The sequence below is a fragment of the Enoplosus armatus genome, chromosome 10 (genome assembly GCF_043641665.1).
Source record: "Enoplosus armatus isolate fEnoArm2 chromosome 10, fEnoArm2.hap1, whole genome shotgun sequence".
In the NCBI taxonomy this organism is placed as follows: domain Eukaryota; kingdom Metazoa; phylum Chordata; class Actinopteri; order Centrarchiformes; family Enoplosidae; genus Enoplosus; species Enoplosus armatus.
In genome coordinates this window covers 5122129-5184720 of record NC_092189.1, presented here as the reverse complement: position 1 = coordinate 5184720, position 62592 = coordinate 5122129, and the positions used below count along the sequence as shown (strand labels likewise).

The 62592-nt window shown below is 41.4% G+C and overlaps 2 protein-coding genes across 2 annotated transcripts; both read right to left on the bottom strand.

Annotated features, from left to right (window-relative positions):
* Window positions 1-4460: 4460 nt before the first annotated feature.
* LOC139291622 (gamma-aminobutyric acid receptor subunit alpha-2) lies at window positions 4461-30662 on the bottom strand. Its single transcript, XM_070913719.1, has 9 exons — window positions 30592-30662; window positions 28069-28184; window positions 19743-19810; window positions 16686-16906; window positions 15702-15784; window positions 14682-14825; window positions 6588-6740; window positions 5828-6030; window positions 4461-4769 (listed from the first exon to the last, which is right to left on the bottom strand). The coding sequence occupies exons 1-9, from the start codon at window positions 30660-30662 to the stop codon at window positions 4461-4463; spliced, it is 1368 nt and encodes a 455-aa protein (XP_070769820.1).
* A 14179-nt stretch (window positions 30663-44841) lies between these two features.
* Window positions 44842-61124, bottom strand: gabra4 (gamma-aminobutyric acid type A receptor subunit alpha4). The gene is made up of 9 exons (XM_070913604.1): window positions 61036-61124; window positions 60795-60913; window positions 59416-59483; window positions 58914-59134; window positions 58237-58319; window positions 54787-54930; window positions 54012-54164; window positions 48315-48571; window positions 44842-45378 (listed from the first exon to the last, which is right to left on the bottom strand). The coding sequence occupies exons 1-9, from the start codon at window positions 61122-61124 to the stop codon at window positions 44842-44844; spliced, it is 1671 nt and encodes a 556-aa protein (XP_070769705.1).
* Window positions 61125-62592: the final 1468 nt, after the last annotated feature.

Here is a 62592-nt window from a genome sequence, read left to right as displayed (position 1 = left end):
ATGACACAAAACCAATGTTTTGGTTCATGTGGCACACTGGGTCACATTTACCCTTTACAGCAGAGGAAGCACTAAGATCCAATATGTAGAGGTGTGTCCCATGTGGCCTGCGTAGTAATAATGTTTGGTATTGATTTGGAGCCATTATTTTCTGTCAAAATATTCAAATACAATAAAGGAATTACACATTAGCCATCAAAATAACTGTGCTACATGAGACCAATTTAGTATAATTTCACAATAACAATTTTCACTAATATGGGCAAGTCAGCATGAAGGTAATGAAAAAAACACTGGTCATTTAAACCCTAAGTTAAAGGGAAGCTTTGCAGATGTTCGACCAGCTCCCTGCTCATTTGCCGGCTCTGGGCTGTTCTATAATCCTTTTTTCCAGGGCCAGGGCCCACTGGTGATGCTGCTGGGGTAAATGTTCACCGATGGAAACAGAATTTCTTTTGATTGAAGTTGCTGAATCTACAGAGGAAGGGGCACAAGCATGTGAAACGTTACACCAAAGCTTTGGGCCACGTATGGACAGGGGAGAGCTTGAAACAGACTTCAGGAAACTGAAAAGCCAGCGGGGCGAAACGGCCATTTAAGCAGAGAGTAAGTGCTATAGCAGCAGTGTTTTGTTACTAACACGGCAACATTATAGTGTAATGCACGAGCCCAGTGCATTATGGTTGTTGTAGGTTTTCTAACTTTTGAGCAAAAGGGAATACCACAGCCCTTTTTCTCCCTTTTTAGCACCAATTTTAAAAGTATTTGCATCTTTCTGAAGCATTGACAGCCCAGTTTTATGAAAACGCCATCTTTCCAGCAGTGAAATACCCCTTCAAGTGCGAGGGCTAGGCGGTGAGCTAACCGTCCTGAAGACGCTGGTGGATCTGGAGTGAAGGTCTGTGGAATATCCGACTTCAAACTAACTTCACTGCAGTGTAGAGAAATGCAGTCTATGGCTCCTTTTGGAGTGCACCAGTCTGACACTTTATTAGGAAGATTTCTTGACATGCATGTAAGCAGCCCTGCTCTGCCGTCCTACTGGACACCTCACATCCATCAGTATTGATTTCTGTCAGGCCGCAGCCTCTGAGCGGATGAACAGGGTCAGCTGTGCATCGAGGAGACCTCACTCTGGGGGTCTGTGCAGCGCAGCGCTTGAGTGGTGGAAAGATCGGGCCAGAAAATGAAACTTCAGCGAGCTCTGCATTACAGCTCAGTGCCACAGGGCTTTTTGTGGGTTTTACCAACACACTGGTAATGATAGTCCCTGGCAGCATAGACGCATTGCTTGACAGCATCCTCTCCTGCTGAAGAAGGACTGAGCTGTTTTGCTCACGGTCCCATGATCTCACTGGGCTGTAAATTCATGGGCTTATATGTATTTCAAGGGAGAAGCAGGAACTGACTGCGGCACGGCTGATATTAACAGATACATTGATGTCGGCATATACGTTAGCTAAAAGTAAAAAAATGTTTGTTTAAATTATATAAATATGTAAATATATTGGCTAATACGTCATCATTGGATTCTTAAAACTCTCAAATATCAACATCGGTGGGAGCTTTAAAACTCTGGTATCAGTCAGGCTCTGATTTAAAAAACATGGCACAAACTAGATGTAAAGAATTGAAATGATATGTGTTTTATTAGAAACTGTGCACTGAATCAAGCATCCACCTTGTGAACAATCATTTTATCTGGAATGTTTCAGATTCTATCAGGATGTTGGAGAAAATCAGAAATAAAAATCATTTATATCCGATAACATAATTTGTAAAAAAAAAAAAAAAAAGAAGAAAAAAAAGAAAATCAATAAAAATGCTAGATTTCATCTTCATGCAAAGTTTGATTCAACACTCAAATTAAATTAAATGAAGTTAAAATATTGAAAAAAGAAAATACCACAGTAGAGTACCATATATGGCTACTGATATGGGGCTGAACATGATTTGTCTTCTTGATACACAGCATCTATGGCAGAGATTGTGTCAAAATGGGTTTTTACTTATTTGCTTTGCCTAACACAGTATGCTCATGAAGTACAATCATTGGTTGTCCCTGTTATTTTGTTGCTGATGGAATTGGATTACATGATGACTGTATGGCTTTTGAGTTACTCCAAAGTACAAGTACAACAATCAACCTGCATTAGAATGTGTGACGGATCTAAAAAAGTCCCAGATCCTGGCTGTATCTTCTCACTTTTGGGTCCATTACACAAAAGATTTGCTGGCAGAGGAACGTGGCTATCATCCGCACATGATTCATTGAAGTTCATGTTGGCACAAAACAGCCCTGTGTTTGCAGTCATCTCCCTTTCATATCGGTAATTATTTCAAAATGTGGGATCATGAAATGTGTTGTAAATAGCCCGACACTGGATGTGAATAATCACCTAAAATTGTAATGGCAGACATGCTGATTAGTACTGCCGCAGTGCTCTAGTCTACACCAACAAATCCACACTGTCCTCCAGAGTTACTGCCACCATAGATGAGCCAATAGAAAGCTTCCCCCTGATGTTTGTCTGAAGACTGAGTTTGTGTGCCTTTAAACCATACAGTGGTTATTAGCATATGGAATCATTTGGACTTTAACGTTAATTATGAAATAAAAATGTACAAAATAACTTGAACGAAAATGAATTGTGAATAAAGCTTATTGGTGCGTTTGTGAAGCAACATGTTCTTCTTTGTGTACCTTCAGCAATAGATTCCATTTATTTTACTGTACTTTTATTATTGAAGCTGTATTGATCCTTCTTTGAATCACTTATCAATATATCAATAATCAGAAATGTACTGTCTGCTTCACCGTCTGATAATAAACCACCTGTACTCTACAAAGTTAGCAACTTAGCTGGCTGGTGGAGCCCAAAACAGAGCTAAAAGGAGAGTGAATACTCCAATGTGACGCTCCTGTCTGTTGGATGCGTAAATAGGCATTTTGTTTGCTAACACGTTAGCCACAAATGTCATCAACTTCACTACTTCATCGGGGCTATGTGTGGTGTTTTTCTGCCCTCCAGAGATCATTAAGTCAGATGCTTCTTATAGTACTCAGTTATCAAAGCCCAGATGCATCTAGCTTCCGTACCGAGAGGTATTTCCAAGTGAAACAGGAGGGCGGGACATGACATTGGGGGGAATTTGAACACCCGCCGACACACCGACGTACCATGCTGTTCCTAGCTAGCTAACTGATGAATGTTAGCTCCGTGGCGCTAAAAATTGAAGATTGATTGATGAGTGGAAGTCATGATATTATTGGTTGAAATTGGTTGGTTCATGCTTTGTTTTACAGTAAGAAAACATGATTGGATTTTGATATGACAATACAAAGAAATAGATTTTTTTTTTTGGCATATATTGTTAAATAGGTCCACAATATGACCGGGCATGTGATCTAAAAGGGTTAAAAGGCCTTTTCATTTCATCTTGACTTTAAGTTATAGATTATAGTCTATTGGTTTGTTTTTTTTCTAAAGCTCTGCCAACGTTAACAAAACTTGACAGCATACACATGTAAACATACCATTCAATTCAGTAATTGCACTTTATATATACAAACAATAGTGACTTCATGTAAATATACAAATGAACTGAACTTGAGTTTTAACTTTAAACACACAGTGTGCATCTTTTGTAATTCTGTTGATTTTCTGTTTCTCTCCTTCTCTATGTAATGTGCTCTCATTCGTATAGATATTTTCCTGTAACTCCAAATGATACCACTTCAAACTTCATTTGGCAGCACTGCACAGTATTAAACGCACAAACACACTCATTTTGTAGCTTCTTCTGTATTTTTTTTTTTTTTTACAACTTATTTGGCTCTGAGTGTCAGTAACTCTGGAGGTCAGCTTTTGACTGCAGCCCCATACCTGTAGTCACAGATAATAAAACCACTTTGACACTGTAACAATATTATACAGGTGTGTTTTTGCATTGGCTTGGACAGAAAAATAAAGAGTCAGGCCACTCTTACAGCAGATGGCAAAGAAAGTAAGAAATGTGATATAATCAGTCCCTTTCACTCAAAAGAAAAATATGTACTATAATATCAAGAGTGGGCATTACCAGCAAAATTCAACACATTTAGAAGTAATCTTAAATAAAATGTATGTGTTCGTGTGTATGTGTTCATCTCTACTCTTCATTTGATTTGTATGTACAGTGGCCACATACTGTAACTGGAAACATACTTTCAAGGAAATATGCACTCTAATCAAAGTAATCACACAATATGTCACTATGGAACCATGAATATAAATATACATACACATTTACAAAAGCCAGGCTCTTCAAAAGTGCGGCAGACGGTGTAGAAAACAGGCGGAGATAGAGGATCACACTGCAATCCAGGACTTCACTCTGTAAAGGTATGTGTACACAGTTGCTGGAGGTATTTAGTTCGTTTCTTAGTCCCCAGACCAGGACCCATTAAAAACTGGCCTCTAGTTAGAGGGGACCATGTCCTTTATAACGGGTTCTCTGTTTAAGTAGGTGGCCCAGTAGACCAGGTTGAAGGAACCAAAGAGGACCGGAAACAAAATCCTTGACATCCTGTCAATTTTGCTGACGCTGTTGAATGTCTTCTTGCTTTCTTGGGCTTTGCCGTCTGCTTTGGGCTTGTTGGGATCTAAAGCTCCACCTTTGGCGATGGTTGGAAGTGTGCTGGAGTCCTTGGTGATGTTAGGTGCGTAGTTGGCCACTGCTACAGCGTAGGCGTTGTTCTTCTTGACAACAGATGACCTCTCTTTTTTCTGTTGAAAGACCACAATGATTGGATGCAAAAGCTTAAAAAGATAGAGGCAACCCTGAAACTAGTCACTTGTCACCATGAGTTTAGAATACATGTAAATGAAGGAGTGAGGTGGCAATGGCTAGGTTGCGGTAATGGATCAATGTCAGAATGAAGGCCAGCACATACATGCCAAATATGTCACAATTTGACAAGGATGCACTGTCACTTTTTTCAGCCTTCAAAACACTTCCAATGATGTTTGAAACTTACAGCATAGGTGGACCGATACTCATACAGCAAGCAGGAGGAGGGAATATAGTACACATGATGTCATATGTGAAAAGACACCATACTGGTTTGTTTAGGTTAACTCTCTTAGAGTGGAGACACACTGTAAGATTTGGGCCACAGTTGCAGTAGATCCACACAAATAATGATTACACAGGCCAGTGATTCAAAGAATTAGAAGAGAAGGACATGTAGTAAGAAAAATCAATCAATGATTTATTTCACAACATTTTAATTACTTTTTCTTTGATCAAAGCCCTTTTTCTTTGCTTTATATCAATAAATCCGTCTGCCTCTGCATGACATGATATTTTCGACATGGATGAATGCTTATAGCTCATTTATTATTTCATTTTGCATCCATATCCGTCCTGTCTATAGTAAGTTATGTCTGGCACCTACATTACCACAGTCCCTCCCCTGCCGCAGTTCGAGGGTTGATGATGCGCCCGAGGGCACATCATAGTTAAAAGACAAGATTTGCAATGATGGCACGTCAAGGTTTAAAACACATTTCTTTCTGGAGTACTGCTACTGGAATACTAATTGGTTACGAGAAACAATTTCTGCTGACTTACCAACGCCTTGCATCAAATTCGTCATTGATATTTTGCCCAAAATGTATCATTTATCTAATTAGCTCTCAAAACTAGTTTTGGCTCCCCTTGTGGAGTGTTAAAGCAGCCATTACCGCTGTGATCCTCTGCCTCTAGCAAATGTTTTTAAGCACGGCCTTCCTCAGCATAGAGTTGCAGTGCTAATGAATTCATGTTCTTCGCTCCTCGTTACCTTGTCAGTCACGACACTCTTTCCATCCCAAGCCCAGCCGCGCTTTGTGAAGTAATTGACGGTGGCGAACTCAATCAAAGCGGAGAAGACAAAGGCGTAGCAGACAGCGATGAACCAGTCCATGGCAGTGGCGTAGGCAACCTTGGGAAGGGAGTTCCTCGCACTTATACTCAGTGTCGTCATGGTGAGAACAGTGGTTACACCTGGAAATCCACGCAAAAGGAAATAATATGAATGCAATGAAGTTCATTAGGAAAGGATTGTTTTATTGTTTTATATAATACACGTATGGATGAAAATAATGAATCACTTTCGCTGCCTTTTCTTACTGCATGTTTGCATTTACAGTAAGGTTACTATTAGCCTCCTCTACCCTCATAACCACTGACCTTCAGTAATGCTTTAACTGCTCAGCAGGTTTGGTAAGTTTGGCCAGAGGACAACTTCTGACTTCTGCACCTGTCCTTTTCCTTTGAGCTAACCACTCAGTATTAGGTCACTGTTATTAGTTCCACTTGGCTTACAAACAAGTCCAACTGGATTGGAAAAAAACACAGAAGCCTCTCAGAGATGTCTCCTCATTCCTCTTTGTCTGTGTTCAATCCCCCGTGCTGATTTTGACAAGGCTAGAGATTTCCCCTAAATCTCATTAATGCCATTGGGAATTGGGGTATTTCATTAAGATAGAGGTAATTTGAAATGTATCTTTGCATGAAGGAAGAAGAAGAAGTAGAAGAGGGTGACAAAGACAGACTCTTACCAAACACAGTCCTGGCTGGCACTGATTCTCTATTCAGCCAGAAAGACACTTGGGAAAGAATGACTGTCATGATGCACGGGAGGTACGTCTGGATGACAAAGTAGCCGATCTTCCTCTTCAGATGGAAATGAGCCGTCATCACCGTGTATTCACCTGTGGGGACAAGAATCTGGGTCACTTCTACTACCATTTATAGTGTGACGTTTGAGTACTTTTTTTACCCAGTGCATTTAATGAAAGCACTAATACATCTCTGCTTTGTAAATGTAACACGCCACCCTCAGTTAATGGTATCAGATCACTTCAATTTGGTTTGCATGCTTGTAATCATGCATCAGCTTCACCAGTGCATGGAGGTTCCTGATGTTCATTTCAAGAAAGTACATCACTTTACAATCAGCTGTTGGTCTGCATCACATCACGCAGAGGAAGCCTTTTTTGGTTAAAATGTAATACGAAATCTGGTTTATAACACCTGAAGAGGACATTATCAAACCTTGTTACTGCAAATCTGCTTCAGTCTTTTTAAATTAAAAGGTTATAACTACTGTTTGATTTGACTGAAATGTCAAATTATTTTGAAAATAGCACTAAATATATTATTTTTTAATTTCCTGCATTTCATTTAGGAAGGTCAATTCCCCTGTATTATGGTCCTTTCCACTGCTACTACTAAATTAAAAAGAATGTGCAGACACACACTCATATTTACTCTACTGCTGTCACAAGTAATAGCTTATCACAAGAAGAGTAAAATGTACTTTGTTGGGCTAGTATTAATACAATTAATGAGATATTGCAAATCTCTTTTGAACCTAACCGTTGTTAAATTAGCCTGAACCAGCCTGTTTATTATAGAGATGATTTCTCTCTACCCGTCAAATTTAACTACACAACTGCACCCTGCGCCTCCCTTTCACACACTTATGTAATTCATATGAGTAAAACATTATATCTTTATGTGAAGATTGTGGAGAATGCAGCTTTAAGATAGATTAGACAGCCTGCTTCAGCTGCTAACAGCCCATATTTGATCAAATAATCCATCCATACATAGAAAAGCTGCATGATTTCCTAGCCACCGAGCAAAGCCTAATAGCTGACAAGGCCGTGAAACAGTGCCAATGCTGCAGTAGCAGGCAGGCCCTCCAAATGGAAGATATCTCAAAGAGAAGCCAAGATTAGACATGAGAAGAAAAAGATGTGTTACCCATGGCAACAGAACAGAGAAACATAGCTCATTTGCTGCAATTCTGAAACGAAGGCCTTGATACACACTGCCACTTGGCAAGAGGAAAGTCCTTTTCAGCAGTGGGGAGGGGGGAGGGGGTGTCAATTCCAAGGACTAATCCCAAAAGATTTTTTATTCCCTCTTTCTTTTGTAGCGCTGTAGTTGTATTGCCTGCGTTTCTAGCAGTTATGTGAGGACCGATTCTCCCTCTTCCACCGTACACTCAAACACACACACACACACTCAGGCACTGGAATTTAGAGGAACTGAATGCGTTCTCGGTACCCTATGGACCTCTACATCTTCTGTAATTTAATTTGCATGCCTGCATGGCCTGCATGGAGGAGGGCGTACAAGCAAGGAATCCACTGGTTGTGGCTAAATTTTCTCTGGAGAAGCCCGTGATCGCTTCACTGAGAGGGGAGATAATGATCATAGCATGAAGATGATAAACCAGTCATGTTTCCTACAGATGTAGGGAACAAGGCTCCTGCTGACGCCACGGGGACACCTCACTCACTCAGGAAACGCTGTCCGACAGAGGGCACTGACTCTCACACAGAAGACAACAAGCTTCGCAAATGGAGATACCTGTCAACATTTAAAAGAGGGCTGTCTGTATCATATTAAACACCAGGTGATCTAAATGTGAAGGGTTTACTTCTAAATGCAGGCCTTTTCTGAAATGCTATATTAGAGGGATTCTTGGAGACGTAAATGGTCCAAATCTGTGCAGCAGAGGCTGAGATATCCTTTTTATGGATCAAGCTAAACTGGATCCTACACTTCCCATAATGCAACTCCATAGTGTCTTACGTTAGACCCTCCCTGGCTGGTAAAAAATACATGTTTTCCACACCCCCCAGTTGGTAACTTTCTGTTAAAAATGTGTCGTCTTCCAAAGCCATGCAAAGATTACTTTGCTGACATCATCAGGGTCATTTTCTTTTAAAACATTTAAAAAACTCCTCCTGAAGCACAGAAGACATCATACAGCTGTTTCCACGGGCTGGACGGGACTCCCCATGACAAGTGAACTGATCTTAACTGTTAAACCAATTAAAGCTGCATTGATACATTTTTGGCAACTAGAGGGCACCACCATGTAGCAGGCTTATAAAGTTGTTAAGGCAGACACGTCCAGCACACAGGGAGAAACGTTATCATCCAAAGGTCATGACTCTTTTCACATTACAGTCATTTGATTCAAAGTTAATATCAAACATATTGGTTAATAAGGCTGGCTTAATTGATAAAGTAGGACTCATTCACCAAAAGCTATTTCTTTACAGCAGCTATAATCAATATTTTATATTAACAATGGATCAAATGGCCACTTGTATGTGGAAGAGAATTATCAACAAACCTAGCAGTTCCCCTCAGCTTTAGACAGCTTTTTAGCATCTTTGCGTGGAAATCTTACTGTTTCAGTTCACTCTCACCGCTTACATCAATGTTGTTTTTGACTCTTCAGACTGTACAGTGCCTGCCAAGCACCAAGTTACAGGCAGACAGTACAATACATTACCTACACAGACAGCATTATTATTCAATTCATTTCAGACTTGACATACAAAACTACTTTAAAAAGAAAACATTCACACAATAAAATACCACAGTTAAAAACATCAACTAGCTGGTGAACGGAACATTTATCCTCTGTGGAGCCAAATATTTCCCCCACAGGTTGGTGGAGAGCAAAAACAGAGCTAAAGGGAAGGTGAATACTGGACTAAGTCGCCAGTAACACGATGCTCCATGACTGCTGGGTGAGAAAATAGACAACTGTTTCACCATATAAACTTAAAAGATGCCAATATGCAAGTGTTGTGTTTACAGCTTGTTTCCACTGCCTCCGAGTGGCCAAAAAATCAGTTATTGCAGGTTTTAAAAAACAGGTTTACCAAACGTATCTTCAGTATATAAATACTACAATGACATTATCATGAATTATAAACTGTGTGTGAAGTGAAAGATCACTACACTCAGTCCTGTTCAGTCATGGGGTTTTTATGTGTAATGTAAGTGCTTTAAAGTAACAAGTCGAACATGACTGTGTGACAAATAAATGTATGGCTGAATAGTGGGATTTTTGTAACAGTGTGTGTGTGGTGTGTTCAGAGGCTTGTGCAAGATGTCCGTCCCTGTAAAGCCTGAGAGCACATTCATTCTTGCCAAATGACCTAGTTTGCAAGTACGCTACACCAAACACTGACACACTAGTAATGAATGATTAATTTCAAGTCAGCCAATCAGATAATGTGGAGTGACTAGTTAAACAAGAGAAACTGTCACTGGCAGGCATTCTGCCTTCTACCGAGGAGGCATCATACACCACTTAACCTAGATAGGAGCATTTAGTGCATGAAAGGATGTTCTTACTCAGTGAAATTGAAGCAGGGATTCCCTTGATAGAAGGATGCAGTCACTGGGGAAATGCTCCATACTGGTAATTGATACCTATAGGGAGTAGCGGTGGGGCACTTGGCACAAGGATGTAGTTACAAAGTCTGTTTTTCTGTGGTAGATGCATTTTCTGCATGCGATCTAACACTGAAACTCAAAGTTGTAGTCTGTTTACACTGCCTGCATTTGAATCCAGAGATTATTTTCTAAACCTTTTTAATGACTCTATTATCAGGATAAAGGAGGGAGATCACACGTCATTTCGATAAAGGTGGTCTTTGATTGTGGGATAAGAAAGCAGGTCTAGATCTGACGCTTTTTTTCTCCCACACTACCCTGAAATACCTAGAAGCTTCAGCATGAAAAAGTTCCAAGAATGAAAACTGGAGCAGCTTGTGAGAAAAAGAGGACTCACTGTCCATGCTCAGGCACATAAAGAAGACGATGGCGATGGTTTGCAAACCACCCACTCCTCCCTCGAATTTACAGTTAAAGTCTGGAGGCGAGTACCCCAAGGTCAATATCCTCCACCAGGAACAAACTTCTCAAACTCTTTCACTCTTTCAAATGCAACTCGTGCTTTGCACATAACAATAACCTCATAATTCACATTTCCACCACAGAAAGGTGTAGTAGCTTACCTACAAATCACATATTCTTTGCATAAGTGCTGACTATCATCCAAACCAAATGACAAGTTTCTGCAAGCTGATTTTCATACAGCACTGACACAAACTGACAAAACCAAGTGTATTCAAGGTAGAAAAAAAAATTTGTAGATCTAAAAAGACACAGTTAGTTATGTACACGCCATTTAGTCAAAATGGGCTTAAAAATGCAAAAAGAAACACTGGTCTCCTGTAATTATAGCACACATTTCTCACCATTATGATCACTGCTATCATCGTCCTGCAAGAACTGTATTTCAAAAGCGTCTTCCATCACGTTTTCCTCAAGTAGTATTGCTAAAATTAGATCGGTGCTGTCGCTCAGTAACAACAAATTGTACATGCTGTCAGATCTTTTCATCTACCACAACACCTTTTTTTTTTTACTTGACTTAAATGGTGGCATTGTTCCAGGCTGTAGAAAATGCTGCAGCAAGGATTTTTACCATTAATATCATTATGTTTTGGGTTTGATTACCCATGCATCCTTTCGCCTGGTTATCAGTTTCTCGATTCAACTGGTTTAAGGCTCATCAAGGCCTCTGGACTCTGTGTGACTCTACAGACTAGTGGACTAGATGAGAACAGAAATCTGTGCAACAGAATGTTTTTTCTTCTTCTCTTGTCTTTCTCTTTGAATAAACAGATGTATCTCGTGACCCCTCCACTGCTTTCACCCCTGTGTTTCTCACGTTTCTTTTTAAAGCTTGCTTGGTGGCTTCTGTTTTGAAAAAGTGCTGTCCAAGTGCTTTATGATTAGTTTATGCTTATGTTACCCTGGCAACATGCACTGTTACCACGGCAACATACACTGGGATAAATTGTGTGTCTGTTGAATTTGGCTCATCTCTCAGGTGTATTTTGAGATCCTTCGGGGGACAAGTCTTCAGTTATTCTTACTCCTTACACTCACATTATTATTATTATTATTATTCATAATAATGGCATACCATTTCTTTTGCGTTGACATCACCCTCTGCTGCGTCAACCGACAGTTAACCAACCACAGCCACAGAACTCACATCTCACTGCACTGATCTGGCGGCCTATTTAAAGACATTCACTCTGTACGCTGACGTGTGCTTGCCGCTGTTATTGCTGCTCCACTCCACCCAGCCTCCACCTGCTTTTGGTTCTGCTCTGTTTGTGTGCACCCTGGAGGGCGTTTATTTCTAAGTTAATAACCATTGGGGGATTATTTGTGATGGTCCCTGCATGTTATTTATCACTGTGCTTAGTATTTCCTTCTGCCGCGGTATATTGCCACAGCAGGGAGCCTTTACGGAGAGGAGAACCATATTGCAAGTCAATTTGTATTCCCATTTTTTATTTGCTATGTGACATGATAGTTCCCAACAGAATTAAACTGAAAACATGGGGAATGAAAGGTAAACAACACAAGGTGGATGACAAATTTCTTCTCCTCAGCAGCCGCTGTCTTATTTCAGATGCTGTAGAGTCACTTCAAAGAATCATAATTATCTCCAGGTTTAAGCATTTTCGTCTTTACTTACCAAACCAGAAAACAAAAACACATCACTTATTCTCTCTCCAGTGGCTCCCTGTGAATGCATGTATTTATTACAAACTCTTATTTCTAACCTACAATGTATTACACAGCCTTCATCAGTGATTTGCTTCCTGCCATCATATCGTCTCCAGTCACTGGGTGTCAGATTCCTTGTCAAAGGAAAACAGCTGCCAGCCTTCTCTCATCTCTCAAGAGGAAGCCTGCTAGCCTCACAGCGCTTCAGCATTTACATCCAAACCCATTTATTTACCACATTTACTTACATTTATTTACAATTTCTGATCTCATCTTTCAAGCTATTCCTCCTTACTGTCTAGCAATGGTGCCCCCCTCATCTTCACACACACACACAGAGAAACACATATAGACTTGTGTACGCACACTCAAGTCCTCTGTGTTAGTGTGTTTGCATGAAATGTGTTAGTTCTATTTTTAGTCCTCATTATCTCTTTGTTTATGCTATAGCCTATTTTTCTATGTATTTGTGTTCTTTGTTTTCTGTATTCACTTTGCGAACAATATGCTTGTTAGAAGTGTTTTATAAGTAAATTGAACGTGACAACTGATTATCTTGGATAGAGCATATTTCTATTTCTGTACAGGCCCCTAACAGAGCCAGCAAGGCTTCAGGACAACACGCTTGTGGATTTGGTTACTGCAACATTTTTCAGCACATTCCCCTTAGTGACTGTTGCCATGCCTGTCAAGCTTGTACATATGTCAACCAAAATCCAGTGGAGCACGACGACGAGCTGCTAACGTTAGCCAAAACTCTGATACAGTAGCCTCCACACATTGGGATGTAATACAACACTGAATGTGCTTGTAAACAGGACTTTCTAATCTGTTACCCCACAAAAAGGTGTAGTATATAATGCTCCTTGGAAGTAATGCTAGGTTAGGTTACTACTCTAAGTAGTCCAATTAAGATAGTTTAAGTTAGCGTTTGCTGCTCACCTTAGAGCAGAGAAAACACACTGTTTAATCAATTCCTTACACTATTTTTGGACTGTGGACTGCAAAAAAATACAAGTCAGCCTTCAAAACATTTTTCACTAGCTTCACTTTCCATACACACATTTCAAACTTTCTGCTTTTTGCTTCAAGTGCATGTTTTCACACTCTAGACTTGCGCAGAGTTAATTATCCTGTCCACTAATGAGCTTGTCATTGCTGGATTCACTTGCAAAAGCCTCCTGCAGGTCCATTTGAGTGAAATGCCACGTTTTCAATGCACACCGAGTTATTCACTCTCTAGGCCCAGAACATAGATTTTCTTTGTCATTTCACGCATCGCTGCACTTTTGTGAGACATTCCCGTGTCTTTGGGCACCAACATACGACAGTTAAATCACTGAAGAACACAGTAGCTTTTCTTTTCTCCTGCTGCTGTTAGTGTCTCTGACAGCTACAACAGACAGATGTGCTCCCTTATGTCTCGTTTCGCATCAGCGTCTCTCATCTGTCTTTATGGACATCCATTTAAAATCCATCCAAAGAAACTGCACTGAATTTGAATGTTTGCCCATCTTTGTTCTCCAAAGGGGGGTTTATAAAGTGGAAAAGCTTGTCGCAGCAGCAGCTCACCTGTCATGCTGCTTTTGGGTCTCCGGGCCACACTAAATGCAGATTAAGAAAATACAGAACAAAGTAGGGAATTCAAGATGCATGACTGCCAAATCCCTGTTTTGTCGAATCTTTGTCATGCAGAGGAAGCCACAGCAAATGTTTCTCTGCATTTTTCAAGCCAAATAAAGTGAGTAACCAAAAAGACAAAACTTAGCAAGCATTTCGCAGCAAGCTGTGGCCGCCTCCTGCAACGTGTAGGAGGTGGCCGAGTTCAACATCCACCCAAATAAGCACAAAACCTTCACAGGTTGATATTCACACTGAAACAGTTTGGAACTGAGGTAATAAAGACACTTAGGTTCCTGATTCCACAAAATGAAGCAGGTTGAAACTATAGAGGTCAAGTTAGTGCTGTCTCTGCACAGGTTTTGTCACTAAAGGGTGTATTAGCAACAGCTATTAAAAACATTTTGCTGCACGCCAGCTGGCAAGTATCTAGCAAAACCCAGACTATTTTAGAAGTGTGGCTATTTGAAAATACCAAATCCAGGTTTTTTTTTCTATTTCTGAGACATTTTCTGAGATGGAGGAACATTTACTGCAGAGGGTGGAGGTCAGTAGGAGGTGGAGGAGTCATGAGGTGGATTTAATTCCCTCTAGACTTCTACTAGACCTCCACAAAAGCTTACCTGTACTCGATTTGATAGTTTCTTGTCCGACCGTTTGTCCAAGCAGGTCATACTGATTCAGGCGGGAGCTTTCTCCTTCCACCACCACAGAGTCGGAGGCATTTCGAGTCCAAGCATAAGTCACTTCTGAGATTGTGTAGGCATCTAAAAAAAGAGAAGAGGATAAACCCATAGGGGATAAATCTGGGCCAGCCGCAGCCATTGATGATTTGTTTCGAGAAATTATTTCAGTGACCAAAATGAAAAGCCCCCCCGCTACATTGTGTTTGATGCTGGGTTTCTAGAAAAAAAGAATACTGTAGAGATGAAAGAATCTCTCAGCGGCTGAAGATGAAATTTGTAAAACGACAACAAGAAATTGATGATGTGACATTTGCCCTTTTCAATCAGTCACAGCATCCACTGAGTATGAAATTTGAAAGCTTGTCTGCTAACCTAAGAATGTCTGATGAATATACTCTGCCATCATTGTGTCCTACAGACTGTTGTATTGTTGCAAAACTGAGCAGAGAGATTCATGTGAAATACTGTAGGTCACCACATAAACGCATTGAAAGGAAATGGGACATTTCATTAATGTGAGAAGTCAAGGCATTTCAGACATGACCCACCATGTACTGATGCTCTGATACTTAAGAATCCCTTGTTTTTAAACCAATATCTTAAAAGCAGCTTAAAGCAAAACTTATTCATCCAAATGTAAAGAAGCCATGGCAATAAAATAGTGATTCAATTCACAAAATAAAACATTTGGATGAGTTTAGAGTCCTTTTCCCCATATTTCCCAGTGACATTTCCACTCAGTCCTTTATCTGTCAGTTATTCTGTTTCTCTTTAATTGCTGCACATTTTGTTAAAATTTGTAGGGCCACAGCCAGAAAACTGAGGCATGCATTCCAGCTTCACCCGGTTCTTAGGCGGCTCACTTGCCAAAGAACCAGTGAGTTGAAAAAAAACAAAAAACAAAATAGCATTTTACTTAAAGGTCCCTCAGGCGCTATCATCATCAGAGTTACTCACAGCTGCCAAATTTTAGTGGACAGGAATGAAAGTCCATGGGGAAATCCTCCAGATGCATTGGGCACTCTGCATGCACAGTTAACCTGCATCCAATCCACAGAAAATTAAGGAGACTTTGCAAATGCATGAAAAGTAAACAGCAGAGATTAGGCACGGTCTCAAAAAGAAAAAAAAGAAAAAAAGAAAAAAAACTCACAAGCCTCATGCACTATTCAAGACGCTTGCCATCTGTAATGCGTAACTGTAACTGTAATCAGCAGAGCAAAGTAAACAAGGTACTGCAGAGACCAGCAAAATACTAGTGTGTGTCTACGGTGATTGTAGGTTAGCTCTTTAATGAGAAACTGTATTATAAAACATTGTTCAAACCACTGTGAAAATAACTTGCTATAGTTTGTCTTTCAAATTGATTTTCTTGAAATGCACATTGACAAAAAGATGCTAAGTCGCATAAAATAGGACGCATGAAGAATACATTTGAACAAATGTGATTCTGTATCGCGTACTTCTACAAGGCTAACACGTGCTTTAGCAAGTGTGTTCTATCCAAGTCATTCCTCTTCAATGAGTACTTCAACAGTTTTCTCGCAGCGAGTTAGCGGAGAAGATCGACACCACTCTCTGTATGCTAAAGCTGAAGCTACAGCCAGCAGCCTGTTAGCTTAGCTTAACAGGGTGAAACGGCTCTGTCCAGAGGTAACAAAATCAGCCAACTAGCACCTCCAAAGCTCACTAATAAGTTGTGGTTTTACGGGGGGGGTCATGTGCCAGACTTTTAAGCTAACGGGCTGCTGGCAGTAGCTTCATATTTAACATACAGACATGAGGATGCCATGTCCATCTTCTCATCTAACTCCCTGCAAGAAAGCCAATACGTGTATTACCTACAATGTCCGGCTGTTCCTTTAAATCCATCTCAGCACATTTAACATAAACACAACGTGGTGACTTTTTCCTCAGACATGCTTCTGGGACTTGAATTACCTCATGGTGTACAGCAGAGTCCCGTCATCTTTGATCCTCAACAGTTTATTAGGCATGGTCATGTTATGAGCCACAGACTTTTTCCCATTGTGGAAGAAGGTGTCCGGAGTCCAGATTTTACTTGCCATCAGGTTGTTGAGGGGCAAAATATTCATTGGTCCGTGAAATTTCAACCTCTCATCCTTCCAGCTTTGCCGGAAGAAAACGTCTATGGTGTACTCCTGTGGGACGAGGGGATATATGAGGGAATTAACCATTTTTATGTTTCAGCTTTCCACTGTATGAAAGCCCACTATGAAAGTACACTTTCATATAGTGCACTTTCTGCTGCCCTGTTTCATCGAAGCATACAAGCAGCAGCTCTTCACGACTGACTTCACCTGCCACTTTAAAACCTGGCCACTGCACGGCTTTCTCTATTTGTCAAAGCTGCATCAAGGTGAGGGCGGCACCCTCCGTGTTCCTCTCGGCTCTCTGAGCCGGTGTGTTTTCCTAAGCCGGCTCTGAGGCCAACACAACCCCTTGACCTACAATCCTCTGTTGTCAAAAGACACCACACACAAGGAAGGATTTAGGGCAGGAAGCACTGCACTGTGAAATGTGTGTACGTGTGAGAGTGTGTGCGTGTTTGTGTGATTCACACACAGCAAGTGAGAGTGAGAGGGAGAGCGAGATAAATTCCTCCAGAGTTTTTTTCTTGTCACAGCTGAAAGGCCTCTGACATTTAGATCTCTTTTAGACACTGAAACTGCCCGCTGAAACCAAAAGGAATGACTTTTCTCTTAGGATGTAGCAGATCTTACAGTAAAATGTTAACCTGCTTTATTACAATTTGGGTTTTGTTTTAGCAGTTTCGGGAATATGATGAACATTTTACCCACTAAAGTAATGCATGAGATCTGGGAACACGGCAACAAATCCAACTAACAGGAAATATTAGCCGTCAGCTGATCAGACAAAACAAGCCAACTGAAGAGCTAATTCAAATCAAGCATTTTATTTGAAGTGAAAATGAACGCACCTAAAATTTCAGTAATAATCCCAAGTAAACACAGTATAATCCCAAGTAAACACAGTATGACAGGTCAAAGCTGAAGCAGGAAGTTGGTCTGTAAACTGTGATCGATAGTTTGGATATAATCTCAATGTTTAAAGTAAGTGTTTTAAAGTTTAAAGGATACATTTGGTGATATTTTATATTTTTCTTATTGTCAACAAATCCCATGAAAAGACCAAAAACAACAAACTGATATTGTTTGTTACCCTGTGCCAAAGAAATGGTCAAAAACACATTAATTAGCCACACCATCGCACTGGGTTCAATGTTCCTTCATGATGGCGAACATGGGCACTGTTGTCTATTTTGAGTCAATCCCAATGTAATATCCTGCTGCCACTGGAGCACCAAATGTGTATTAATCCGTGACTGAAAATAGTCCCACAGCAAATGTACTATTTATCCCTGTTTGAGTAGTGTTTGCTAAAAACTACAGTGCCCAGCTGCTTCAGGAAATTACTGAGCCTTTAAAAAAAAAAAATCATATTCGTGACCTGTTCTTAAAGATTTATGTCTTCAGTATTAACAATGGGGTTAGGGCTGAGTGGAGCAGACAGGTCATGTGCTTTGCATCAGAAAAATAGACAACAGCTCCAGACTTACTGTAGCCTGAACTGTTTGTGATTATTTTTGTTGTGATGCTGCAGCGTCCCAAGATCTCAGCAACTGACATGAGTATACTATAATGAGTTATTATTACCAATAGGAATGATGGCTAAAACTATGAAACTATGGCCCACAGTGTAATAAAATGGAATCATCCTTTAAGATATGGTGTTACTACACAGGTTGCACCCAGTATGTTCCAGTGTATAAAACTGCAGCCAAAGACAATAAAGCTTTTTTGCCTCTAATTCTAAAGATACCTTTGACCTCTATGTTTGGCTCCTTTGAAGTGAAATGCACCTTTTTTCAGCTTTTTCTTCATCTGCTAATTATTATTATTTATTTATTTTATTTCATTTTCCAGCTTTGGCAGTCAGTAGACCTCCTATAAACCCTAATAAAGCAGCCACCACAGCAATCAGATGAATTGCTCCACAGTATCTGAATAAATCGATCAGGTCAGGGGAGAATATTTCACTCTGTGCAGACTAGAGTAGAACATGAAATAAATCATATATTTTATGCCTTGTGTCCTATTTTGCTATACCATAATGTTCATTTACTAATAAATAAATGATAATATTATAATTTTTCAAACCTGAATTTGATTCTGACACATTAGTAGTATAAGCTCTACTGGCTGTGATGACCTCTGCCAGTGAAATTGAAGGAGATTATGTTTGCAGTCCATCTGTTTGTTTGCAAGATTTTTTAAAAGAGACATCAGGAATGATTTGGCTGAAATGTTAGCTGACAGATCAGATGTGGGTGGTGATCTGGATCTGGGATTTTCGCCATGAGATCATTTTTATTTTTTAGCCTTAATGATTTATTATTCTGCGTCTGAGACCTGTTCCATGTAAGTGGTGGTTTATATTAAACTGAGTGCCTTCTAGTTTACATATCTTTCAGAGGCCACTGCATTGAACTCCAACATCATAACTGTTAAATCAATAGATCAATCACTTGGAAAATGGGTCTCCAACAATAGAGGGGACGCTGATGATATGATGTGAAGGTGGGGTGCATGTTTCAGAATGATAAACAGGAAAGCCCTGGATAAACAAAGGAGTGACTTGAATAACAAGAGGAGTTTCAATAATTTATAAGATGAAAATTGTCAGATGAATAGACATCGTGCTGCAGCGTGGAAAACCCGTCCCACTTCAGTGTTGTGGCGAGTGTCAGGAGAGAGAGAGGGAGATGACACAATCGTGAAAGGAGGGAAAGTCGTAATGAAACTAAAAATAAAAATAATATCATTAAAGTATGTTATGAACAGGGAGTGCACGGCCGTCCTCTGGAGCGGTGCTGTTCTCTAAGTGTTTATACATCAGCAAAGATGTGGGTGAATAATTCAACACAATAAATAAATGCCAAGTATCTGCTCTCACCATGTCTGTGTCTGAAACTGGTCCAAAGCTGGTGACGTAGATGTTTGTCTTCACCTCAGTTATCCTGTCTGGATGAGAGACAACAATTAGAGGCAGCAAAACACCCAAAGGGGTAAAGGCATTGAAGTTGAGAATATGGAATATATATATATATATATATATACACATATGTATGTGTATATATATATTTATTTCTTTTTCTTTTTTCTTCAAACTGTTCTCTCTACTTTTTAGCACAGGCAAGGAAATCTGACTAGTTATTCTATGTTAAAAGCTTGTCTTCATATGGGTTTTTTGAGTTTGAAGTTGTGATCCTCATTTTCATGACATGAAACCCAATTTTATATACTATTCATGGTCGTCATTGTTTTTATGCAACAGCCATCCAATGTATTGTATATACTGTCTTGTATAAGTTATTGTTTTCATTCTTAGTGGCGGGGTCAGCCATTCCTGTGCAGCATTCACATTACCTACTTATGCACACGTGTTAGACTTTATGGCTGCTTCACATTAAAAGCATTCAACTGGTGAAACATGGGGAGGCTTTTTTTTTATCTTATTTTTTTCACATTTTTGCCTTTATTGGAGTAACCGTATAAAAGACGACAGGAAACAAGTGGGGATATTGTGGTCATGTGGTATGTGTCTTAACCATTCAGCCACTCAGATGCCCAACAGGATGACTTTTATTGAGCAGTCACAGGAAATGTAGTATATTTGTCACAAAGGTTGGTGCTAACAGCAATTGTTCGTGAAAACGGTACTGCAAAACAATACATGGTCATTTTCAGGATTAGTTTGAAACATTGCAGGGAGTAATGGAAGAAGAAGGAAAATGAAGACTCCTCAGCAAGGCAACCAACCTCACTGTGACCTGCTGTTGTGTGGAAAACTGTGGTTGCTCATGGCATGAGGGAATTATTATCAATTATTGACTGACTTCTTTATCAAAACAACGGAGGTTTGTTCAGCTGCTCTGTAAACAAATACACCAGTTTATCTTCTCTTGAACTTCTGATAAAGTAGCTGCTCAATGAGTGTATTGAACAGCGCAAAACTTTTTTTGTCTGCAATTTCAATAGAATTTATAAATGTGAGTAAATACATCATATGTGTATTTACCAACAGTTCAGCACATTTAAAGACGTAACTTTTCCTCTTCCAATGATATATGAAGAACGTCAGATTTAACTGTTGCTGATCTTCTTCATAAATCCATCTTACGTCATTTGTTTCCCAACCAGATACTAAGAACTATATTGTGTACAAACTTCACCTGTTCGTGACCTGGGCGAGCCAATTCAAAGGCAACTCTTCTAAGATTAAATTTAGTGAGCCACGGCGACATGTGAGCTATGATTTGAAGCGTATAAAATTTGTCCTAAATGTTCACAGTGATGTGACAGATAGGAAGAGCAAAAACTCATATGCTTCCCATTCAAGTGGTAATGCGCTGCTGCATCAGGTCCATTTGCTTTCTCTACACTCTGTCTCCTTCAATAATTACTGAAGCTCGATCTCTCATGCTCGGTCAATTCAAAAAGCTTTCACGTTTTACTCTACACTCTGTACTACACAGCAAACAGCATCTCACATACGATCTGAGGAGATCATTACTCCTCAGTAAAGTGCCCTCATGCATGGCAAGGCAAGCCGCCATTTACGTCCCTCTAACAAGACATGTTATGAAAATGCTTTCTTATTTATAAGGTAATGTAAATCAAGAGGAAGTGACAGGTTGCCGGGTAATAGGTGCAGTTTAGCAAAACATACGGTAGGCTGCATTCATTTATGTAAACCAGGCCTTTGTATGTGAATCAGGCTGATTTAAAATGAGCAGGTTTTTACTGTGGCGCACAGAGGCCTCCATTAGTTTGATTTATTTAAAGAGAAATGTTCTTTGTGGAGGCACACCTAGAAAGTGTGGAGAAACCGTGTTCGACACCAAACACAGCCGTATTGCTTCTTCTTGTAAAAAGATACAATACGGTGCATTTTATCATTGCGCTGTGCTGCACCTTTACTTAACCTTCACTTAGTAATGGCTGTGTCTGAGATCGGTCACTATTGTAGTCCATTATATTGTGTGTCATACATGACTCAAGTGATCCCATAGTGCGATGTTAGAAGTAATAAAATGTACAGTCACTATCCGAGCGCTACCTACCATTGTGCATTGTGAAGAAAAAAAAGGTGCATTTAGTAGACCACTACCAGATAAGAGTAGTATCTGCTTTTGGTTTTTATTTTGCCATCTGACACACTATTTAGTCCTCTGTATAGACGTCTGTGTACAGTATGGCGAGTAGTGACTACAGCCAATGCTTAAGGCCAAGAATGTGAATGAAAAGATCAGTTTTGTTTTTGCAATTTCTCTCTTGATCACCGATGTTACAGAACATAACATACAGAAAAAGTGATCTTTGCGTGTCGGTTTTCACACAATTGGATAGGAGAAGAAGTAGCCGGTCTCCCTCTTTGTCCTGCAATAGTATTTGACAGGAGTCTGGTTATCATGTTTTTTGTATAAAGGTTTTTCCTAAAAGTCTTGTGGTTTTCTTTGTCCTACACCGAGCATTTTTCTATTATTTTTTCTTATAAAAGATAGAATTAGTTTTTTCTTACTGTAAATGATCAACTATGTCATAAAGTAATGATTTTTTCAGATGTTTTGTAGGTTCCAGAGCATTGCTTTACTGTTTGGTATTCTTTTTGTAATTGACCTCTGTTATGAAGCATCTTTTGCTGTTTTTGGATATTTATTGTTCATGTTGTTGCTCATATTTTGCTCTTGTTTGGGGTTTGTTGACATTGCCCAGATAATGATCTTCATTGGGTGTGTTATAGGGAATTCACTTGAATAGCCCTTAAAAGTAATTTTTCTCTTCCCTCACCGCTTGCTTGGTCTCATGGATTGGTTGTTGTTCTTTGTAAGTATGTATATATACAGTACCTGTATAGCCAGGCTTGTTGTCATTCATGAAATGCATGACGAAGGTTTATTGACCAACACATAAATATTCAGTGAATTTACCGTAAGTGTCTACAGTGTGCAGGAAATGTTTTTTGTTATATTACAGCATCAAAAAAAATCCTAGCCTTGTATCAAAAACCCCACAAGAATAAACAATAAACAGAAGTCTGCAGAAAACCAAATCCACCACAGCTCCAGTCCATTTGCATTGCATGAGTGGAGCAAATTCACAAGCAAAACTAACCATATTTGTACAAATGATGCATCCTCGCAGTAGCAAACCTAGAAAAGCACAGCCCTCGAGGAAAATACGTGTTTACTATTTAAAAATATCCAGAGTGCATTTAATGCCCGAGGACACTGGGACACTTATTTACAGGAACAAGGACAATACCTAAAGTTCATCTATTCGGCAAGGACAGTCATAAACATGTGCTTTTCATATAATCTGAATCATAAGGTACAGATGGGCCCGCTGAACCGCGTTTAATTGGTCGGACGAAACCTGCCCGTGTTAGGGGACTGTGCATCCCACTGTGCAACTATCCAAATGTCAACTTAACTCTTGCCAGTTTGGACAAAGATAAAGAGCAGCAGCAAAAACCCAATATTGGACCGTGGGATGTTTGAGGGGGAGCAAATGACATGAGTCCAGAGAGGTGGAAGAAAAGCCCGATATGATTGTGTTGATCAAACTGTCATAAGTTTTAGTAGCAGCACTTAAATTAACAATCTGTAAAACTGCCGCCTTCCTCTCCCGACTGCTGATTACTCCAACAGTGATTAAAGAAAGTTCATTACACCTTTCCATTAAATGTCTTCAACACCTGATGTACTGTAGGTGAAGTGTTGTGTTTAATGTTTCTGTGTAGTTAGCAACGCTAGCCTTTTAAGCTCATTCAACAGACATCGTGGTCCAGAATCTACCACCCAACCAAAACATGTCACAATATCACCCACAGCGCACACAAAACAGATCAGAGCACCACAGTGAATACTAGAGGTGTGTAACAATTATATCAAACTTTATATCAGTGGTATTCAACTAAAATTCACAGAGGTCCAGTTAGAGAAAATGTCCTCAAGCGAAGGTCCGGGACATCATAATGTCTAACTTGCGTTGTGATTTAGTGTGATATATATATATAAGTAGCCTAGTAGTTGTATCAACGTCTGCATGTAATAATAATAATAAAGTGCTTAATTTAAAAATTTTAAATCCTTTAATAATTTATTGATTATAGGTCCGGGTCCGTATAGGACGGCGTCTGGGTCCGGACTCGGACCGCGGTCCGCCTGTTACTGACCTATGCTTTATATGATGGCAAAAGCTTGAATATCACTTTTAAGCTACAGTGAAAGCAGTGTCGTTTTAAAGCTGCATTAATCGGTTAGCATCTAAGTGTTAGCAAACTATTGCCTGTTTACTCATCCAGGCGACTCATTAGCATTCATTTGTTTCTGGTCACTTGACAAACATGAGTCTAATATTCACTCTCCTTACAGCTCTGGGGTTTATGAGAGCAGTGAGATGGAACCAAAACAGCAAAGTTGCGGACAATAAAAAAAAACAACCAATGAGCTGAAAGATGCTAAAACGCCCCGTGGACCTGCAGAGTTGGATGATAATTATCTGTGGGGTTTGTTACTCCAAGCGACACCTTTCACTTTACACACAGTCATACATAGTCATTGACTCAATGATAGTCTGGGCTGCTTTATACCAACGACATGTGAAAAGTTTACTTGTGTCAACTTCAGTTGGGTTTTTTGACATAAAACCGTTTCTTGGTGCAGCTTTAAAGCTGGAACTTAATGTATAGCTCCAAGCGTGAAGTTGTAGTTCGATGACACATTTTTTGGGGTGGAAAACAAATTAGTAGCAGAAGTGTGAATGTGAACAGAAGTGAGCTGCCTCGCAGTCACACTAATGATGATGTGGGAGCTACTGTGCTTTCTGCATCCACTCTCTGCAGACTGGCTTGATTTCAGTGAAAGTGACAGAAACCAATTGCTGCATTTTAAAAGAGCTCGGTATTGCTTCAACACTTGAAACAGACAACAAGTACGAAAAAGAAATGCTGGATTAAACCAGTTGTGCAGGTTCTAAATTAGATTGAAAAAATGGCTGTTTTTGCTTCTGAAAGCAATAGATGGCTGTGGTTATACTGTATTTTCTATAAATAAATTCAAGAGAAATGTGCAGCCTAAACCCACACAGTAATTCATTCATTGTTGAAACGATTACAGCTGTTTTGTTTTATTATCTCCCCGGAAACCTTGTAGTAGCCCCAAGGGGACACGTGGGTTCATCTTGAAAACTTCTGCCCCAGATTCATCTTTTCCATCTCCATCATTTGATTATCAGCTGTAAAATGTTTCAACTCCCATCTCCTGTTCACTGCAATAAGACACAGCAGAGTGCTCGTCGGGATGGATTTGAATGTCGCACAGCTTAGGAAAAAACATCCACACACAAACTAATTTTTCTGTGCTGTAGTTTGTGGTCTTGTTATAGTGGATTCATTGCAGTGCATCACACAGGTGTTCCTGTTATTTTGTCCACACCCCATAGCTGTCCTTAACTGCTGTTTTCTATGGAGGGAATTGAAAAATATTTTTGAATCATCATGTAGGAGAGTAATACATAGAGACGTGGGACGAGAAAGTCAATTGACTCTGGGGGTAAATAAATGTTGTAGTACACTGTAATGTGTGTAATGATGCTGTAAATAAATAATTGGATATTTGAAGATTACATGCAGTATATACATTAGCTAGATTAGGGATTCAGGTCCTTTTTTGTTTTTTTAACCATGAAAACTGTCAAGGGAATGACTCTGTCCCTGAATATAGTGTGTGTATGAGTGTGAATACACTTGTGCAGCTGTGATGAGGCTCTTTTTCAGCCATTATAAATGTGTTATAAATCCAAGTCCAACGAGGCGTTAACATGTTTCTTACCACAGATGTGACATACAGATCGAATGTGTTTACAATGTGGGAAATTCCATCTGATGTCATTTTTCTTCCAACTGACTTCCACACCATGATGTTGCCTCTTCTACATTAATGGCTACAGTTTGATACTGCATCTTGAGTGTTGGGGGTTTGTCCTCCCACTGGGGCCAGATCTAATAAAAATGTATGTGCTCATGGTACTGTAAGACACTTCAGATGAAAGCATCTAATTTAAAGTTTGGATGTTTTATTTAAATGCTTTATTTCAGATGGCTGAGCTCCCCTAAGGCCTTGATCAGACAGGACGCAGTAGGAGGCGTCTTTTTCCAGTTGTTTTCTATAAGCAGACAGCGTTGTGCGTGCTGCTCATGCACCCAGGGTGCCTCACATTTTTACAGGAGCGCTCTGAACAGCTAAAGTTGAAAAAACGCAGAAAAGAGCCCAGCGTCATTTGCATTTTTTTTCCCATTGTCCAATCGGATTAATTGCAAAACGCAGCAAGCTGCTCTTTTTTAACTTGTAGGCTTCAACAGGGAGGGCAGCGCGGTGCGCCTCACGCTTTACAACCTGCAGAAGGCGTCCTGCCTGATCAGGTCCTAAGTCTGTCTTTAACACGATCACTTCTTCACAGCTGTCTGTTGGTGGAGAATCATTAATGTAATTTGTCAGTCAAAATCAATATAGCTTTATTGATTCAATCCTATAAATCTCCCATGGACTACAAACGTCTTGTCAAAGGCCAAATCAAAAATGTCAAGAAACATACTCTTTGTTTATATTTTCTAGCAATGCATTAGCAGCATTAGCATTAGCATTAAGTGTACATTTTGGTGCCTAAACCATATTTGATGGAAACATGCCATAAAATATGATCATTAAGGTCCTTGAAGTAAGGTATGTACGCTAAGCAACAGTGTAATAATAAGCCGAGCGTTTATGCTTTTCCTACACATTAAATAAGCTAGCAGTACTATTTATGTAGGTCCAGTTGCACAGGCTGAGCGCTGCCAAGCTAAAGGAGGTCTGTTCCCCATATGGCAGCTCCTGGGCTGATGGCCTCAGGAATCTGAATTTCAAATGGCACCAAATCCTGAGGGAGGAGCTCAGCTTTGGGGTGAGGGGCCAGCTGGAAATGAGATGCCAAACATGGAGGATGATGGGAGAGGTGACGATGGAGAGGGAAGTAACGCTCTGAGGCCACAGATGAGCCAAAGATGTGATTCTCATCGACGACACACAAAATGTACTGTCTTCTGTAGAGAGCGGGTAGTGAAAGATATTAAAGCCTATCATGCTTATCTAGATTAAAATTGATCCGACCTCTCAGAAGCTCCGGAAATATCACTTTTTAAAGACTAAATCATATATATTTTATATTATACACTGTATGATGATAAGATATCATACGCAAACATCAATATATAAACACACACAGAGCTGCCAGATACACTGAGGGTCGGGAGTGGGAGAGGGGTTTCATGGAATGTTTTAATGCCAGTTTTCATTCAAAGAAGGAGACGAAATGCTTTCAGACATCTCCTAATTGTTTTCCAAGCTTAGGATATGCCATAACATTATCTCACCAGTGTTAGAGTGTGGTGTTTGGCAGATTGAGTTGAATCAACTCTTAAACATTGTGCCAATGATGACAGACTGAGGCACTGATGACAATTTCTGGGTCTGGTCATAACAAAATCAATCACCGTTCAATGCTACTTTCTACTCCAACTGCTTCTTCAAAAATGTATAATGCAAGAAGGAATGGACCGACGGACTGAATAAAGAACCGATGAATAAATCATAAAAATTCTAACCCTAACCCATTAGATAGATAGATTTCCCATATTCCAACATATTACTTTGGCATCACTTCATCCATGTCCCTACAGTCAAACTAGCATTCCAAGCATTCAGCATAACCAAACACTGACACTGAAACAACATAAGTCATAACCGCAGAGTAGTTCTGCACCCACAGTTTATTTAATCCAATATTCGGCAGATTCAGCGGGCATTTTCCAGAAAAACCCGAGTGAGAACATAGCCCTGTGCGGGGTTAAATGTGGCCAGTTTGGCTGCAGTTACTTTCCAGGAAGTGCAGTGAGTGTTATATAACCTAAATGTTTTGTGCAAGGAGTGTGTTTGTCGGTTTGTTCTTGTGGGGACTGGTGCCAAAGGTTATCTGTACTACAAAAGCTGCTGTAAATGAAGTGCTCTCACTCCAAATGAGCCATCAACCATTTACCGTTTAAAAGAGAGACACGTGCTTTTCATATTAAATGGGAGCGCAAAACATTCAAATCAGTTAATTAGATAGTATCGTCTAAAAGGCAGAGATATTAAAAGATAAAGTTCTGTACATCCAATGATAGTAGATCATTTCCTTACCCCCAAGACCAGGCCGCAGACGGTTGTCATATCCATCCAGCAGGCTGTCCAGGATCCGCGTGAACAGGGTGATATTGGTTTTAAAGGCATCAGATGTGGCATCAGCATTCACTGACCTAGTCGACGGACACACAATGACAACAAGACCAGTAAAGGTACACTTCAACTAACAGGAATCAGATTACATTTTAAACGTATTTAGTCTCATAACTCTGTTTTCCTCAGAGGCCTGATTTATGAAACAATAAAAAGGGGGGTTGTTATTATCTGGCAGACTTCATACGTGCCCACACAGACACACACACACACACACACACACACACACACACACATAGCCTACACATTGTTTCTCATGATCCACATGGATGACCCAGTTCAACGCATAACATTTGTGAGCCATCTGATCTTGGGGCCAAAACACAACTGAATATGCAAATGTAATCAGAGCTAGAGATTCATGGTAAATAAATGCAGATAAGGTCCTGAATTAAAGCTCGACATAATCACCACTGTGGACAGCACTGGTGCAACAGCCTCAGGTTATGGGCATATTTTACTTGAAGCAGGGAAAGGGAATGTATATACAATATTAATCATTTTTCACATCTGGGTATTTTCTGTGTGGACCACATTCCTCTAATTACCATCAGTGAAAGTGTTGGATTAATGTAGCCTTTTTACTGGTGTTGTAACTATAACAGACAAGGAATATTTTATTTCTCATTTTCAAATGTGTTTTCTAGTATAGCAACAGTACTTAGCCACATTTTAAATCACACCCACGTCAGAACAGCCAACATGTTTTAGGCTGTGTTAGTATTGAATTAGAAAGTGCATAAATTAAAACATCACCAAACTTGCGTTAGCATGTGTAGGGAACCTTAGGTGGAGGAAATTATAAATTAAACTTTAACATGTATCAATAAGCAAGGCTTTCTTGGATGTTAGCTAGTAGCCAGCGAGTAACGTTAGCTTAAAAACAGCAAAAAGAAAAACGTTTTCTATATAAGCTCATAAATAACCATTATAGATACTGATATGCATATTTGTTAGTGTTAATTATGCAGTGTTCATGTGGCGGTGTACAGACCAACAGCCTCCTGGTTGGAAATATCAGGATTTTCCACAGACCTTATTCAGGTATCTAACCAAAAACACATTCAAAAAACCCCATTGACTTTAAGACGAAGGGACCGGAAGTGTGAAAATGCTAACTGATTCCCAGGATTCAGGACTCCTTCCTGCAGCAATTGCTGGCAATTACATCTAAACAAAAATGTAATTTTAACCAGCGCATTCAAGAGCAGCAATACACTGTTTGTATGTGTTTTTACTTGTTAGCAAACCCCTGAAAATATCGTGTGGAGTGGCTAGGCTAACGGCTAGGCGAGGCTCGGCTAACGTTAGGTTTTCCCGTGTTTCCCTGTTCTTTCACAGCAGACATTTGGACTTGTCATAGCATGAAAAGCACAGGTGTTGCTAATACCATTAATGACGGCTCTGTCCTGTTCAAGTGTTCCAGTTTGTGACAGTTAGGTGGATAATACCAGGACCCTGAAACCAAAGCAGCTAAGAAGCATTCAGCCATAATTCATTTCATTATTTACACCTCTACCTTTACTGTCAAAATGTCTCCCGTGAAAAAAGGCCTTTAGCAAAGCAGCGAGATGAAAGTTTTCAGAGTCTATACGTCGGTGGGGACATAATGGAGCCTCGAGAGGCATTCAGTGGCCTTATTTAAATTGCCTCCCATGCTTCTGACATGGGTTGTTTCTTTCTTTTGTCAGCTGTCCTCTGGGCCAGTGTGAGCTCTCAAATGACCTAAACTGTCACTCCCCATGTGAAAAGACACCTCTGCACCTGATGTGATAATGTGAGATGTCCTCTGATATACAACAGCTTCCAGTGGCCGCCTGGCCTCAGTCACAGACACATTTCCAGACATATCAAGTAGCAATTGTTCTTCTTTTTTTTTTAAAAAAGACCATTTATTGATAGTTGAATTGTCCTTGAGAAAAGAGCCCTTTGCAAACAAAATTGCATTTCAAGGTTGACACTGGCTGTAGCTATTTCGGGCTGCAACTTCACCACCACCATTATTAATTGATTAATCGTTTTGTTGTGAAAAATGCTCATCGCAATTTCCCAGAGCCCATAATGACGTATTCAAATTGATTCTTTTGTCCAAGCAACAGTCCAAAAACCCAAAGGCTCTTCATTTACTGTCATAAATGACAAAGAAAAGCAGCAAATCCTCGCATTTGGGGCTGTGAGGCTGCACTTCCTAGCCCGGTAATTGCCCACATGCCCTGAGGGTTATTTTTACGGTCAGACCGAGGATACTGAAGGCGGTAAACTGCCTCTCCTCCTCCACCGATAATGAGTCCAGCACAATAAAAAGAAAAGAAGAAGAAAAAAACCTTGATAAATAGAGATAGGTCCCCGGGGACCCAGCGAGTGATCCCCCGGCCTACAGCGGCTCGTATCAGCGCTTCAAGGCGTCCTCCCCTTCAAAAGACTCACCTGGTCTTCCAGAGAGCTGTGAGCGCCAGCAGGCAGACGAGAAGTGGAGAGGCGCTCTCTCTGCTCCACATGGCTGCTTCGACACCTACACACAGCAGGACCGCCGCTGTAATGAATGGAGGCTCAATTTAACCGGATTGACATGCCATTGGATTTGTATGTGACCTATTAGATCCATCACTTATTTCTGGGGATTCCCTTTAGCACGCGCACGGGGGTGGGGGTGGGTGGGGGGTAGATGGAGGAGGAGAGGAAGAAGAAGCAGCAGAGACAGCAAGTGACAGCAATTAGTATTCACTGACACGTCCCACGCCTGCACTCACTGAACATTACTGTTACCAAATACACTGGATCAAGTCACAACACCGATTTGAAGCTGTATCGCCAATTAAGACGATTTAAAAAAAAAACAACAAAAAAAAAAACAATTATTAAATGCAAAAAAAGAATGGAAAATGTGAGAGAAAATGTGGAAGAGAGATCAGACTCCTCTCCCACGCTTTCCAGCATCTCCTCACATAAGAAATAATAATAAAATCAGCGTTTCCTTTGTGTCTGAGGGGAAGAAAAGAAGAAGAAAAATTAAAAAAAAAAAACAGACTCACCTCAAGTGCACAAAGTACCTGCTGCAGCTGGAATCGTCGAAGATGCAGGAAAGTTAAAGACAAATCACCGCTCTCTCCTGTTTTGTTGATACTGAATGAGTGCAAGTCTGTCATGAGAACAAAGCTGATAAATCATAGTGCCAGCCAGCAGCAGGAATGCACCCGAAACGCATGGGCTTTCATAGTGTCCCCAGAAATTACAACAAAAAAAAAAAATTATAACAATGAGATGGAGAGAAATGAAATGAAAGCTACATTAAAAAATAAAAAATAAATTAAAATTAAAACCAAGCAGTTGTGGGAGCTGATCCTGGCTTCAAATTGCGCTGTTCAGCACCCCCCCCTCTCTCAGCTGGTAAAAAAAAAAAGGCTCGATGTGAATCGTGATAAGCAAGAAGCACATCTCAGTCTCCCTCATCTCCACACAAAAACTACAAAGGCTGAGGAGGAGACGCACTGGGTCCTAGAGATAGTTTGCTATGCACTGAGCCTCCTTCCTGCAGCCTGCAGCCGAGACCTTGGTATGTGAGGATGTTAATGAATGTTGTTTCCACTCAGCAGTCAATATACAGAGGAGTATTGATTATGCAAAACAGTCAGGCTTCAGTGGGATGGCACCTGGGTTCAACCAGTTTGGCTCAAACAGATATGCTTTGATATGTGTGTCGATCAACAGAGCCTCGATTTCTCTTTTCTTTTAATTTTCAGGTTTACACACTAAATAAAAAGATTTATTTAACCTGCATCTGTGTATTTACTGGAATGGAAGAGCATTTAACACAGCAATTAGACCATGGGACACTAACACTCCCCACTGAAATGCTGATTCATGACTGTTTGGTGGATAAGCAGCACCTTAAGGCAGGGTGACCAGCATCTCTTTACTGTTAAGACTGGTTGTTTTTTTAAAAACTGCATATTCTTGATGAACTTGTTTCATACAGATATGGTTGCTCTGGACACTGCTGCAACAATAACTGAACTGTAAACAAAAGGCCAGTATTGATCTCATGTGCAGTATCACCAAATCAAAATATCGGTCTAAACATAAATTGGATTTGATAAAAAAAGAAAGTGTTTTTCTTTGTTGCGTGTATGTGTGTGTGTGTGTGTGTGTGTGTGTGTGTGTGTGTGTGTGGGAGCCAGAGAGAAAGAACGGCCCTCTTGACACTTTGCTGTTGCTAGGACTGTGTATTGTGGTAGAAATAGTCAACCCTTTCGCAACATGTATTGTAGTTACAGTGTTTACAGCGTGTGGGCCTCAAATCAGAAACTCACATATAAAAATGAATAAAAATAAAAACCATCATTATATCTCACAATGGTTCCCACAGAACTGCTTTGCTTTTGAATTGGGCCACATCTTCGACATCGACCTCTGGGAGCTGTTCTTTCAGCGCGACATACTGTCGACAGATGGGCCCGTCTTTGTGTTGCAGAATTTAACCAATAAACAGTAAACAAGTGAAGAAGAAAACAATTCTTGCAGAGAAAGTGAGTGATTTTTTCATGTTTAAGTAACATTAGAATATCTATCCATGGATTTCAGGAAATGAAGTTGATGGTGTCTCCCCTCGAGACTGGATTACCAACTAGGCAAAAAGGGGGCGACATGCTTCGGGGCCCAAGACGGCCAGGGACCCCAAAATGTTCACTGCATGTCACTTGGTTTTGGGTAATTTGTTCTTCTGTTTTGTAATTTGTAGAGGGGTGTGTGAATTATTTCTAAATTATTGGTGTCAGGGCGATCAGTAGGGGCCCAACTGCAACTCAAACTAATCCTTTGTGTTTGTTAACTACAGCTGTGTTAAATAATAATAATAAAAAGAATAGAACAGAAATTTCAGATTGTATTTGAAGTCCTAAAAAGTAACATGTCAATTACCTAGAAAAAGTTGATGTTTGTGTTTGTGTATATCAGGTAACTGTGGCGGATGCTCAGACAGGCTGAAAAAAGGACAAAAGAGCATTAAGGGGACCTGATGACCGATAACCCAGCACACACCCTGGTTTAAGAAGCACACACACACATACAGAGATCAAAACAGACCGCAGGACCTCAGGGGTCGGACCATTATCAAGCAGTCGCTGCCTCCCTTTGCTATACTTCAGACTAGAGGGCTGTCCCATTGATCTCTGCTCTAATCCATACATGTGACAGGTGATCGATGAGGCAGGTTGTCTTAATAACGGCGACCCTCGGGCCCGCCATCCAGTCCAACAAAGCAGGCAGGTAGGAAGCGGCTAGCTGAGGAGAAGCAAGGGCACCGAGGACAAAAAGAGAAACCTCTTCGTCTCTTCAATATTTGACTCTTGTTAAACTGCGTTTGCATGTGTGTGCAATGTTTTGGTTGTGCTCTAAACTTGCGCTGCTAGCCACCGTGTTACATACTCTTACAGCACATTGTTTGTTGCAAGGTGTTGCATCACGCTCAGCCTACCGCCAGGCCTGAGTGTGTCCCGGTTGGGCACAATGAGTGACGATGCATATTGATCAGGCCCATGTGGAGGAAGGTGAGCCAGTAATTACAGGTTGAAAGGCAGCTGTAAATATTTCATTAAAAACCAAAATGTAACCCTTTAACATCACTGTCACCCCGTTTTATGTGTTTTAGGATCGTTGGTGTCGGAAAATGAAGACGTGGAGGGCAAAGATCATAAACGTTAACATGACAAACGGTATGTTAAAACACACATTTATCCTGACATTTATCCTGACAACACTTTGATTAAAGTCACATATGAATAGCACAATCCAAATGTGCAAAGTAACTCATCATTAGTATGATTAATGGAGGGCTGAGTAAGTCCAATCTGTCCTTTTCTTGGTAACAGACTTCTTCGTTAACCCCTTGTTTGTTCTTACAGCCACTGGCTTCCAATAATCAGATCACCTGTAGACAGCAGGGACACCAAGGGAGCAATACAAATGCAGATTCAGACGGGCAGGAAGTGACTGATGTGCCTTCAGTCAGAGGGGGAGCAGCTCAATAACCGCCTGACCAGAAAAGTGTGCTGTTGCTGCTGTTGCTGCTGTTGCTGCGCATTTAAACAAGCTGATTGAATTATTTTCCATGTCAGAGTAACTCTGAAATGAACAGGTGCATCTGAATATGATCGATAACTCGTAGCTGCTGTCCGGGCAGAAAATGAATATTTGCTTGTTGTAGAATATAATCAAATGCAATAGAATAAAAAGCGTGATAGCCATGTGGGGTGATATGACTCACACGCATGCAGAAATATCCCCACACACACACACACACACACACACACACACACACAGTGTCCTCTGCTGGAGAAACACAGTAACTCACTCCACATAGATTTGCAAACATGAGTGACAAAGTGACTGTATCAGCATACATTTCCAGACATTTCCATCAAAACGTTTGATATTCTGCTTTACACACTCAAAGCAGTGTCGTCACACATGGCTCAGCTTGCTGTGTTTGTCATCACGCAAAGCAGCTGAACACAATATCAAGTAGGTCCGCCTTTGATATGATCCTGATATCAGAGTATGGCTGTCGACTCCGCTGACATTTTTTTTGGGGGGGGGGCGAGAAAATACCTGAGCCAGTCATGCAGCGTGTTGTTGTCAGCTGCATGTCAGCGTGAGTCGATTCACCAGGCAATGCTGGAAATGCTAAACCATTCTCGGGGCCTGTTACCTCGGCAACAAGCCATGCACGGCGGAAAGAAAGATGTTGTGAGAGAAAAAAGATGAGGAGCCCATCGAGGGGCTCTGACACTCTTAAAGTGATAGGTCGCCCTCGGAAGAATCCTTTGTCAAATTGAGCCGGCTCCATCCACAGCACACACGCTAATATTAAACCAGCCGACACACAGCTGGCCTCCCTGCAGAACTAACATCAACCATCGTGTCCCCCCTCGATCATCATTCTTCATACTAAAGGTTCAGTTGACTTGCTGTCCCCCGAGGTGCTGCTGCACTCCTTCTAAGGTGACCTCAATTCAACATGTCAAATAAAATATTAATATTTTGAGTGTAATGTTACTGTATCTGCTTCTGAAAATGTTAAGCAAGTCAATTAATGAATATGGAGAGGAGCAAACTAACAGCAAAAGGGAGCACAGGTGGAGATGGAGGTGGATGTGGAGCTAATAGCACCAATGATGGCTCTGTTACATTAAAGTGTGCAGATGAGCCAACATGCGCAGCACCCATGGATGTATTAAGAGATCTGGATAACACGTTTCAAGATGGCGCCCCATTTATTTCAATGAAATTTTGCTGGCAGGTTTTACCGGCCTCCTCGGGCTTCTGTGGCGTTGAGACTTAAGGCTGAGCTGACTGACTTCCTGTTGGCTCCCCCAACACATGAATGGCATTAGATGAATAATGCTCTTCGAGACTTTTCAAATTTCAATGAACTGAGCGGATTTCAAATTCATGCCAGCGGGTGTGTCTGTGACAAATGTATTCATTGTTTTACAGCCATCTCTTTCGTGATGATTGTGTACGGGAAAAAGTCTTTTTTTGGGCCAGTGTGTGTCATGTGATCCTGCCCTTGTGGGCCTTGTGGACTGTAGATTTTGTCCCCCATCACTCACATTGAAGGGGCACTGGCAATGGCCAGCATGAACATATTGAATGATTAAAGCAAACAAAACCTCTTTCAATGCTATGGGCACCTGCCTAAGACAGACTTGAAAAATTGTGAACCTGACCTTTAATGATATCATTAGTTACACACAAAATATTTTCTATTCTCTTATTCTCTATAGCATTGTTTACAGTTGGCAATAAAATACTAAGACTAAGGATTTCTTGAAGAACACTTTGAGGCCGAGGAGAAAAATATCACACTCAAACAAATTTGGAGAATATAATGAGGAATCTGCAAGAATCATGCTGCTGATGTTTGAGTTTATGGAGAAGCTAATGAGAATCCTCTCTGAAAGCATCAGATAAGTAATACAACAAATGGGCAATCAAAATCATTTTTTGTTTTGAACTCTACCCCCAACTTCCTCTTCCATTGACGTTTCAGCCACGAGCCCTGACAGTTGAAGGAACACTTCACTCTAAATGAATACATGTTAGTAAATGTCCGGTAGACCTGTGTGAACACAGTCCCAGTACGTTAATGAATGTGGTGTAGTGCTGACAGGAAAAAAAGAAGGACGGGGTCTGTAGCATGCACAGTCACAGCTACTGTGAATCAACAGACCACAAAAACACACCACATGGAAACTTTGTCAGCAGGAATCGAAAGGCCTGAGCACACTCGAGTGTTTGATTGACAGGCGCAGCGCCGAGACGTGTGTGAGCCCTGAGCACCACAGATGGAGACAAATAAAAGTTCATGTAGGGTTCGTGTTATCGGTTGCCAGGTGCTCTCAACTTCACAAAACGCTGAAGCTATATCTCTGCATCCTATTTTTTGCCCCATCTTGTATCTTATATAACTCAGTGAATGAATCACAGGCACATTTAGCTTATAAAAATTAAAAGGTCACTTTCATGACCTTGCCAATGCTATTTATGTGGCAGGAGTTTTCTGCACTCACTGCTTCTAATTTCCCTCAGGTTACCAAGGAAACTAAACTGAGCGCTATTTGTCAGTCCTCCGTGTTTTCCTGGTCATATTGCATCTGCCATCTTCAGCTCCAGAGTTTCTACAATAATTCCCTTTTTTTTTTTTTTATCTGCGGCTAAATTTAACTGCCGAGCCAGTGTACAAACAGCAGAGAGCTAAACCGTGGGCTCTCACACCTGGTTTCTACGGCACGCCGTCGCATGCTGACAGACATCTCAGTGTCACGATACAGAGGAGGAAGGGAAGATGAAAAATGTTTTTAGATTTGGGACCTGTAGGTGGGCAGTTTTACATTATTAAAACGGCATTAAAATAGTACAACGCTTGGTTATTAGAATGATCAAACCTACAGTATGAACATGAAAATGTGTGTGTACTGTGCTTTATAAATAGCATGAAAAGATGAGGGTCAGTACATCTTTTCAGTGGCCCAAAGCGATAATGCACATACAAGTCTTTACATGTTGTGGGCAGTAGTATAGTAAATATTCTATAGGGGAAAATGACTGGCATGATGCTAAAAATATACTAAAATATACTGAAAAGAAAGAATGACATTGTGGCAGTTGTGACAGAATACATTTTTAAGGACTCCCTGTCTCTTCCTTCAGGAGCTTACACTAGAAACTCTGGTGTCAACTTCTGCATTTGACTTAATCTAGGGACATGACCGGACGTAGCTAACACTGAAGACACAGAGGTCATGTCTTCTGTATCATTTATGGGAATTAAGTAGCCTGCTGCAGTAAAAAGATACCAAATAAAACATAATCTAAAGTTAGAAAGGTTTCCTGATTTAAAACAATATCTGTAAGTAAACCTTTGATACTTGACACATATAACTGAACAGTTATCAAATAAATAAAATATAACATATGCAAATGATAATTTAGATAACTTGGACTCATGACCTCAGTATTTTCTACAGCACTGGCTACAACCTTGAATTCCTTCACATTTACTGTTTACACAGCACTTTAACACTTTAACACACTAAAGTCCAATATTCACTCTCCTTTTCAGTCTGCTCTGGTCTCCACCAACTCCTGAGAGAAATGTGTGGCTCTTTAAGGGCTGAACGCTCCACTATGTTCACCAGCTAGTTTCTAACTTTCTCTGTCTGCTGTTTGGTCTAGGACCGGTAGTGCACAGTTGGTTTTTAGAGCTTTTTTTTTAGCTAAAAACAGCCGTCTGAGGTTAATAAGAGCAGTCAGAGTGAACCAAAACGGATGCAGTTGCAGGCCAAAACAATGAGCTAAAGGAGGCTAAAAACGCTCTGCAGAGCTGAGAGGAGCAGCAGAGTTAGATGGTAATTCTCTGTGGGTTCATCACCTTCACGGCTAAACCTACACAGCTTTAACTGACTGTATCAAGGTTCAAGTTTACTGTCATAAACGCGCTTAAAAAGTACCAAGTATATTCAAATGCAATGAAATGCTGTGAGGGGAGCAACGGAGCTGCATCTACTTGTTGAAAGCAATATTTCCTGCCCCTTTAAGTGGATCTATAATTAACATTACCACTTGTCAAGAGAAAGACGTTAAAGTCATCTAGAGTTCTCATTATGCAGGTTTTTTTTTCTGATTCTGTAACAGCAGGATGCCAACAGTATTCCCCAGCCTTACATGTGACGAGCTGTGACACAAAACTGGCGCGCTAACTTACCAGCTGCCGCTTCCCGTGGACACAGGGAAGGGAAGGGGGGAAGGAGACGCTGATAGCTTTTCCTTGTCTCGTTATCCACTTTATCTCTATTTTGAATGTTCTTTCTCTGAACACTTTGACACATAAAGGAAACTGTTGTTTTTGAGAACATGTGTGGATTAGCTGCAATGCTGAGCAAGTGGCCATGTTAGCTGTGTGTCCATATGTAGCCCCTTTAATGGGAGTTTTAGAAAACATCTTGTTCACAGGCCCTAGTCTGGTGCTGCTAACACCACCTGAGTCAGGCAATCCATTTTTTTTTTTAAACATGTACTTCCTGTTAACTCAACATCTGCACTTGTTCTTCCCTGCGCAAGCTTATCAGATTACCCCTCTATCTGCATGCTTTTAGCCAAATGCAGCAAGCAGCTTATCTGACGGTTGTTCTTGGCCGGCAAATAGTTTAATGTAATCACTATATATCATGACACGGCGCTTCCAGCAGTCTCATGGAACATTGCTGACACGTTCACCGACAGCATGGCTAGTTTTCTGCTGTTCCACGTTGTGAATGCAGCAGGCTCTAATCTCTGAACAAACCGGAGGCGTTAGCGGTGATTTAGACTAACTGAAACTGTAAGCTAGCTGCCCCCCGCACCAAAACAGCAGACAAAGTTAGCGACTAGCTGGTGAACGCAGTCGAGCATTTAGCCGCTAAAGAGACGGATATTTCCCCTCAGGAGTTGGTGGAGACCAAAACAGAGTATGAATATTGGACGTACATTCGCCAGTTAGACAGACACACGACTCCAAATAATATTGTGTTTACAGGTTGTTCAGCTGCGCCAAAAGTGGCCAAAAACTAAATGAGCACTGCTTTAAGCACAAACAAGCGAGTCCTGGTTCATGTCCACCACTACGACTGTGCTCTTTGTTAATCACCAACTTACACTGACACAAGAGAAGGACTTTAACATACACACACACATGGTCTGTGTCTCCTGCTTGTGTCATATGGTATTAATCACTGTACACTTGTTGCCAGTTTACAGAATGAAGTTACAACATGAAGCAGGGCTTTGTCTAACATGTTTAATTGTCTTTATTCAAAACAGTGCATTGGATAAGGACTAATAAATGAAACAGTTCAAAAAATATTTTTTTTTATCAGCATATCGACTGTAACAACTTGAGAGGATGACAAACAGTTCAAGTTGGAGTAATGAACAGTTAGTACCATGGACTTTTGTCACCTTTAGATAAATTCAACGTGGCATCAATACTAAGTACACGATACACAACTTTCATTTTTGTTAAAATGCTAGTACAACTCGAGGGTCTGTTAGTGTTTGATTATGTGTGAAATCATTATGTGTCTTAAATTCTTACATAATGGAAAAGCATTGTAATGAGTCCTTTGGTGCAGCTTTACTTTGTGTAAGGAAGCCATTTAAGGTTGTGTACATACTGTATGTCATGTTCTATGCTTTTGTTTACATTATTGCTGTCTTTGTGTGGTTTATATAATACTCTAAATATTGCTTTAGCTGGTGCTCCTACTATTGAGTGTTATTATTGAGGGTTTCATCAAGCTCATGACTCCAGAAATCATTGTTCCACAAATATGCACCAGCAGAAAGGGGGAGAACGTTTAGGTGTGTGTAAAAGTTGTGACACACCAAACGGTGGGAATCATGTCTTCCTTCTTCACATGGAACATTAATAACCCCGAAAAATGACGTGCTAGAAAGTAAAAATACAAATTAGAATGTATTATCCTATGAACTACCAAGGGCATACACCTTAATTATCTTGGCCTATGGCATTCAAAAACTGGGTTAAGTGAGGTCTTATTGTACATGAAACCCTTCAGACTTCAACACATGCTGCATGAAAAGTGTGCCAAAAAGAATATTAAAAAAAAGATAATTAATTGAAGAAAATGTCTCCAACTCCGTTTACATGTGACACATCAGACAAAAACGTAACACTTGTGTAAATAGGATAAAACAATGAGATGGATCCTTTACTGCATCCATAAGAAAAATGTATAATCAATCCTCATTTTGCCCCCCCCCCTCCAATTACCAATGCTGAGACCCGTCTGATTCGGATCACCTGAAGCCGCAGCATGTGGCTCCCTCTAGTGGTTCATCTCCCTCAAGATGTTAGACATGAAATGCTCTCTGCGCAATGTGATGCCATGGACAGGACATAACAGCCAACACACAGGTAAGTGTGTTCATGCCACACCACCAGGCATCAGCCATGTGTTTAAGTGTAATCACACAATGTCCGCAGCCCTTGACCTCTCACTTTATATGACTGAAATGAGTTATTCAGACCATTTACTGACTCATTTTGAAAGAAAGAAAAAAGAATATTGACACCATATAGTACATTTCTTGCCATTGAGTGTGTGAACAGATGATTATCCTTGACCTGAAAGACTTGAAATGACCTGAAATGACCTAAATAATGACTGAAAGACTTGAACTTTGCTGAAGTCAAAGTGACTCTTATATTTCAGGTTGACACATTCTTCCGTGGTCAAGCTCGATTAAGATGAAGATTTAAAAAGAGAAACAGTGCAAAACTACTGTAAATGCTGCGAAACATAACACGTGATGCCACTGCAGTTAAGTTCAATGTTTCTGACATTACTGGATTAGTACTCTATTGGTTAGAAAGTGTATAACCTTTAAGGCATATATTATATCACTTACAGTGCTGGATTTAAGGATACTGTATGTCTCCTAAAAACAAGGTGAGTCAGATCGCCCTGACACCCAGTTCTTTTTGTGGCTTTGCTTTGTCAGCAGGAAACAAACACTTGAACCTAAAAGAAAAAAGAAATGAAAATGTCCTCCTGATGGTCTGTTTTGAAATGTTAACACACTTTTGTGACGATTTAGTTCATATGATGTAAATAGGGTCAGCAGTCAATGACAGTTGTTTTGTTTTCAGCAGACTCAATCATGTGCAATGGCAAAAAAAAAAAGTGTCCTCTTGCGTCTGTATTGAAAATCAACAGATTTGGAACCTCGCCAGCCATACCAGAAAAGCAGGTGCCGAATTAAACTCTCGTCATCAAGTTAATTAATATGCCTGAATGGCAACAAGCAGGGTAACTTTCTCTACTGTGGCATCCAACTCCTGCCTGTTCAAAATGAATAGAGCGGCCCATCCTCAAAATATAAATAAAGGGGTCAGTTGAGCCACTAGAGGGAGCGTTATGCCAGGAATTTACTTCAAAAGTGCTCTGAAACTACAATGAATGGCCCATTTTGCCCAGCCATCTGCACTTTTTGAAAAAGCTATTTTGATGTTGTTGAACTATTTAAACAGCCGAAATGACAATGATTAATAGAGAGCTTGATCTCAGGGTGTGGTTGAACTTTCCACAAAGCTGCACGGTGTCAGCGTTCGAACCGGCAGAGTGAGCGCGTGGTACATCTTTAACTGTCTGTCTGTCATCTAGAACAGCATGTTTGCCCCCCCCCCCCAAAAGAAAAACACAGAAAACCCACAACCTGGCGTTGGCAGCTCCATCAATCACGCACACATTTAGAGCAGCAGAATCACGCCACATAAACACTGAGCATCAATCTGTTGTTGACAGGGTCCTCATTAGTACACGGATGTTCTGTGTATTTTATGATGAGATGTATTTTGTACAGGGAGAGAGAGAGACAGCGAGGGAGGGGGAGGCCAACGGGGAGGTAACGACGGCAAAATCAATTTCACACATGGCTGCATTCAAGCAAGGTGAGTGGCGGTGGGCATCTTGATCTGTCCATCAGCCCGCGTGTTCCTCGTCGCTGTGGCAACATCATAACTCCTGTTAGACTAGCCGATCGATGAGGGCCAACAACCACGACTACATGGATGATATGGCTATTAGAGCAAGAAACTAGGCACCTACTACATCATGAATCCCCACACGCACCGTATCCATGTGACATCTCTGTCTGCAGAGGAGCTGAACTCATCCACCCAATGTTTAACCTTCAACTTCTAAACGGCCTCCGCTGAATAATGGAGAGGGAAATTGGGTCATAAGGAAATTTATTGTATTCGATTTTTGTGATTCCTGATTCCTGTTTCAAGACCTCTGTACCTGATAAAGGAGACAATACAGATAAATTGAGGAGGGAAGACCCTGAAGTTTATTTATGCGTGAAATACATCTGGTGAGATGCCACAGACTCCAATTATTTACCCAAACTGTCATTCTGTGATAGCTTCTGGTCAGAAGTCTTCTTTGCGCTTATATATACAGCACTGGAAATGTCACTTTGTCCAGAGAAAGGACTCAATGACAATAAATCCCCTACGCCACCTCTACCACTACAGAACAGTAACAGGAGACAGCAGAGGGGACAATTTTCTGACGTCATGTTGTGTGATATTTAGGAAATGACGTCCTTCACACTTTCAAAGATTCGGTTATCAGCAGGATCTTTCATTACCCCTGAGGGTCACCAGAGTGCAAAACTGTACAAGGTCCTGATCACACGAGGCTATTTTTTTCGATATTGTCAAGGGATTTCTGGCCTATTTTTACTGAATGCATTGGATGGAAAAAACGTTTGATCCAGAGATCGAGTTAAACAAAAAGTTCAACATGTTGGGGGAAATACAGTACTCTTATTTGCTTTCCCGTTGAAAGTGTGACGAGAAGATCGATACCACTCTCGTGGCTGTGCGTTAAATATGAAGCCACAGCCAGCAGCCTGTTAGCTTAGCATAAAGACTGAAAACAGGGGGAAACAGCTAACCGACATCTTGGAGTATAATTAGTGAAGTTAATTAGCGGTGCTGGTAGGGGGATTTTGTCACCTTTAGAGAGAGCTAACCGACTGCTAACTGTAGACTTATATTTAGCATAAAAATATGAGAGTGGCATCGATCTTCTCATGTAACTCTCTGCAGGAAAGCAAAAAAAAAAAGACAGTTCCCTAAATGTTGAACTACTTCTTTAACACGATCCAAACAGAAAGAGCAGGGCTAAGAGGCCGCGCTGCACTCAGGCTTTTATTAGGACTTTTTCATGCTGGTAATATAGTGTAGCTACAGTAAATCCCGTTACCACTACTCTAGCTGGCACAATTAACTGCAGCTGAATGACTGACAGCTGCACATCAGCTCAGTCTTCACTTCACTAACAACACCACTCGGGCTCTGCTCCGTGGACCCCCAGTCATTTCTCAGGTTTAACACCATGAAATGCAGAGAAATAAAGTGATATGTCTTAAAACTGAAAGGGTTCAGAAACACCCAAAGCAGGCTAATTCTCAGTCACATCCGTGAGACGCAATTCAAAGAGGCTGTTGACAGCAGTCAGCTCCTGAGTCTCTCCCCATTCCTTCATTGTACATGCCGAAACATCCCTAAAGAACCAACTCATGATGTTATTTCTGCAGTGATCAACTGACAAATGGCTTTTCTTTGTTCCCTCTGTTTGTTCATGCTATGACTGTATTTTAATCACTTGCACAATCTTTGTCTACTGTTTGCCAACCCATTATGGCAGGAAAGAAGCTTAAATCCTACTGTTACACGAATTAATAACTTGTCTTTACTACTGACTGATGCCCGACTGATCCCCAGATTTCATCTTCAGTATTTCCAGATTAGTTAATCCATCTTGTATAAGAAAGATGCTTTGCAAGTAGGTACTGTACAAGAGAGGCTTTTCAGGGCTGATCAGATCCCGGCCAAAGCTCCACTCAGCCTCAGACTTTCATTCGGACAGATGTGTTTCATTTTATTTTGACTGGCATTTGCCCAGTATTCAGGAATTATAGTTTTCCGCTGGAAACCACTACCAGAGTCCCTTTGTTCTCCCAAGTAATTTAACTCTGCATTATCTAGCCTGCTGGCACCAAAGCAACAAGTTCAAATTGAAGTACACTGCAATCATTAAATATAAATCCATTTATCTGAATAAATGTATATATTTACATAGCGTTGGTGCAGTTCATTTCAGGACGGCAGTACACACATCCCAACATCTTGCCAGGTGCAGGGTACAAAAATAGGAAAATGAAAAAATCCCATGCTTTATCTTGACTGCAGGCCAAAGGGGATCATGAGGCAGTTGAAGCCAATGAAGACCTTCACAGTCAGACGTAGCAAGATATAAAGAGGACAGTAGCATATTCCAGTGTGCAGGTGCTCTTTCTTCTGTTGAGTCAGATATTTCTAATTTGGCTGATTTGTTCCCATGCTTGCTGTTCGAGGACCTTAGGAAGAAAAAAAATGTATTCTGAGTGTGTTCTCCAGGATATGGAAGTGCTTGGCGAGCACATTTTGTTTATCTGTTTGGCAAGAAAGATTGTTTCCTCTTATTGTTTGCAACTCCCATAATCCTTATTTGCTTCCCATCTGTTAAAAGAAATGAGTCTTCACTACTGTTGCCAGAGCAAAGTCTAACCACCTTTAGCCACCACTGTGTCCTTTGATAAGTAAACCACCCAGTAGACCATATTAAAAGCCCCGAACGACACTGGGAACAGGATCCGCGCATACTTGTCAATTTTGCTGGTTCCACCCATACCAGCAGTGGTGGGCTGGGAGCACGGCGTCTGCTTTAGCTCCAGTTTATTCCCCATCATCTGGATGCGCTCCAGCTTGGGCCCCAGCAGATGCTGCAGGGACGGGGCGCTGGCGTTCTGCTTGCACGGCGTACCCGCCATCACGTCTGGTGTGGAAGCAGCAGCCTGGGGCGTACTCTTCACCAACTGGGCAGAGGAGGAGGCCACGCTGAGCAGGCTCTCAGATTTGGGGCTGGAGGGGGAGAGCGTGGAGGAGCTGCCGTTGGCCCCGCTGGCTAAAGGTCGTAGCTGTCTCGCTCTTCCCACTCCCGAAATGTTGGTGGTGGACTGGGCTCTCTGGTGACTGCTGGGCTCTTGCTGGGAAATATAATTAATCCGCTTTCTCAGGTTACCGTTGGTATCAGGATTCTGCTGTGAAAGAGAAAAAAACAATAATTATATCTATGTATTAGAGTCGTACTGATATAGAAGTTTACTGATATTAGCATTTTCTTTAAAACACTTCTATGATGGAAGTTCCTTCATTAACATCTGGGTTGTGAATGCTCTACACTAGAACCTGACTAATAAATCCACCAGCCAATATTATTGGCCAATATAAGCTAATCACAACTATATTGGTATCATATGTTGGCAAACAAATACAAAATTGACTGCTCCCATTTTTTCTTGGCCTTTCCACAACCAAAAGTGTAAGATGAAATGTGTAAGAGAGTGTTTGTCTGCTCTAAAGGGAGCAGCAAATGTTAGCATGTCCGGCTAACTAGCTTACAACTAACAAAAACTAACCCAGCGTTACTCCCAAGGCCAAGGGCTAGCATATCATTAGCTAACAACATTTTGTGGAGTTAAAAGTGCAGTTTAAATAAGGGGACACACCGTTCATGATATTCGTAGTATTTCCCCACTATGTGCAAGCCAGGCCTGAACGCTGCTGTATCAGAGTTTAAGCTAACGTTAGTGTTAGCGGTAATTTGGCAACAGTGTCTCCATTACATAGTTTGTCCACCAAAGAGCAGAGTTTTTTTATTCAACCGTAAAATGTCCTGCTCAGTATGTATCTTGTTCACAATTCTTTAATAACCAAATTGAATCCTTAAATTGTTGTTTATGTGCTTAATCAATCGAGTTCTCCGATTTTTAAAATGTCAAATATCGATATTGGCATCAGTCTCAAAAATGAAGAAGGCTTTTTGTATCCTGTTAAAGGAGAAATCGGAGATATTAAAATATCTGCCCAAAATATTTAACAAACTGATTAAACCCTGACACATATACCCATTTACTAGATGACAATATTATGCATATCAAACTAAAGTTCTGGTGTGAGTGAGTCATAAAATAAGTAAAGCTGTTTTGTTAAAATATAGACCCACATTTTGAGAGAAAACAACATGAGGATTTGCAGTGTGAGTAATGTTCACATTCCTCCTGTCTGCTTCACGTTTGAAGGCGTTTTCAGGCAAGGTAAAGCTCACTTGCCTTTCCTTTCTGAAAAAGCGGGCCGGGCAACATAAACCTCGTCATATTGATCTGATTACAGTCCCCCTGACACAGATGGCCTTCATCTGGAAGCAGACGCGAAGCAGAGTGTGTGCAATACAGATGTCACTTACCAAGGATTTCACTCATTTCACGCAAGCTTAAGACAGAAAGTAGGTAGCACTTCATCGGGGCGGTAATGCAGTGTAGCGTCAAAGGAGCTTATCCTTTGAGAGTTGATGTTTTCAAGCAGGGAGAGTGTGATGCTTGTACTAAGGCATTTGCAGGAATAATCCACCCCCCCTTGAAACTGAAAGGATCCAGTGTTATTGTGTCCCATGTGCAGCAGAGGCAGTGTGTGTGTGTGTGTGTGTGTGTGTGTGTGTGTGTGGATAGCGGGGTTTGCTTTTCACCCTGGAAGTGGGAAAAGGCTGAGGAGCTGGAACCATCAACCCACCCTGCCCCCCATGCCAAGCCCTTTGGTAGCACCAACAGGACCTGCTCTCGAGGAAAAAAGTATTAATTTTTTCCCCCAGTGCCACAGCCTTTCTGAAACCTATACAGATGCACCCGGGCTGCGTTGCCGTGGCAACCTACTAATCCACTGAAGTGCCGTTGTCACTATACTGCATTCAGGCATGATTACGCCACACTGGGATTTGGACTGGAGGGGGCAACTTAAAGTAGTTAGTGTAAAACTGACATGTGCATTGCTGGGTTATGTCAACTTCAATGATCAGTTAACAGTAGTGCTATATATTTAACGTCATCTCTTTAGAAGAACATAAAGTCTAAGAAATGTGCACTTCTCCCCTCACAGCCATCCCATCTGTAAAACAGTGTTCATACAGCTCCACAAATACATTGCTACAGTTACATGAACACTGATTTGTAACACATTCATCATATCTGACTAAGAGCTCTACAATAGCTTCATGGCATATTCATGACTTCTGATTCAATCCATATGTCAGCTACCATGGTGTCGATCTAATTCGCTTCAACTAGCCATACAGAAATAGGTAATTATGTCAATTTAATCATGTAGAATTTCAAAATAAAGGTTCCACAGCTCCTCGCGATTAGTCGTGAACATCTGTGTTGTGAAGCTGTGTTCAGGTCCTGTTTTATTTTTTTCTCAACAAATTAGCTGGTAAAATGTATGGCTGAACGGAAGCTAAATTCGTCCAGGCTGATCTGAGGGGTAACAGGTTTGGAATATTTTAAGTGTGTAATTTTATTGTCCACCTCATTTACCACATTTAACAAGCAGTTGTTTCAACATGTCAATGTGTGGTTGATAGAGCAATTATCTGTGTAATCAGATGAAAGAAACAGTCCCAGAGAAACTGTTATCATTTTCGCCATAATCAAAGATAATTTGTGGGCGATATAAGTAAGCTAAAACATTGTGAACGACCGTAAAATAGTGGTTGTGTGTGTCACAACCAGTTTATATTAACCGTATTAACCAAGTCCGGTTTGCTGTTTGAGCTACATTTTCAGTTAGAGAACAGAAGTCTGGGATTTAAGCATAGTACGTTCAGTTTTGTGGTGCTAAAGACTTTCACAATCTTTTATTTCACTTCATTTCAACAGACACATGCAGGTTCTGGTGGTAAGTCTAAATTCACATCGCGCGATCAGATTCCTCCTGTTTTCTCTACATCTCAGATCCTCTCAGCCCTTATGAGCAGGAGCACAGCTGACGATCCTCAGGCAGACCCACTCCTGGCCATCCAAAAGTCTAGGCTAAAGGCCAGATAGAGTAAGCACATAATAAGGGACATGCTGTGTAAGTGCTCCTTGAAGTTAAGTGCTATCAGACTATTTGCCACGGCCACTTTGAGGGAAACAAAAATCACCTGCAGCGCTTCCTCTGTGTCCTTGACCTTGACAGGCGTGGTTTGGGGCACCGGGGGACATTTGGCCGGCTTCTTCTTGGCCCGCTCGAGCTGTGCGTTGGTGAAGTAGTTTACAGCGGCGAACTCAATGAGGGCAGAGAAGACGAAGGCGAAGCAGACGGCGATGAACCAGTCCATCGCGGTGGCGTATGAGACCTTGGGAAGGGAGTGGCGAGCGCTGATACTGAGCGTCGTCATGGTCAGGACGGTGGTGATGCCTTCAATGGTATCAAAAACAGGACAATATCAAACGTGTGAGCCTGCACCTAAGTGAGAGAGAGAGTTTCATATCTGTGTTGGAGGCCACTGCAGTTCCAAATAAGTAAAAAAGAAATTTACAATTAGGACTAAATATTTTTCTGCTTCTGAAACTGCTGTTTTCCCCACAGATCAGCATGTATCAAACACCGTCTCAATGTAGATCAGAATGAATACCCTGCAAGAGATTTTCTTCATGTCATTGCCAAATAAATAGTGATAAAAGATCATTTGCACAGTGTTCAATAACCCATGTACATAATGTTGGTCTGCATCAGCATATTTCATTAACTGAATGCAGGGGGATAATGAACCAAATGTATTATGACTCTCTGAAATGGGAGACATGTACAACCACAGTATTTACACCTTTCTTTTTGGCCACTTGGGGACAATTACACATCCAGCATACATGGAGCAACATTAGCATTCATGTGAAGTCGAGTTTTTTGCTACCTGGCGAATGTCCTATATTCACTCTTTTAGCTCTGTTGTCTCCTGAGGGAAATATCTGGCTCTTCAGAACTAAACAACAGACAGACAGCGTTAGCAACTAGCTGGTGAATTTAGTGGAGCATTTAGCAGCTGAAGAGCCAGATATTTCCCTCAGGAGTTAAGGGAGACCAAAACAGAGCTAAAACTGGAGTGAACAGTGAGCTGAAAGTGAGGTTGATGAGAGGTGTGACAGTGAACCAAAACAGTCAAGTTGTGAGCCATGAAAAGCAAAACAATGAAAGTTACTCATCCTCACTCCAAAGAGCTGAGGGGAACTGCAGTCTGTGGGTTATATAGTAATTTAATCCGTTGTCGCAACTTTAAATAACTTTGCTCACATGGCTGAATAAAAGCTTCCCCATATTACGCTTGGAAGGTTAGCTTGGGCTAACTAGGCTAACCTGCATAACTTATGACCTTCAGTGCAGGGCCATTCGGCTACATGACTACATGACATTACTGTAGCTACCTCCTCTCTTTTTGCCTTTTTCTCTGGGATTCAGTCAAATGTACTCCATTGAGAGAAAAAATTAGAATTATTTTCTGCATGCAGACAAGCTCTATACCCAAATAATGTTTGGACTACTGCGCCACAGCAGCAACTGCGGACTCTGCCTGTGGAAACAGTGTAAGTAAAGGGAGCCTCTACATCACAGAGCTAAAGGACACATTGAACTGAGACTCGTCCATCTCTGGACTGAATGTCACATGTTCCTCCTTCACTCTTTGCTGTGACAAGAGAGATACCATAGAAATAAAACAAGACAGCAATCTGGCCAGCATGTAAGGTCACGTGTGGCCTCTACAATAACGGAAGGTTAAAGTATAAGCCTGTAGCTCATCACTTGCCCTTGGTATTATTAACCAATAGCAATAATGTGATTTGAAGAAAATCCCCTTTACGTTGGAGACCTGGAACAATCTGTGCTGCGGAGTCCTTGCCCAACATAAATTCATCCCCTGCGCCCGGACGTGACCGCCATATAATTACCTGTCACTCAAAAGCAGCTGGATGACATTGACAGGTGAACTGCGGCTGGAGGCCACAGACTGAGGATATTAACCTCTAATACAAAGCCGTTCTCAACATAAGCAAAAACTGAGATGGTTGGTAGATATACTGGAACTCTACATATGTAAAAGCTTTCATCTCTTTTTTCCCACTTACTGTGGAACTAATGGTGTGTATGTGCAAATAGTGCAGTACTGTACAGTATATATCAATGAAATCAGAAAAATTATATGGAAGTCATCTTTTTACAGTATTTCAACCAGATTTGGGTATTTGCATTTTTGTGGATTTTTTCAGAATAAATCATTTCAATTTTGCTCAGGCCCCTTTTTGACTGTAGTGCTGAGCTACTCATCCCTTAATTAGATCTTTCACCAACTGTTTCATTTTCACCTCCGCACAATAACAGGATTGCAGCCTGGAGGGGATATTTTGGTACTTTAGCTACCCCTATAAATAGAAAACCAGATGCCGAATACCAGTTACAGCTTAAAGGATATGCCCAACTCAGATTTCTCCAAAGTCTCATATATTCTTTCCAACAGTTAGACGAGAAGATTGATATGGATCTCATGTCTGTACATTAAGTATGGAGCCAGAGCCAGGGGGCAATTAGCTTAGCTTAGCATAAAGACTGGAAGTGGCGTGAAACAGCTAGCCTAGCTCAATCCAAAGTTCAAAAATACATCTGCCGGCACCTCTAATCACCACTTTATCCAGCCGCCCAGTACGTCTGTGCGAAGTATCTCTGGATATAGTGCTGTTTTCATGACAACTTCCCTGTGACAACACACTCCGGTAAGTCAATGCACTCGGCTTTTGTTCACCAACATAATAGCCTACAGCATGTAACACACAGTATTACTGTTTGTGTACTGATTAAACTAACCACACACTTTGTGTTACACTTCAGAACAGAGCCAGGGTAGCTGTTTCCCCTTCTAGTCTTTATGCTAAGCTAAGCTAAGCTAATCGCTCCCCAGCTCCATTTATGTACTTAACACACAGACAGGAGAGTGGTATCAATCTTCTTATTTAAATTTCACAAGGAAGGTAAAGGTAAGGTAAAATGTTAAACTACTAACTAACTTTATGACCTCCTCCACCATTAAGGGCCACACCTGCACACTCTCATTCCAGACGTTGCAGTGAACAACAGTCACCTCACGCGTAGAAACCAATCACTTGGTGCTTTGAATGAGCTTGTTAAAAATGTGCGTTTTACTCTGACCTTCTATCTGAAGCCAAGAAGCTACAACTCTAATCCTCCCTCCACTCCTGCTTGTCTCCCTGACAAACTGCCCCCTCCACGCTCATAGCAGGACACTGTGGTTGAGTCACTGAGGCAGGCAGTCAAAAACAGACCGTGGCTGCAAGGAGAGGAGAAATCCGACCACCCTCCTCCCTTCCCACCCCAACCTCACCCGCCACACACGCACATTTAAACACAGCGGATAACAGCAGAAATCCGCTGCCTCAGAGGCTCAACTGATACAACAATGGTTGTGCTGCTGCGATGCCTCTGTCGTTCTGGACAGTTTGGGGCGGGGAGGTGGGGGAAGTGCAGCTGGACTGTCAGATACATTGGTCACTGCAGGAGAGCAGCATTGATCCCCCCCCCAGTGCTTTATTACACCGCACGACTGCGAGAGACACTTCTACTGAGGGTCACACAGTCATTTTCTGCTCAGCAAAAACTCCTAACGCAAACTGTACAGTCAACAGCAGACACACACACACACACACACACACCGTGTCAAATGTACACTGAATGGATACAGGTGACACTGCAGTGTGTGTGTGTGTGTGTGTGTGTGTCACCAGCACCAAAACCATTAGAGAGGTTGGTTGTTTGGTCACCTATAGTGATTCAGTATGCTGTCACAGGCCTGTAATTATAATTAAAGAATTATAAAAATTAAAAAAATATATATATAAAATATACTACTGCATATGTTAAAAGTTCTATATAGCCTTTTGTGGCTCCAGAGGGAGCTGCACAAAATCTGATAAATTGGTTGGTGGTGATGAAGACTAGAAGTTTGAAAATGAAATATATCTGGGGGTGTGGAGTTGGAAAGACGTGAGCTCACCAGACCTCTGTAAACCCACTCCTCAGCTATGCTTGAGGCAAGAGGCTCGAGCTACATTAGCCACTACTAGCATAACACACCCGAACATCTGACAGAACTGTTGGCAGCTGAGTTGCATTGTGGGTAATGTAGACGCCGGGTTTTGACGAGGACGAACGTGTGGAATAAAAAAAAGACGATATCTCCTTTTCTGCTGCATCGATTGATAGCAACCCAATCGTTGTCCTAATTTCTTATAACTGATCTATAAAGTATTACTTAATGATTAAGCCATTAGCTATAATCAATGAATCCCTTCATAAAGGGTGACTTATTAGAAAGCGGTGTGTTTTCACTTAACAGAAACTAATTCAGCACTACATGCAAAACTAACCATTTCAATTGAATAAATAGAACTTATATTTCACTTCCACAGAATCATTAATCACCGCTGACACACGTGTTTTTCTTTCTCTCTCATTAGTCACGGTGATAAGTTCAAATCACCTCTTGAAAATGATGCTGCCGAACATAATCTATCAGAGCTACTTTCAAAATGGAGCACAAGTGTCAGGACCATTATCACTGAATGACTTTCCATCAACATAAGTGGTCGACAAACTACCAGGGTGAGACATCCCTTAATAATAAAACAACACCACCTCGCGCCACTGGTCTAGTTTCAGCAGCTCTGTCTGTTCGACACACCCTAATCAGTCTGTTCTAGGACAGGGACCCAAACGTTGTGCCAGAGGGAGCGCAACTGGGTCACAGGCCACTGAAAGCAACTGATAATGGAGAAATGATGGATAACGCAACAATCTTTGAAAATGTGATAAAATGCCAGCTAATATAACTTCCCACTCTAACAATAGTTACAGTAGAATAAAGTTAAGTTATTATTATTGTTATTATTATCAAGTTTTTACCTACAATGCCGTCGTAGAAAAGCGACTCCCAGCTATTTTACAGTTGTCTTATCCACATGTTGTGTCGTCTTAGCTGGCTTGCAATCATTAGCCATTCAAGGAGTCACCAGGTTTTGTTTTAGAGGCAAGCCACCTCCCCCTACTTCAAGCCTCCCGCTCCAAGCTTACACGTCCTGGACCAGTCTCTTCACCGAACACCGATCTGATATCAACCCGCCACCAAACTCCAGGTCAGACAGTGAACAAGCCGACCCCCAAATGTAAAGTAGCAAATACCTTTTTCAATTAACTTTGACTTTTAAAAATATCTTACTATAGTCGGTGTAAATTATAAGGGGATCTTAAAAAATGCTCTTAATTAGATGATATTCTTTATGTAAAATGGAAAATCTGTAGACACTTCAGACATCAAATCAAAATTGCCCCCTGGGGCATTGTGCCTATAACAACTTATTCTGGCAGGGCATCTTTCCCCATCAAGGTTTGTTTCAACCCATTTAGAGGGATATTTATATTACATCTTGAGAAGATTTAGTACCATTCACTATTTGAGCCAAGACAATTTCTGTAGACCCAAATTTCTGGTCCTTGCTCGAGGCATCTTTGCTTAGAAGCTGCATCAAAACGATGTTCCCTAATGCTGTCGGCTGTTCGTTCATGCATTTCAAACCTGTTTTTATAAACTAACAGCAGTGAATTTGCATTTCATAGCAATCTTAAGATAAAAAAAACAGCAGCTCTTTATATGCACGATCACCTCGCACTGTAACATCACCTTGTTGTGCAGAGTGGAGAGACCCTCCAGCTCTGATTGCTCTGTTGGCATGCAGGCATCAAATAAAAAGGAAAAAAACAGGGAGCAGAGAGGCAGTGCAGGATGAGGTCTACATACCGAAGACTGTGCGTGCCGGGACCGATTCTTTATTTATCCAGAAGGACACTTGGGAGAGGATTACTGTCATTATGCAGGGGATATACGTCTGAATCATGAAGTAGCCCATTTTACGTTTCAAGTGGAAGTAGACCGTCATCACCACATATTCACCTGGAGGATCAACAGAAATGAATTAGTTTGATTAACAAAGACTTTAAAGTTGCAGGCTGACAGATTTCAGTTAATGCAGCTTTAGACAGATGTCACATTTGATTCTATTTGATCATTTTTTTCGCTCTATATTTTAGTAACTCCCATCCATTTTCACCCAAATGGACACACGCCACCTGTTGCAACTTTCCGCAGCTGAAATCTTTTTTGGATCCTTCAGTATTTATGTGAACTGCGAGGCCCTCTGAAATGCCTCATCTCGTGATGTTTACAGGGTTTGATTTCAAGAGGCTGGAGTCAAAGCTCCAAATCCTTCCAATATCTTCCACCTGTGCCGCATTTGTGCAGTATTTGTCCTGTCATTCATGTGGAAAATACAGTGAAGACCTGGTGAATCTACCAGGTTTGACATAGCACAATACACACAGACGGCTGAACATCTTTTCTTTCAATAAAAGAGAGCAGATTTTACCCCGCTTTTTTTTTTTTTTTTTCCAATTAATTTGTAAAAATATAAATATAAAAGTTCACATCACATCAACACCTGCAGCCATTTTGCTTGGAAGCGTCCAGTATAATTCAGCTGATAACTCAAAATGGTGAAAGGACGAGCGAGTCTCACCTGTGATGGATTTAATCGTTTCACTGGAGACCGTCTGGCCGATGAGATCATACTGAACGAGGCTGGAGGACTCAGGAGGGACCTCCACTGAATGCTGAGGCCCTTTGGTCCAAGTATAGATCATCTCCGTTTTAGGATAGGCATCTGTGGGCAGACAGCAGAGCCACCCCAATGTGAGTCACTTACTGTAAGCTGTGAACAGTGCAGAATAAAAAAATCTGTGCATGTACCATATGTGATGTGTTTGTATGGCAGCAGAGCTTTTGGAAAGAGGGATTGTATACTAAACTGTCTCTGTTCACACATTCTTGTATATATTGACATGACTTTACGTAGCCTTTTCACACTTTTCGTACATGAAATAAATGCATTCATTTTCGCTTCTCCTACTTCTTGTTTTGCCAATTTGCGGCTGGAATTGAGGTTCCAAAACAAAAGTTGTCGGCTGTAAAACTAAAACAACAAACTGAAAGACGCTGAAACGCTCAGTAGAGCTGAGGGGAGTCCGATGATGATCATCTTTGGTTTCATCACTACAAGTGACACTTTCCATGTCATCCCGAATATTTTTTTCACTGTTTATAGTTTCTCTGAGAATTGTATTTATGGCAAGTGGAAAAGCCTCTGAAGCAGCATCACAGGATACTAAAACTCTCCACCGACTAATTCATTTTAAAGGCTACCAGCCCTGTGAGCCATATTGACCCCTCACTTCTATCCAAACCTATGAAAACTCAAGAGAAACTAATCCACTAAAACAAAATAAATAAGGATCTTTAATCATATGTCACTTTGGCAGTGACTGGCTTATATCTGATATTTGCTAACAAAAAGACATGACAACATCCAGTCCACTCTTTCAAATCCACTGCGTTTCTAGATCCACTGAAACCAACGCAATGTGGTTGGAGTCAAAGTTCATCGAGGTCCCATCTGTCACATTACATTCACTAATGCATCATGCTGACATCAAGTTGCGATGTTCAAATAAATTCTCCACTGTGTCTGAATTAGGGACACTTTAAATCATGAGTCCCTTTATTTCCCGATGTTGCTTCCTCAGTGTGTTTTGCTGTGTGTATCCTGGTGAGATTGGTCAGTCTGTGGACGCGCAACAAAATGCCAGTTGTCTTTGCCTGCCACTCCCTATGGGACTCCACATCGGCAGGATACCAACTGTGCTGCCAAAGTGAAATGACTCTGGTGTGTCATGGAGTGGAACGCAATGCCTGTGCACACAAGTCCAGATGGAGAAACAGAAAAGGAGACGGAGAGAGGGAGAGAGATGGAGAAAAAATGAAGGCAGGGCAGACAGAGAGAAAATTAGCACAAACACACACACACACACACACACACACACACACACACACACACCAGCTATGGAAAATAGCTGCATAGGTCTGTGCTATCCTGAGGCAGAGGAAAGGATTCTGACCTTTCCTTCGCTTCGGGCCACATCAGATCCATGGTCGCTTCCTCCTGACTGGAGGCTAGCAGCAGCAGAGCAGGATGGTGAGAGGAGGAGGATGAGGAGGGGGAGACGGATGACAATAACTGAGAAATGTGAATTTGTCCTCTGCAATGTCACCACGCCGGATAATTGACGGCGGATTGGGCGAGTGTAAAGGCAAACTCGTTGTCTTTTTCTTTCCTTTCTCTTGCAGATGTAATCTTCAAATTGCTGCTCCTCTCCGATAAGACGGAGCTGCTCCATTTGAGAAACTCCTTTATTTGAGATAAGTCATTTCTGCTGACCAGTAGGCCCAATATAAACACTGATGCTGAGCTAGGGTTTCATTGTTCACAATGAAGAATGAAATACTTCATTATTTAGCATTAGCATTCAGTCGCTTTTGTCTCACACAAAGTGCTCAGCTCCTCAGCAGTCCTCCTCAGCACAGAATCCATTTCAGTGCCAAGAAGAGGGCAGTCATGTGATCGAGCTTATGTGACTTCTTATTTTTCTACTTTTCAGGCCGCGCCAGGGCAAACTTTTGATTTGTGACAGACGTCTTTACCATCCTAGACTCTTAAAAAACTCTATTTAAAAGGCACTTACATTTTGCATTTGTAAATATAAATATATCTTTCACAAAATAATCATGAAACCTGGTAGAACAGCTTCAAACAAGTGAGACTATGACTGAGAGGAATAGTAATCCACCTCCAGTGGTATTAAAGGAGTAGGTTGGCATTCACTTTCTTGTCGAGAATTAGATAACACTCTCGTGTCTGTATGATAAATACGAAGCTTCCTCCAGCAGCTGGTTAATTTAGCTTAGCATAAAGACTGGAAACAGGTGGAAGCAGCTAGCCACCTGTCGTTTTTACACTTCAGTTTGTGTACAAATGAAACAAATGAGATTTGACATGTTAATTAGTGAGTTGTGGAGGTGCTGGCAGGCAGATTTTGTTACCTTTGCATAGAGCCAGGCTAGCTGTTTCCCCCTGTTTCCAGTCTTTGTGCTAAGCTAAGCTAATTGGCTACTGGCTGTAGCTTCACATTTACCGTACAGACACAAGAGTTTTACCAATCTTCTCATATGATTCTCAGCAAGCGAATAAGTCAAACTATTCCTTTAAGAATCCTGTTATTTTGTCCTCCAAGTCACTCCATTTGGAATAAGGTGGATAAAAAAGATGCTCAACAACAAAAACTCTGCTGAAACTACCTGCTGTGTATCACTTGCAAACTGTTTAGTGATGTAAAGTAATCCAGTGGGTCTCCTGTGAAACTACACCAGGGGGCACAAAATGAAAGATGCAGTGTGGAGGCCGGTAAACGCTGCCAGTCTGCTCAGCAATGAGATTATTTGTTTACAGCTACTATAATAATGACTCAGGCACTAAGTAGTATCAACATTTAACACCCTGTAAATGGCATCTTTTGGGTGCCTCTGAAAACATGCATGACTGCTACATTTATTGGATTGTGTAGAGGGGTCAGAGGTCAGGCTTCGACAACATTTTGTGGTCTTGGACCTAGTATTTGGGGCAGCATACCATAGATGTATTACTGGCCACCAGTTAGTTGCAAGTGCACATCTGGTTTATATAGTCCTGTCAGAGCAGATCAGCAAACATCTGGTTGTTGGTTACCTTGTTCACCTGCCATGTACAAAGCCTGTGCACAGTCAGACGAGACTGACTGCATTTGTGTCAGTTACTTACATTCGGTTAGATTTCACATTGTTTACTGACCATGTCTTTCCCCATCTCTGTTTCTTCCTCTTTATCTATCTATGTATCTATCTCATTCACTCACACTCACACACACACACACACACACACACACACACAGTCGAGTTTCCAGACTTACCCTAACCTTAAACCGAGTCTTCACCCTAAAATTTAATGATTTATCTTATGGGGACTTGCATTTTGTCCCCAAAAGGAAGACGAGTCCCCACAACATGAGTAATAAAGGCCATACACACACACAGGACTTACAGCTTCCAAACTTGAGGGGGCACGCGTGTCCATCCATGGGGAAGTCCACAAGCTTCATGGGACACTCTGCGCTAATAGTCAACCTGTCAAAGTACAAAGAAGAGTTGCTCAAAAGAGGACCAAATAGACACACACACACATGCATCAAGAACATGTGCAAGAAATAGGGTAAGTTACCATCCACTCAGCACTGTTTCACTTCATATCATGTCTGATGGAGAAAAAGGTAGCTTGTGATAGCTGCCAACATGCCATGGTGTGCTACATGTTAGCATGCACTCTTGTAAACTAGCGGTGGAGAGATCACAGAAGTTGGTTCCCGAACGATTGATTCCTCCGATCGTGATTTACAAAAGAGCAGTTATTCGACTGCGATACTGAGTTTCAGATTGAAATGTCTGGCAGCCTCTGCACTGTCTCCACACACAGCTCTGCACTGTTTACACTGTGGGCCACTGGTTTCACAGCAAATCTGCTGGATTGCTTTTAATCAAATAAAGTCTGTCTTCTCTCTTTTTTAATTAGCACAAACACTAAAATATAGCAATTGTGTGAAGAGTCCACTCCCCCATCACAAATGAACATACGTTAAAATAGTAGTTTTGTGGCTTTGAATATTATCCATCAGATGTTTAATGCTAATAGACTGTACGCAGTGATGGAGTACACTACAGTACCTCATGGTGTAGAGAATGGTGCCATTCTTCATGATGCGGAAAAGCTTGTTGGGGGCTGTCATGTTGTGAGCGACTGACTTCTTGCCATTCCTGAAGAAGGTGTCTGGTGTCCACACTTTGGTCACCATCAGGTTGTTCAGCCTCAAGATCTCTATGGGGCCCTCGTACATCAACCTCCGGTCCACCCACGTCTGTCGAAAGAACACGTCCATGGTGTACTCCTGAGACAGGAAAGGTGACAAGTGAAAGAGAAACATATGAGGCTTGCAGGTGGGATGATATGGCTTCATGATCATCTGCTTTCATCTGGAGGTAAAGCATCTTTTTCTCCACCCAAATATAAAGAAGGAGTTTGTCTGAATGCATCTTCCCCTATAGCATGGAAGTCATTATGTTCAAATATGGCTCTTGTCTGTATCTTCTGCAATGACCAGATCTGGCTCAACAGTATTAATACAACAAACGACATGTGTTGAACTGCATTTAAAGTGTGTTTACATACCATTTCAACATCTGAGACAGGCCCAAAACTGGTCACATAAATGTCGGTCTTGACCTCAGTCACAGGACCTATTGAGTCAACGAAACAGACGACAAGCGTCACACAAGCGACTGTTTCCGGTTTTAAATCCTTCCATGTCACAGTCCAGCCTTAGAGGGACACCAGTCTTATTCACACTATACTCTTTATAGGCCTACAGACATGCAATAGCTTATCTCATCCAGAGCTGTGGTGTCTTTGCATAGTGGATGTAAAAAATAAATAAATAAATAAAAAAGCTTAAAAGATGTAAAAACATAATCCAGTTTGGTATGTTTTTTTTTTTCTCAGTGAAAGACTGTTTAGAAGTGGAGGGATAAACCAGTGAGATGTCTCTTTCAGAACAACGCTGGTTTCAGACATGGTGTACAGAAAACCAAATCTGCACTTTTAACACTTGAACTGCACATTAAAGGTTTGTCCTGCAACATAAACATGGTTATATAACTGCAGTCGCTTAAACGTGCGAGCTTAGAGGCCCCCTGTCCAGACTGCAGAGCCACCAGGCTTACAGGATAAAGTCTGAAACACCATTCAACATCGCGTGTGTTGGGAAACCCTTGACCATGAAGCAACATGTTCCACACAATGCAAGTCAAGAAAAATCATGACATTGTTGCAAAAGTGAGGCACCCCTCCCCTCAGTCTTTTCCTGAGGTTTCTTCCTTTTTATTTAAATTTCTTTTTAAAGCCCTTTGAGGCAGATTTGTGATTATTCATTTACAAATAAATTTGGTGCTCAGTGGTGAGTTTACAGTCATCTCATTACACTTCATGGTGTGTTTTAACCTCCTATTCCACGAAAAAGTCAAGTAAAAAATAAAGTTTCCATCTCCTTCCTTCATTAGGAGGATTTACAGTGTTTCAGACAGGTGACATATAATTACTATGATTAAAACTGATTTGACTTATAGGATGTATCTGGTGCTTAATAGCGAGTCTACAGCTACATTATTGCACTTTATGGTGTGTTTCATCCTCTTATTGAACAAAAAAGTCCAATAAAAACTAAAGTTCCCTCTTCCCTTTTTTAATTAGGAGGATTTAGAGTGTTTCAGATGTGAGGTGTTATTACTATGGGTAAAATGAACTTGACTTATAGTGTGTATCTGGTGCTTAATAGTGAGTCTACAGCTTCCTTATTGCACTTAATGGTGTGTTTTAACCTCCTGTGGCCCCAACAAAGTAAAATAAAAGACAAAGTTGCCTCTTCCCTCTTTTAATTGGAAGGTGTGAAATGTTTCAGGGCTGTGGTGTGATTACTATTGTTAGTTCTCACATGGAAGAAAACTTAATGGTGCTCAAAAATGCGCATTTTTTTTTTTTGCCTTCCTACATACCCCCGAATCCAGGTCGCAGCCTGTTGTCGTAGCCGTCCAGAAGTCGGTCCAAAATGCGAGTAAAATTCTCCGGATAGATCCTTTCATCCTTCCGTGTCTGTCCAGAGATTTTCTTTACACTAGAAAGAACCAACAAAAAAAAAAAAGAGAGGAGAACCTCGTTAGTGTCGTTTTCCTGAGGCGAGCCGGAGGTTTCAGCACCACGGACAGAGACACGGCGGCGGGGGGGCGGGGGACTCACCAAGTCGCCAAACAGAAAAAGTAGAAGAGGGTCCGAATAAAAGCGGGGCACATCGCTGCCACCGTCTCCTTCTTCTTGGCAGAAACCATCTTCGCATGCCATACTTCAAGCCTCTTCACATGTCACCACGCCAGCTGTCTGTGTCCCGGGGAAGAGGAGGAGGAGGAGGAGGAGGAGGGAGACGCGGCGACACGGAGGGCAGAGCGGCGCAGAGAGGGAGCAAGTTGAGTCCCTCTCCTGCTCTGCTGCTCCTGCAGTCTCTCCGCCAGACGCACAACACACACACACGCACGCACACGCACACACACACACACACACACACACACACACACACCTTCACCCCCAGCCCTGGTCACCTCTCGTCCTGATCCGAGCTGCTGCCGCTGCTGCTGCTGCTGCTGCTGCTGGCATCCAGAGAAAGAAACAATCCTCCCTCTCTCTCTCCTCCAGTCTCTCTCTGTCTCACCCTCTTCTTTCTCTCCCTCCCTCTCCTGCTCTCTCCCTCTCTCTTCTCTGTCTCTGTTTGCTTTCTCCTTCTCCCCTCTCTCTCTCTCTCACACACACACACACCTGCTTTGGTCAGGACACAGATTAGACGTGCGCTGCTTTGAAATGACTTCAACAGAGTCACATCTCTGACTTCCCCCTCTGTCAAAACTGGGCGAAAGGGAGGACGCAGTGTGTAGGCCTGTTCAGCTCCTCAACGCCCATCTCAGCATTTGGTGTTTCCTGACAGCATGACCTCACCCTGCCTCCTGCAAAATCATACATAAAAAGCAACACTTTTTTCACCCAGCTTTCTGCTTTAAGGACTTGTTTTCCTGCATGTGCTCCCTGCACGCGCCCTTTGACCCCAGCATCGGTCGATGTGCATCACACTATGCCGCTCACAGCCCAGCCTACATGTTGAACTAGATTCAGGAATGCATTGGTGAGCGCCTGTATTAAGATTCAAATGGGTCAGTCTTGTCGCAATACGCAATCACACGCACACACACACATACACACACGCATACACACACATACATACACACACACACACACACACACACACAAAGGCACACAGGTACTGTAGAGGAACTGGGACAAGCCACATGCTGCTTCACAGATTTCTCTGCACCTGGGACAAGCACAAGACCTTCACTCTGTGTGTGTGTGTGTGTGTGTGTGTGTGTGTGTGTGTGTGTGTGTGGCTCTGAAGGTGAAGTGCGGGGTAAATCTCGCAGAATAAACAAGATGTCTGGGTTCCACCACACTGGCTTTCCTGATTAGTTTTGAGGTGCATACAGTAGACACACACACACACACACACACACACACACACACACACACACACACACACACACTGGGCTGAAACAGAAGCCACTTAGTCTGAAGGGAAGGTGAGGAAACATTATGCTGATCTGTTACATGCGAGCTGAAGTCATGTAGTGTAGTCTTAGAACGCAGCTCCCAATCCCCTGCACAGCCACCCACCCCGGCCCTCCCACAATACACTAGAGCAAGGCGGCTCTGTGGGGGATGAGTAATATGCGTGCTCTTTGTGGGGGCAGGCTT

Bases quoted from the DNA above. Each gene is read 5' to 3' on its own strand.
- LOC139291622 (XM_070913719.1), bottom strand. From the start codon at position 30,662: ATGTGGAGCAGAGAGAGCGCCTCTCCACTTCTCGTCTGCCTGCTGGCG. The intron at 19,811-28,068 runs GTAAGGAAATGA...TCTCTCATCCAG, and splicing joins TCTGCGGCCTGGTCTTGGGG to ACAGGATAACTGAGGTGAAG. The intron at 14,826-15,701 runs GTGAGTAACTCT...CTCTTTTTTTAG, and splicing joins TCCACTAAAATTTGGCAGCT to ATGCCTACACAATCTCAGAA.
- gabra4 (XM_070913604.1), bottom strand. From the start codon at position 61,124: ATGGTTTCTGCCAAGAAGAAGGAGACGGTGGCAGCGATGTGCCCCGCT. The intron at 59,484-60,794 runs GTATGTAGGAAG...TTGACTCAATAG, and splicing joins GCTGCGACCTGGATTCGGGG to GTCCTGTGACTGAGGTCAAG. The intron at 45,379-48,314 runs GTGATTTTTGTT...TCTCTTTCACAG, and splicing joins ACACAGAGGAAGCGCTGCAG to CAGAATCCTGATACCAACGG.